We start from the raw sequence: 72089 nt of genomic DNA, 5'->3' as shown, positions 1-72089 counted from the left end.
AAGTGGCACAAAATGGTAACAAAAATTCGAAATAGTTGTAGCCATTTTTTGGAAATGATTCGGCTAAATTATTCGACACAGGAAGCTGGCTGCGAAGCTGGACAAAATAACAGAAGGCTTGGCAAATTAAGAGTACATATATCTGAAAACGTGGACGTATGAAGCTGTAATTGAGGCGCTTGGGGAAAAACAGTCCATGTAACGGTTAGGAAACGTACACCATGGGGAGGTGAAGATACAGAAAAGATTGTAGATGACAAAAAAGGTGGTCATGATGAAAGATTAATTACACGAAATACTAAAGATAGATTATAGTCTCCAAAGGAGAAGATTACAAAAGAAGTAATAAAAGGTAAGAACATGTACTAGATAGAGACATGCGAAGATAACAACGTAAAACCAAGCAACACTGAAGTAAATAAATTGTGGAACGCAATCAAAGAAGTGCGCACACAACATGAAGATATTGCAGAAATGAGTCTTATCTGATATAGGAGTGGATGATCTATTTCGGTAACATGATAACATAAAGTAGAACAGAATTCACTGCGGCCTATGCAAACCATCACATTAAATGAACACAAACCTAGCATGAAACACTAGTAGATACAGCAGATGTAAGTAAAGCTTTCCAGGGAACGAAAACTTGGAAAGCAACAGTCTTGGAAAACGTACCCATGGAACTCCTAAGGCAGCCCTCTAAGCAGGTTTAGAAATTCTGGCAGCAACGTTAACAAATGTTTAAATGGTGCGGAACTGCGAAATGAATCGAAAATACATTTATTTCCTCCATATTTAGAAAGATGAAGCCGACGCAATAGTGGAATAAATTGTAAAGTAATAACGCACAAAACAGAAGTACAAATAACGGATTTCGAGGAGCAAACTAGGTTTAGAGCGGGACATTCATGTACAGATGGCATATTCGCTCTGAAACACATTGAAAAGAGGATGTAAAGGGGACTGACGTTTCATATAACATTTATTGATCTATGGAAGGCATACGATATAGTCCCATTAAGTAAGACGTAGGCATATAGCAAAATTTTGGCCCAGGGAGTAAGAAACTTTTAACATGGTGACAGCAGTATGGCCTAAAGTAATTGACAAAATTTCTCAACACCTCACCGTAAGTATGGATCTAAGATAAGGATGCTAATTAACACCGATTTTATTTAAAGTAAACTTTGGAGAAGTTGGAGAAAGTCGCGAGAGGACATGTCGTGTAATGGGGACCCATGGCGGACCAGAAATATTATACACTCTACACCGATGACCAGGTCGTGATACCAGGAGACACAGACGACATTTACAACTTCAGGAAACTGCACGAAGAATTCTCAGAATAGGGCCTGGCAACAAAAACAAAAAAGACGAAATACATGATAGTGGTTAAGGATTAATGAGAAGACTTGGAGGTAGGACAATAAAGAATTAAAAATATCTGTACATTTAATTCTTGGACGTCATTTTTACAACAAACGGAAGAAACACACAAGTCAACTCAAATAAAATTAGGCAAGGAGAAAGAGAAATTGACCAACTTAATTCCTTGATATGAAGTGATAAAAATGCAAGAACTGTACAAGTCAAACGTAGATACTATCTCCACATATGTTTCTGAAATACGGGAGCTGACGAAAAGGAAAGAAAAATTGTATTGCACTGAGACGAAGTTTTGTTGAAGAAGTTGTCGCATACCCAGACTGGTGTACGTTAGAATTGAAAGACTACATGAAAATATATTGGAAAAAGTCACTGTCCTTGATGTCAAAAATAGCAAAAGATTTACTGTGGTACGGTCATCACCAGCGAATGGATGACAACTGATGTATAGAAAGAATCTATGAATGGACACCAGACGAATGAAGATGTGGAAGACCAGCAAGAATAGGGATCTTGGATGTTAATGATGTAATGGATGCTATGAATTCAAGGCATCTGAAGGAAAAACTTTTAAAAAAATATACAAAAACACACACATACACACACACAGACACACACACACACACACACACACACACACACACACACACACACACATACACAAACACACACACATTATTCACCTGTGTATGCATTCATCGTGTATACTGAACACAGCTCCTCCTTCCCCTCTCTGTGTCTAACTTTTCATTCCTCTGTTTGTCCACCTCCCCACCTCTATCTGTCTAATTCCTTCTCTCTCAGTCTCTTCTTCTCATTCTCCCCCTCTTTCTCCATTTCCTTGAGCCTCTTTCTCTAACCATATCTTTCGCCTGCTTTCGTCTGGGTTTATCCACCTCCCCATACTCTCTCTCTGTGTCCATCTTCTCCTCTTCCGCCTCGGGCATGGATGTGAGTGATATCCTTAGGTTAGTTAGGTTTAATTAGTTCTAAGTTCTAGGCGACTGATGCCCTCAGAAGTTAAGTCGCATAGTGCTCAGAGCCATTTGAACCATTTTTTTCTCCTCTTCCTTTTCCACCTGCCCATTTCTCCACTACAGCTTCGACCTGTCTCATGCATTTTCTTCTTCTCCTCTCTCTCTCTCTGTCCACCTCCTCGCACCCCCCCCCCCTCACTTTATCCATACCTTCCTCTTTCCACCTCTGTCTGTCCTAGCCATGTTCGTCAGCTCATCTAGCCTCTGCAATTCAGTTCAATAAGGGAGATGGATACCACTCTCACAATATGCCTGTCAGACAGGGAAGGCTACACATAAGGGGCTTTGAAATCGTTTATTTTGTGCTGATATACAGGCTGCCTTGCTAAGCAGTTCGAGAAAGCAGGCGAACACTGTTCAAACCCAAAACGCCCATCTCGGGAGGCTGCCAATATGTTTGAGTCCCTGACACGAAGGCTCCTTTGTAAAGCACGTCGATTTGGCAAACCAATACTGTTCCTTAAAAAAAATGTTTGTTGTAGAGGGTAGCCTATACGCCAGATGCTGGAGAAAACACGTTTTTTCTCATTCTTTGGGATCTAGGAGAGCCCCACAGTTCAGATCCTCGTGTGGCTTCTGTTTCTTTTCCATATTTGGCTGAAATCAATCCAGTGGTTTTGGAGGAGATCCTGGACATACATACATAAACTAGAGCGCCACACATGCGATGTGGAATCTTTTCCACTCAAGAATCATCAACGCGGGCTGCTGCTGTTGCAGGAGTGTCACTGCTGCAGCGGACGCTGACGGACTGTGCGCTCCATGAGTCGCCGCTGCTCTGCCTGCGAGCGCTCCTGCTGCGGGCCCTGGACCGCGCTCTGCTCACGGACCGCCTGCCGGTGGCGGACGGCGTCACCCTGGTGCGCCAAGCGTCTGCGGACGTCAGCCCAGGTGATGCAGCCGAGGTTCCGACAGCTGCAGCTGAGCCTGGGGAATGGCAGGCACCAGGGAACGGCCTGCTGCGCCGCCTTGCCACGCTCTTCACTACACACTCGCTACAGCTGCAGCTGCCAGGCACATTCATCACCTCTCTGCTGCCAGAGGGTGAGTGCAACCGCAAAAGCTATTAAAAAAAATGGTTCAAATGGCTCTGAGCACTATGGGACTCAACTGCTGTGGTCATCAGTCCCCTAGAACTTAGAACTACTTCAACCTAACTAACCTAAGGACATCACACACATCCATGCCCGAGGCAGGATTCGAACCTGCGACCGTAGCAGTCGCACGGTTCCGGACTGCGCGTCTAGAACCGCGAGACCACCGCGGCCGGCAAAAAGCTATTCAGCCAAATGCTGCAGGCTCTGTGTCACTGTGACTACGCTTCCATTTCCTCTGGCCGCGTGGTTAGAGGCTCCATGTCACGGATTGCGCGGCCACTCCCGCCGGAGGTTCGAGTCCTCCCTCGGACATGAGTGTGTGTTGTTCTTAGCATAAGTAGTGTGTAAATCTAGGGAACGATGACCTCAGCAGTTTGGTCAATTAGTAAACGACATATATTATCTCTGGATGCTAAATGTTCATTCAGAAAACGGTCACAATTGAACGACAGATATACTGTTTATATAAGCTCACCAGACAAAAATTTGTTATCCGTAGTGAAATCATTACAAACATAATTTAATACCGTGTAAGTCAGACCTTGGACTCCTGAACCGCCTGAATTCCGCTAGAAATTGAGTCCATTCGGCTGTGCAGGTGCGTATCCTTCATATTAAGCCACTCGCTGGGGATTTGATGGTAAATTCCAGGGACACTGACGTCGATGTTTTACCCTCTCACAGACTTTCTGTGATGTTTAATTCACGTGATTTTGCAGGCTAATCGAGATGTGATACGGCGGGGGAGAGTATAGAAAACAACTCGATCAATTTCGATTCAGAAGCCAAAACACATCTCTGGTCTCTCTCAGTCAGGGGCTTTTCCCGGCCACAATTCTGAATTTGTGTTTCGTGGCCACTTGTGTTACACCACTGCTTTCAGTCGCACTGAACATTCCTCCATGGAATACTAACAAATCCAGCAACTTTACACGCCATATGACCGTAGGCACGCCCAAACATTATTTCCACATTTTGCCTCTCTGTCACGTCTTTACACTTACACATGTTTCCGTGCAAATCCCTCTTGAGAAGAAAGAGTCTCTACTGCCTTAGGCTCACGCAGAGTTAGATGCGCGAGTCATTAAACGATCTGTAATCCGTAATAATAGATAAATTCCTTACAAGCACAGTATTATCTCCGATATTTAAAACAGAACTATTTTGCAGGCTAATCGAGATGTGATACGGCGGGGGAGAGTATAGAAAACAACTCGATCAATTTCGATTCAGAAGCCAAAACACATCTCTGGTCTCTCTCAGTCAGGGGCTTTTCCCGGCCACAATTCTGAATTTGTGTTTCGTGGCCACTTGTGTTACACCACTGCTTTCAGTCGCACTGAACATTCCTCCATGGAATACTAACAAATCCAGCAACTTTACACGCCATATGACCGTAGGCACGTCCAAACATTATTTCCACATTTTGCCTCTCTGTCACGTCTTTACACTTACACATGTTTCCGTGCAAATCCCTCTTGAGAAGATAGAGTCTCTACTGCCTTAGGCTCACGCAGAGTTAGATGCGCGAGTCATTAAACGATCTGTAATCCGTTATAATACATAAATTCCTTACAAGCACAGTATTATCTCCGATATTTAAAACAGAACTATTTTAATTTCTGCTACTAGTATCATGATTCTAAAATAGCCAAATTCAAGAGGCACCTGCGATGTGCGAGAAACGATTGTCCTGTTGAAAAATGGCACCAAAATACTGCAGCATGAGTGGTAACGCATGACGATGCAGGATGTTTTCGCCATAGTGCTTGCCATCAGAATTCCCTGAGTCAGTACCAGCCGTGACTTGATGTTATACTTGATAGCACCAGACACGGTTACCTCTGGAGTAGGGCCAATGAGCCTCTCCAAAAGATTGGAGGAATGTTCTCAGGTCGCCGCCATACTCGCCGACGATGATTATCCAGGGCATTGCAGAGCTTATCCAGATTATTGTAGAGCAAGGATTCATCGCTGAGCAGAATGCGACGTCATTCTTTAGGAGTCCATGCTTCCCGGTCACGGCATCATTTCAAATGCAGCCGTCTGTGTTGATTTGTTAACGGCAGTCTGCGCATACAACACTATTCCTTTAGTCTGGCTGCATCTAGTCTCTGACCAATGGTGCGAGATGAAGCACAATGTTGCAGGGAGTCCATTAATTGTCATCGGATTATGGGCTCAGATGTGGAGGGGTGAAAGTGCTTGGTGCACAGTATAGTGATCCTCTCTTTTGGTGGTCAGACGTCGTCTACCGGTACCTCAACGACGAGTATACCTGGTGTTATGTTCCCATACAGTCCAATATTGGGCCAATAACACATCCGAATGCCTCAGAAATCTGGATATTGCGTGATTTGGGCAGTCGAGCAATTGGAGACCTGCAATGAGGCCGCTTTCAAACTCTGCCAGGTGGCGATAACGCTGCTTCACACGAGTACGCGGCACCTCTGTCTGCTTTACAATGATCACTCAGCATCTGATGCTGTTCACGCCCCTTATACATCATACCAGGCCTGATAGAAACACTAAACACGAACAACACAAAGGCACTCTAGTGGTCGTTCTCCCTGTCATAGAGAACTGCAGCCTTAATCATTTACATTTCTCCCGATGTTGTGTGTGTGTACGCTTTTACGTTGACACCCGATATGTATTTTGGATGCCGCACTTTTTTATAAGGCTGTGATTATCATCGAAGAAGTAGACTAACTGAACATACGTAAAATCTATAAAGGATTGGTGACCTATTCATCCCATCGATGTAACTCATAGGTGCTAAATATGTCCCACGTTTCTGTGAAAACACGTACACGTAAATGGTAACCCGGGTAAAAATTAACGCATCTTCCTGGAACACACAGTGACTGCTTTGGAGAATCCCCACTAGGGTCAGCCTGTCTCTTGTGGTTTGTCAGACACAGTGACGGTGGTGCTTCCCGTGGCCGTCACATAGTGGAAAACTCCTGCGGATAATCGAATTTAGATCAAGAAAGATAAATCTGTGTTAAGATGAGAACGTGACAGTGTTGCGGCTTATCTCCATTGTTATCCAAATTGTACGGTGATGTTGCAGTGAAAGAAAGAAAAGAAAATTTCAGAAGAAGAATAAAAGTTCAATTCGAGCAGACACCAATGATAAAGCTGGCAGACATCGTGGCCATTCTTGTCAGGATGTCGGCAAGACTCGGCAGATCTCCTTAAAGTAGTCTACAGCGTACTGAGCACAGAATACGAGTTAATTAATACAAAGAAAAGGCGAGGGGGAGTACTAGGGAGGAGAATGATGTCAATCACAAGAGCATGACACGTTGGGCGGTCCATACGGAATGACCGTCAAGATCGTAATTTTGTTTAATTGTCCTATCTGAGGTCGAGGGAGTCTGGAGTCATCCGTTCCAGCAGCAGTTTCATAACACTTGTGCAATGGGTACAATACATGCTCTAAGAATAGTAGCCCCGAATGGTTAATCCATACTACATGAAAAGCTGCAGTAGTCCGCCCAACATATAAAGTTTATTAAAGACATTAAAGTTTACATTGACATGAGCCAAATCGGCATAATCATTACAATGGATTCACATTCTCGTTACCATTACCTGTCATCTCTAGACTAATTAATTAATTTATTGCTGTAGTTTCCTACTGCACTCTAGAGTGCTGTGGGGGATTATTTATTATATTGTCAACATTCTATCTCAAAACTGTAAACTAACTTTAGTAGCACAGATTCTGATTATTGGTTTTGCTTTCTCGCTCACCTTACTCAATTGCAACTGTAACTGAAGGGGTCTTTGGCGTAATGAAAACGCTTGCGAGAAATTAATAAAATTTCTATTTGGCTAGCTACTTGAAAGTGAATGTTGATTGTTTACTATATGTCCAGTACGCAATCAGTGATTATCTTTTCAGGCGTAAAATAATGTTGAAAATTTATGAACCACAATAACTGAAATTATTAACTCACACAAATGCTCACTTCTTTGTTTCACATTATTCCCACTGGAATTTCTTTATAGAGTCTTCTCAGTTATATGTCATGGCATGAAATAAAGAGGATTATCATACTGAAATCCAACCTCTCATTCATTTATTAAAAATGTCGTATGCCATGTCTTTTTTCCTTATCACAGACCGAAATATATTTTCACATTTTAAACCTTTGATACACTTATTTTTGAAATTTAAAATATGTCCACGAACAATGTGATTTATAGTCATTCATTCCTGTTCCAGAACCTCTTAGTTTACATGATCTCTTGCTTGTATGTGCTACTTTCAGATAGTTACACAACCTTTGGTCACTAAACAAATTGAAACACTAATCCAACTTCAAGTGTAACGATGACATTTTCGTTGATACTCGAGAAATAAAACAGTAAAAGGATTCACTATTCTTGTCACTGCCTTGTCACTGCAAAACTATCTTCCATAATAATTTTCCGAAAGCATGATTGTGTCCTTTCATAACCTTTAAGTCTTACGGTACGATAAATAACCCACACTAAATTCAGATAAAAGTCATGCTCCATCATATCTGTAACAATTCTAATCCGATACTGACTGACTCTCCATAGGTACAGTACTAATGCTGACAGATACTTGTCAGTTCACCGAACGCGATGAGAGTCCTACAATAGTGACACTGAAACTGGAGAAGTCCAATACATTGGCACACAGAGCCCTTTATGTCTATTTCCAGGGAGAGAAACTTTGTCATAATATGCATCTAAAATACTCTGCGTTCACGCTGTACTGGACACTCTAGTTTAAAGAGCACTTGACATGAGCATCCGCTAAGCTAAAACATGCTGCCTAGGGTCTGCCGCACTAGCTGCGAATCGTCAGCAGACATCCCTAGAGTATGAGCACTTGTATTGATGTACCCACCAGCAGAGTACTGCGCGTCTGTCGAACTTAATAGCCCGTTGTACGTGAAAACCATAGAGACACATCTTAACGGATTCGTGCTCGTTGTCAGTGGGTAAATACGATGCACACCCACAAATTGGTTGCCTGTCTTGAGATGCAGTCCACCTACTAATATCAGACGGAAGTCTAAGCGACTATGTCAGTGTCAGGAGATTGATGATAATCCTGACCTTCCAATATTGAATGATGGGTTTCGTGTGGAGCGAAAAAGAATAACATCAAAACATCCCACTATTATCACAGCCAGGATTCTTACTGAAAATTAATTCAATGCCACCAATGAATGCAAACGTTATTGGAAACAAAGCTGTCCTCCAGGATGCCTGAAACTGCCCTGAGTTTAGTAGCATCTCCTTGGATTTTACCATCCTCGAACAGTCTGGCCCACTCTGAATCTCAACGGGCTATGGGAGACACGCAGACACTCTCCATTAGTGGAGCAAGCCTTCATTGTCATCTTTCGGCTGTGGTACTGAACAACAGACAGTTGCTCCTGTGGTATCGTTATGCCTGCATGTGCCTATGGCCTTCTACGTGTCATGTTAGTCCTTAGTCTCGGGTTCGGCGGTGGTAAGTGGAAGTTGCCTGCCGAACTTGCCATCTGAACACACTCTTTTTATTATTGCGTCATGTAGGCCAAATTACATCATAACACACGCTGACATGAAAGATCGCTCACGCTGCTCTTTGCACTTGTGGGTGACGATCGATTACCCAGAATAAAATAATTGTGTCAAACGCCTTGCACTTAGGTATGTTCCTCATAATGGAATCTGTTATACGAGGTAAAACACAGTCAGAGCTAGATCACAGCTCAGAAATGTAGTGACGATATTTTTCGTAAACTATCGTGTCGCCTCATCACTTAGTCGCAAGGAAGAAAAGATGACATTAGAGCCATTCATATTCAGCCAACGTATTTAATCAGTCAATGAAATTACAAATTGTTGGATACGAGATCAACATTAGCAGGTGTACAAGTACGCAAGAATTATTGACATCATTAGAGGTATGAGATTATTCAGGGCTACTGATTATCCTTAATGTGCGAAGACATTTTAATTTTAATATGGAAGGCTGCTGAAGGTTAAATCAAGCTAATAGTCTAGGTCTGAAAAGCTCATAGATGCTGGGGAACATTGCTCATACTAAACAGGGGAAGAATTATTCACAATTTCTGTAGTGAAATCTCTTTACGATAAATAAGAAAACAACTCCCGTTGCTGAATAATTACGTAAATTGTGAGCTACGTAGAGCATAAAGAAGCGCAAGGATTAAATAACTGCACAAGAACACCAAGCGGCCGCTAGAAGGATTTGAATCTCTGTGTGTGCGCTCTACACTTCGCCCAACTGTCGCGAATACCGAAAGCTAAGTGTTTAGACACGAATACCAAGTTCAGTGTCGAAGGGAAACTAAGACATAAGTCCGTACACCTCACGTGTTGGATGTAAAAGACGCGTTTCTCTAGCTCTTCGTCCCGTTCCTGAACAGTATACCGCGAAGGGAAGGACTTGCAAGTTTTGCCGCACTTGCAATCGAGCATTTCCCCATTCCCTTTTAAACACTTGGAAGATAATATAGAATTTCCTCAATAGGCGGCTGTAATATATCTGTAAACTTATTAGAGATTGGCACTGTGCAAGGCTCTCGCCGCATCGGCTGAGAATTTTTCTGTGCAAGAAGGTACCTGTTTTCCCCACGCTGTGTACGAAAAACTGATGGATCCTCTAATATTCACGCTTAGCTAGGAGAGTCCGAGCGCCTTTCTAAGTTTCCTCAGGGCCCCCTCGAGAGTCCTCATCCCTTTTGGAAACATTCAGCGTATTTGGGGAGACGCATCCATCCAAAGTAATTCCATCCATGTCTTTCGGCCACCAAAACACGGTTGTCGTTTCTCGTACTGCTTGCTTTGTGTGAACAGGGCCGGCAGGCCGGTAGCCATATACTTCCGCGTCGCACCGGCAGGGGAGAAATTCTTCTCTCACGTTGTAAACTTAACGGGCCTTGTCCCTTTTCCCTGGAAAGTAGTACATAAAACTACAATATTTAATTAATATGCTGTAGCTTTGTGACATGTGACTGAACAGTCAATGGCAGAGATCTTTCGAAAATTTTCTGACAGTGACGAGTTGTGTGATATACTATAAAAAAGACGTTTAAATTCTTGTACAGCCATTATCATTTGTATTGTACGTATTTAGCTGGAAAGCTATGTTGAACTCTCAGTGCATAGTTTTATTAATATTTGCATATGCATAGCTATTCTTTTAATAAAAAATCTCTTAATGTACACTGCACAACAGAACTGAAGTATAATTTTTTCAAACTCCTGTGTCCCATTAGCTTGAAATTTGACTCACAGGTAAGCATTCTGCGTTAAAGTGCAAAATAGTCGCACCCTGCGACGTCACCCTCGATCTCGAGCCTCAAACAATAAGGTCTCGGCACAATCGCACTGAAGGACAGAGCTCAGAAGTTCATGTGTCTTGTAATAAGGGTGCATGATTCCATGTTGGCACCAAATTTCACCACACTTCTGCCCAACACTGAAGTGGACATATCACACGATGAAAACGTTGTCACGCCTCCTCTTACCTACTATCCATTCCCTCTGTTGATGCCTCTACCGACGACCTTTGTTGCTTCGATTCATGTTCAAATTTCTTAGAAACGTTTTGAATGGCTTCTAGTGATTTAAACCTATACGGAAGAGAAGAAATTGCGGTCACGCTGCAGTCCAAAAATGTGCTATCACATTCAGTTGTGATGGAGCTCCACACTGTCCTCACACAACGGTTGAAACGTCAGCGATGTCAGCAATGGCTGAGGTTGTCAAGGAAGTCGTACTGTGGCTCAGCTCACTGCCAACTGTCGTTTTCGATAACTCAGAATGTGGGAATCAACGCCCCAAGAAAAGTATTGGATTCCTCGAGGATCGTTATGCCATCCCAGATGCCTTTCTTTTCGTCGATTCCGACCGGCGGTGTGTGTGAATTAGTTTTCTCGTTGAGCATTAAGAAAACCTCATGCTTTCAAAACTGAGCATCGCTGTTCTGGCTTCCAACACAGAGGCGCCAAAATAACGGGTGGAATGTGGGGAAGAAGGGGAGTAACGACCTTCTCATTATGTGACATGTCCACAGTGGCGCTGGTCAAAATTGTGGTGAAATTTGGTGCAAGCGTGACATCATTAACCCACCTCACACGTCAAATGAACTTCTCAGCTGTCGCCTTTTTTTTCGCACGTGTTGATAACTTGCTGTCTGAAGCGTCGTACAGCCCAAAGGTTATTTGCAGGGCATCAGGCCTTCGCTCCGTAACAGAGGGAGGCTGCAGGCACGTTTGAGCCAAATTTTAAACTCCTGCGTCGTAATGAGAGACAGTTGCGGTGCTTCGGAAAAATTACACTTTAATTGTTTCGCGGTTTATACACGACAATTCAAAATAAAATAAAATCTTTCCCTTAGACGCTATGACGCTATGAACGTTTTTTTTTTCCTTTGAATATTTTTAAGTTTTAATAGTTGACTGTTATTCCCGCTAGTCACTACAAGCCTGCTCTGACGTGCTAGCGGCAGATAATGTGATTTAAACGTGGTATTCTCCCATTCAGTGTTTCATACCTTATGACGTACTACAGTAAACATCGACGCATATGTCAGTACTGCACACGTAAAGTAGTATTAATTAACATTCTGCTTTATTCACAGTTTTCAACGTCTCAAGAATACGAAAGCTAGAATGTATTTCAACCAAGTAACGTACCCGAGTGACTTCGGGCTATCACAAGCTGCACTAGACTACACATTTAGTTTTAAATACACTGAAAGAAATAAATGAAATTTTGAGAATACATTTGAGTAGGTAACACTACAAGAACACAGGTTTAATGTAAGCACGACCTAAGGTATTCCAAATGTGAAATGCTGGATCTTTAATTACCGATTGAACCACCAGAATGCTGAATGCAAGCATGCATGTTATACTTGGTCGATTAACATAGGGACGGTTAATGCTGATTGTGGATGACGCTGGAGTTGTCGTCCGCTGATGTCCTATATGTGCTCCATTGGACACACATCGAGAAGGCCAAGGCAACATGTCGACATTCTGTAGAACATGTTGGGTTACGACAGTTGTATGTGGGAGAGTGTGTGGAAGAGCGTTACCCTGTTGGAAAACACCGCCTGGAATGGCAGCGCAACAGGTCGAATCACCATACTGACGTACAGATTTGCAGTCACGGTGCTTGGGATAACCACGACAGTGCCCATGCTGTCATACAAAATCGCACACACGTTGATTGCTGGCCCTCAAGTGGACGCCTTCTAACCTAAACACGGCCATCATTGACACCGAGACAGAACCAGCTTTCGTCAGAAAACACAAGAGACCTCCACCCTGCCCTCCAGTGCGCTCTTGTTTGACACAACTGAAGTCACAAATAGCGGTTGTTTGGGATCAGTGGAATGCACGCTGCAGGGACTGTGGCTCGAAATGACCTTGAAGACCGATCTGCAACACTCCGTTGTGTCACTGTGGTGTCAACTGCTTCTCAAATAGCTGCTGCAGATACTGTACGTTGTGCCAGAGCCATACGATGAACACTTTGGTCTACCTTCTTGATAGTGTTACGAGGCCGTCCAGATCCAGTCTTCTTGCCACGATACATTCTCGTGACCACCGCCGCCAGAAGTCGTGTGCAGTGGCTACATTTCTGGCAAGTCTTTCTGCAATAACACAGAAGGAACATCCAGCGTCTTGTAGCCCTTTTAGGCCTACACGACCCAGTTCAACTGCAGTGAGGTGTTGATAACGGCGTCTTTGTCACCTTAAAAGCATTTTTGACTAACACCAACTCACCACGTCCAGTTTCAACTATAACTAACACTCAAGACCTTTACAGCGCGCATTTAAAGGAAGCCTGATCTACATCCTCATAGCGGCGAGACTGCTTGACTAGCTTGAAATATGAGAAGATATAGTCTCTGAGACGCAGTAACACGTCTAAAAACTTTCTTTTGTGTCGCACAACTCATTCTTGTTGTTACTATTTTTTCCCACCAGTGTATTTAGCGAATGTCGAGATGTAAAACAACAAACGCTAACTGTGCTTGCTGCTACCAGCAGGTCGCGGCAAGGGCGGCGGCCTGAAGAAGTACGGCAGCGTGCTGCTACTGGGTGCCATGATGAAGGCGGCGGTGCTGGCCATCGCATTCAAGGCGATCGCGCTGCTGGCGGGGACCGCGCTGCTGGTGGCCAAGGTGGCGTTCGTGCTGGCCGCCGTCGTGGGGCTCAGCAAGCTGCTTGGGGGCGGCGGCGGCGGCGGCGGCGGCGACCACGACAAGTCGGCGTACGAGTACGTCAAACACCCTGCGCTGGCCCACGCGTACGCGCACCCTGTGGCCCACGAGTATGGCCACAGCGGCGGGGGCGGCGGCGGTGGGGGCGGCGTCATGCACTACGAGGCCAACGCTGCGGACGGGGCCGGCGCGCGCTGGCGGCGCAGTCTGCCCGCCGCCGACGCCCACCCTCTGGCCTACAGCGCGCGGGCGCAGCATCTGCTTTAGGCGCCAAACTTCAGTCACGCTAATGTCTTTCCACTTCACCCTCATACATATACACTGACGAGCCAATACATCATAACCGCCTGCTAAAAAGCGCTTTGGTCCACCTTTGGAACGCAGTACAGCAGTGATTCTGAGTGCCATGGATTCGCCAAGTCCTTGATAGCTCTTGAGAGGTTTGTGGCACCAGATGCATACGCACAGGTCACACGGTTCCTTTAATTTTGTTCATGGGCGCGGAGCTGGCGCCCGATATCGTCCCAGTTATGTCTCATCGGATACAGATAAGCAGAATTTGATGGCCAAGACATCACGTCAGTTCACTATCATGTTCCTTAAACCACTGCACCGCGACTCTTTGTATCACAGACAGAACCCTTTCTAAGATACCACCGATATTGTGGAAGACATCGAGCATAAGGAGTTACAGGTGGTCCCTAATGATATTCACGCGGTCCACAGATGTTATCGTACCCCATATTACTACCGCAGGTCCCATGATAGCCCAAGTGAATGACACTCTGAACTTAGTACTGTTCCCTCCGGCCTGCGTCCGTGGGGTGGGTAATTTTTCGAGTAGCCTTTCGCGTGGATGACGTCGTATCCGAACGCGATCATAGACCTGCTTTAACAAGATACGTAGTTCATCCCATCAGACGACACGATTTCATTGATCCATGGCCCAAATTTGATGATTCCGTGCTTACTGTAATCATAATTCACGACGGTGTTGGGTCAACGTTGGAACACCTACCGGTCTTATATTGCGGAACACCATGTTCAACAGTGGGCGCTGAACGGTGTGATGCAAAACACTTTTGTCTGAGCCAGCACTGTACTTGTCGTCAGATCTGCCACACATCGCCGCCTATTCAGCTTTAGACAGCGGGAAAGCCTCCGATCCCTACCCTCGATGCTGAGTAGTTTCAGCATTCTTCAACCAGAATGAAATTTTCGCTCTACAGTGGAGTGTGCGCTGATATGAAACTTCCTGGCAGATTAAAACTGTGTGCCGGACTGAAACTCGAACTCGGGACCTTTGCCTTTCGCGGGTAAGTGCTCTACCGAATGATCTACCCAAGCACGACTCATGCCCCGTCATTACAGCTTTAATTCCACCAGCTGTGAGGACAGGGCGTGAGCCGTACTTGGGTAGCTCAGTCGGTAGAGCACTTGCCCGCGAAAGGCAAAGGTCCTGAGTTCGAGTCTCGGTCCGGCAAACACTTTCAATCTGCCAGGAAGTTTCATTCTCCAACCACTTTGCATGGAGGCTGATGACAGTAGCACGCGAACAGACGACCAACTTCCTCTTTTCCGAGGCGCTCGCTCCCAGGTATTGGTCCACAATTATCTGGCTTTTGTCAGAGTCGCTTAAGCCGGCGCATTTCCGGATTTGCGCCACTTATCTTTCCTAGATTGATTCCCTAATCGTCTCTGCTCCGCTCATATACTTCTCTTACTGCGTCACGAGTACTAAGCGCCACTAGGCATTATACAACCTCGCCGTGGGTCGTGACCTAATATTTTGGCTCATCAGTCTAATTCTGGTTACAAAACCCAACCCTTCAACATAATCTGCGTTCAATGCGACACCATTACGTCACATTACTAGGAGGGCCCGTACGCCAGAAAGGTACCACCCTGCTGGTCTGTGTCAGAGAAGACGGCTTTCTGCATCAATAAACTCTCCATCTCCAACGTACTGCTTTCCGCGGGGTGCATCCTTCATTGGGCCAAACAGATGAAAGTCGGAAGGTCCAAGAACAGGGCTTTAGTGTGGGTAAAGAAGAAGAGTCCAATGAAATTTTGTGAGCTCCTCTCTTGTGCGCAGACTTATGTGGGGGGTTGTGTTGTCACAGAGAAGGAGAAGTTCATTTGCATTTTTGTGGCGACGAAGACTCTGAAGACGTTTCTTCAATTTCCCGAAGGAAGCACAATACATTTCCTCCCTGAGGGAGGACATTAAACAAAATAACCCCTTCAGAGACCCAGAAGACCGTGACTTAAGCGGCCGAGAATGCGGCTTTGAACTTTTTCTTCGGAGGAGAGGCGATGTGGCACCATGGATTGCAGTTTAGTTTTCGGTTACAAGTGATGAACCCATGTTTCATCGCCTGTTACGAAGTTCCACAAAAAGACTATGGTCATCAGCCTCATAACGCGCAAGCAATTCCGCACATGCTCCTCCATTCCTCTTTGTGGTCTTGTGTTAGAAGACGAGAAACCCAGATGACACACACCTTTGAGTACCCCAACGAGAGTGTCAGCAGTAACAGCAGGGACGTCCAATTCAACGAGGTTTTTGATTCTGATCCTTCGACCACCTCGGATCAGAGTCTCCGCACATTCCAACATGGCAGTAGCCACAGCCGTGTGTGGTCGGCCTGCACGCGATAAATCGGACTCGTCTGCGCTACCTTGTTGCGATGATGACAGATCCCACGCCCAGTGACTCACGGTGCGTTTGTTCACTACCAGGACCGGTTCTCCAAGCGACTATGACTATCTGCGATGCTCTGGATTCCCGCCAAAGGAACTCATTGATATCTCTCTGCTTGGAACGCACCTCCGTTACAGAGCCCATTTCTACGGCTACGTATAGCACCGCCACTCATTGGCACTACACGAAACTCTGGAAACTGAAGCGGGAATATTCCAGAATGTCCCACAAGCTTTCTGTCATTCCAACCGAAACTGGTGTGGTGTCACCGCCAGACACCACACTTGCTACGTGGTAGCCTTTAAATCGGCCGCGGTCCGGTAGTATACGTCGGACCCGCGTGTCGTCACTATCAGTGATTGCAGACCGAGCGCCGCCACATGGAAGGTGTAGAGAGACTTCCTAGCACTCGCCTCAGTTTTACAACCGACTTTGCTAGCGATGGTTCACTGACAAAATACGTTCTCATTTGCCGAGACGATAGTTAGCATAGCCTTCAGCTACGTAGTTTGCTACGACCTAGCAAGGCGCCATTATCAGTTACTATTGATATTGTAAATAATGTACGGACCAGAGCTACGTTCAAAATTATGGATTAAAGTTAAGTATTCCACCATCTGCGTCCGTTTTTCTAAGTTCTAATTTCCTTGTCCTGCTCCAGACCTCACGCCAGCCTGCGTGAGCTTAAACGCGTGCCTTTCGGCTTCCTCTAACATTAGTGGGTTGGCTCTCCTGCCAATCCACAACAACTGGACGAGAAAAAATGTGTTGCCTTACTAATTGAAAGCCCCTCGTACGTAGGGGGAAAGCAGTATATTGGTTGTCTCTTCTGGCAACATACACTCTCGCAATTTTAACAATAAACCACTCTGTAATGCTTAACGCCTCTCTTGTATCGTCTGCGACTGGAGTTGGATGAGCGTCTCCATGGCACTTTCGTGTCTGATAAACGAATCTGTGAAGAAACACGCTGTACTCTTTTTCTAATAATTTCCGGGTATGCAGCCGGATCCCGTCGACATTCTGCCACGATATTTCGGCCCAGAGACGTCCGGCCATCATCAGGTGAGTACACAACAAGTAGTTGTGTACTCACCTGATGATGGCCGGACGTCTCTGGGCCGAAATATCGTGGCAGAATGTCGACGGGATCCGGCTGCATACCCGGAAATTATTAGAAGAAGAAATACGCCGGGAAAATTTCAGAAGTCACGCTGTACTCTGTTTTCTCTGTCTGTCGTGTTCCCGACAGAAGAGCAAAAGCACTGCCAGAACGAGCTTAGACGTTGGAGAAACTAAAAGAGTACAAGAAAACACAGGGTACAGAGAAACAACCTGAGCAGGGAAGGAAGCGTCGAACTGAGACAAAATTTCTAAAAAATCTCGGGTCGGAGTTGCACCGCTGTGAAGACATAAATCGACAGCAAATCAGCCACGAATGCACTGAAGTTTTTCTGTGTCTTTCTTACGTTTGATATCAGTAATGACTCTCGCCTAATGGGAAAATACAGATTAAACTCAAAGCTGTCTTTAATTACTTAGTCATGTCCATCTCTGTAAAAACTCGTTATGAGATAATCATATTGGCAGCGAGCAGTGTTCGTCAATATTTAAATATTTATTCGTTGATTTTGGATAACATTGTTAATTGAAAGTTATAGTATCTCATGTACTGTATGGCGTTAAATTTAATTTCAATAAAAAGAAATGCAAATAAAATTTTCAATTTCTTTTGAGAAGTTATTCCATTTATTCTACTTCGCTTTATTACTTTAATAGCAATAATATTGTTATATTGTTGGCATCATGATATGCATTTTAATTAAAGCCAATTTCTCTGTAGCTTCTAACTCTCATTTCGAATTGTTGACCCTGAAAACTTCTTGTGCCATTGTGTCTATGGGAAATCAGAAATATAGAAGGCCCACACTCTTCCTTCATCACTCGATATTCGCCTTAACCCACGAATACTGTTGAAGAAAGGGACCAATTTCCACTCAAAACCGTAACAATACTAAAATGACATTACACACAGAAGAACTGATATTATCATTCTCTTAGCACCCCTCGTACATCACTTACGCAAGAAAGCAGACACTTCATCATAGCATCCTTGTTCTAGGCAAGTTAACAGAGCAGAGATAGAAGAAGTAAAGTTAATAATCTACTAATGTTTGTTTGAAAATGACGTAGTCTTATACTGGCCTAGCTGTTGTCTACCGATACAATCACATCTGTTACATTAATCGCCTTTCTATATATGTGGCGACGGGTACATAGGGCACACTAAAGCGTAGGACAAATTAAAGTGGTCCGGACGAGTGGACACCACTTGAGGTGGTCTTAACGGGGAAGGAAAAGACCTACAGTTGCTTCCAACAGGATGGAGCAACTGCGCATACATCTGGCCGCACCTTGAAACACATTTACGCAATGTTCATAACCGGACAGAGTTGTTAGTAGAGGTCAGTCTGGTCGCGGATCTAGTTGACCACCCAGGTCACCTAATCTGTCAGTGTGCGATTACTTTGTGTGGGGAGACCTCAGGTCTAAGGTGCATTGCAACAACTCTCACAGTCTTAAAGAACTGCGGCAGAACATTTTGGATGAGACTGCAGCAATTCGAGCTGTCGACTTTCGATTCGATGCTGATCAGGGCCCAAAAGTTCCGAGAGATGGGTGATGGTCACTTCCAACATCTGCTATAGTCAGATTAGAGTTTATTTCCTTTACTCTGCTGTGTTTCTTTGTACCCTGGAGCCCTGTTCTCCGGGCCACTTTCACTTCCCCACTCCGTATAATTTACCTTCATTCATCTCCCTCTCTTCAATAGTGAGAGTGGAGGCCAATGGCCAATAAAACTCCCTTTGACTGAGGAATTTTTATTTAATGTTATCGTAACTAGGTAAAATATGCGGGGTGTTTCAAAGACTTTGCGACAAATGTCATGGGAAACAACTTTTGTTAGAGACAAAATGCTTCTCGACGGCGCTGTGTGTCTGCAGATTGATTATGTCCCTTGAAGGTGGCAGGATGTAGGCACACAGCAGTGTTCGTATGCAATGTATGTTGCCTATAGATAGTCATCTTCTCCACGGGAAGGGCGGTGGGCCGTGCAAAATTTAAATTCTTGATTCTCCTCTAAAATACACTACAGGTCATTAAGATTGCTACACCACGAAGATGACGTGCTACAGACGCAAAATTTAACCGACAGGAAGAAGATGCTGTGATATACAAATGATTAGCTTTTCAGAGCATTCACACAAGGTTGGCGCCGGTGGCGACACCTACAACGTGCTGACATGAGGATGGTTTCCAACCGATTTCTCATACACAAACAGCGGCTTGCCTGGTGAAACGTTGTTCTGATGCCTCGTGTAAGGAGGAGAAATGCGTATCATCGCGTTTCCGACTTTGATAAAGGTCGGATTTCAGTCTATCGTGATTGCGGTTTATCGTATCGCGTTGGTCGAGGTCCAATGACTGTTAGCTGAATATGGAATGGGTGGGTTCAGGAGGGTAATAGGGAACGCCGTGCTCGATCCCAACGGCCTCGTATCACTAGCAGTCGAGATGACAGGCATCTTATCCGCATGGCTGTAGCGGATCGTGCAGCCACGTCTCGATCTCTGAGTCAACACATGAAGACGTTTGCAAGACACCATCTGCACGAACAGTTCGACGACGTTTGCAGCAGCATTGACTATCAGCTCGTAGATCATGGCTGCGGTTACCCTTGACGCTGCATCACAGACAGGAGCGTCTGCGATGGTGTACTCAACGACGAACCTGGGTGCACGAGTAGGAAAACGTCATTTTTTCGGATGAATCCAGGTTCTCTTTACAGCATCATGGTGGTCGCATCCGTGTTTGGCAACATCGCGGTGAACGCACATTGGAAGCGTGTATTCGTCATCGCCATACTGGCGTATCACCCGGCATGATGGTATCGGGTGCCATTGGTTACACGTCTCGGTCACCTCTTGTTTGCATTGACGGCACTTTGAACAGTGGACGTTACATTTCAGATGTGTTACGAACCGTGGCCCTACCCTTCATTCGATTCCTGCGTAACCCTACATTCCTGCAGGATAATGCACGACCGCATGCTGCAGGTCCTGTACGAGCCTTTCTGGATACATAAAATGTTCGAGTGCTGCCCTGGCCAGCACATTCTCCAAATTTCCCACTAATGGAAAACGTCTGGTCAATGGTGGCCGAGCAACTGGCTCGTCACAATACGCCAGTCACTACTCTTGATGAACTGTGGTACCGTGTTGAAGCTGCATGGGCAGCTGTACCTGTACACGCCATACAAGCTGTGTTTGACTCAATGCCCAGGCGTATCAAGGCCGTTATTACGGCCAGAGGTGGTTGTTCTGGATATTGATTTCTCAGGATCTATCCACCGAAACTGCGTGACAATGTAATCGCATGTCAGTTCTAGTATAATATACTTGTCCAATGAATATCGGTTTATCATCTGCATTGCTTCTTGGTGTAGCTATTTCAATGGTCAGTAGTGTACGTTTCTCTGCTTAAAGGCACTCATTCATATAAATATGGTTTTATTGTTGCAAATTACCCTACTAGTTTAATGGGACAGATAGTATGGAGTACATCTGGTTAGCAGACCCTGCCATTTCGATGAAACCTCGTCATCAGAGGGCCGGCGAATACTAAAGGTTGCCTAGTAGCGCTCGAAAACAGCGAATATTTTGCCAACAACAAAAGTTTTCCCCATGACTTAATCCATCACCTGTAGATGTTTCTTGCCAATAGTTCAAAACACACTCCAAATGAAAGTAGTTTATATGTTAGTTGATTGATCTGGGAATATGCGTCATGACATTTTAATGTATTTTTAGAATGCGATTCACAATGCGTGTCGTGTAGTTTTCGACACTAGATTTAGATTAGATTTAGATTTCCGTGATATTCTCGCCTGTGCTAAGCTGACACTTAATTCTACTTGCAAAAGTCCTATTTTCGTCCCTTGCGGCGATTACATTTCATTGTGACTCATTCCGGTCACTCTGAATCTAGCGTACGCTCTTTCTATTTCTGGTTGTAGGCACTCCTAAAACGCCAACTCCTAAACGGTTTTCTGGTTATTACTGTTTTCACTGATTGAGAGTCAATCGTGTAACTAGGTCAGATAGGTATTTCTTTCATTGTTACACGTTGAACTATGGGTCCCACTAATAAGTAAGTTCAGAAGTCGGAGTACGTCAGCGGTATGCCATCATCAAAAGGAACCTTGTGTGAGTTAACGAGCATTTTGCTCTCATTTAAGTAAACGGCCGAAAGAGTCAGCCTTCAGGAATTGCAAAAGTTACCCTGTTGTCCAGGACCAGATGCCACAAACGGCGCAGATTGACCACGACATGGGGAAACGTACAGGCGTCTATTCACTATTGAGGCCTAAGCGCTATATTGTGCGAGCGAAACAGACATGAACCTGCGTCATAGGGAAACCTAGTAGAAAGCTTTTGTGGCCAAGGAGAAGTAGCAGTGTTAATTATGGAGGACCTAAGATCGGCCATAAAGGGAAACACTTACGAAAACAATTCAATTCCGTAGTAATTAAGTGAATAAAACCACAGTAATTTTAATCTACCATCCTTCATTAATTTTCATGGTGATCCCAAAAGTGAAATTAACAACTTTTGTAACAAATATCCGAATGGTAAAATCTGAACGATTTGGTCGATCTTAACGATCGATATTTCATATACAAGTGCATCATTAAAATGACAAACGTTGTAAATATCATCTCTGTAACTCTATTTGTTTGAAAGATATAGTAAATTAAAATTATCAGTATTTTCAGTTAAGAATCAGATCATCAATTCCTCCACACAAAACACATTGGACGATGATGACAGCATGACACCTTATCGAATCTTTAGGTAATAGAAAATTTGTCATAAAGTTTAGTGCTTAATAGTTACTTTTGTTCTTTATTTATTTATCAGAAAGCACATTGGTGCAAGGCTACTGGCCGTGACATTATAAATTAAGAAGGAAATTGTATTGGTCTTATGTAAAAGAATTTAACGTGTATTATGTAATGGATACCATTGTTACTTTATTTATAACATGAAAGTGTCAAGCTTTGATTATTTAAACATGTTATAATGTAAAGTAATGTAGAATAAGCTGTAGCCAATCAGATGGACGGATTCAAGAAAGGGGACTGCGCTAACCAGTTGAGCGAAGATGTTCGGCGCGCGGGAAACGCGGTCGGAGACAGGCACAGGTTAGTTCTGGTCGAGACACCAAAGGGCAGAGTTCGGACTGAGACGCGAAAGCGGACAGTCGGTCTTTAGCCAGCTAAGAAGTGAAGCGACTTAGAAAACGTCGCGTTGTGTTGTAGCGCCGGACTTAGTCTCTGAGCGGTGAGCAGCAGCGCACCTTGTGTGAACTCTAACTTTTCGTGTAGTTAAGGAGACGAAGTATTGAACTTGTGTTTCGCGATGAGATTGTGAATGATAGAACTATATCAAATAGATACACACTCGAGTGTAACAGTAACTCTAAATACGACTACTTCCGCTATTAGTTTGCTTTCGGAATAAACATTATTTTAACCAAATCTCAACTGTGTGGCATACATCATTTGTGGGTCGTTAATTTAGTTCCCAATATTATTATCACTGTTATTATACGTTATATTGGCTTTGTATTTCACAAACTTGCCATCAGCTAGACAATTAAACCAAAGGGTCCCAAGTGTCTAATTTAGGGTGTGTAATACGACACGTGCGGTTCAGCCCTTAGACGAGTATGAGCCAAGACATTTCAACGAAGAGGAACCGCATGTGAGCCAGAACATCTTTGGGTTGTCAGCTCGCGCGTGTCTAGTAAGGCACTGTGGTGTTCAAACCAGCCTTGCGATTTGTGACACTTTTACCTGTGTAATAGCATATAATAAGGTAGCTGTTGAAGAATATGTATCATGTTCATGAACTGTGCTTCTTCGAATTCAGAATGGTCTCAGCAAAATGGAAAAAAGAAGGGATAAAAGCAGACACTGGCAGTTTCTACGCTGGACTTTCCTGTTGAGGCTCATTCAAATACCCTGCTGAACATAAAAGTCAGACGTTCATTTTCCAGTCCTGAATTCCCATTCTGAATATCCTCACTGCAGCACACATTCAGGTGTAGGCTAAAGTAGCTACTAATCCTTGGCAAATGGGCTGAAAACTGAAGTCTTCATACAGTACTACAATTGAGTATATAGGAGATTGCAGTCTAGATTGGGCGAAAATTGTTATAAAACTTTCTTCAAAACTGAAAATTTTAAACATTATTAAGCTAGTAAAAGTTCTCACAACATGTAAATAGTTCTTGTGTAGTACAGTACATTTGGAAAGGAAAAATTAATTTGAGAACTATCATATTTCCAAAAGTAGCAATTCTCTAGAGAATGTTTATTCAAAGATACAAATTAAAAATACGATAGAAAATATTGTTATCTTTGTAATCATTTCAATATTTATTCGAGCAGCAGAATAGCTATCGTAACAGAAAAACCTTTTTGATGTTATTACACATTGCAAATTTGTAAGGGTATAAGAATGGAGACATTAATAAAAAAACTGACATTCTTAATTAATATGAGTGAAATACATCCACTATTTTTGTGGTTCTTGGTTCAGTGAGTGTGATGAGTGTGTGTGTGTGTGTGTGTGTGTGTGTGTCTAACTGGACACCTGGCAGCGTCTCAGTTTTATAATTAAATAAATAGATAAATTAAATACATACATAAACAAATAAATAAATAAGTTGAGACTTCAAGTGAGCTCTGCTCTAGCTGTACAGTCTTCGTATTGGCTTTGAACAACTATATACATTTCCGTTTGAGATGTAATAGATGAAGGATGTTTACGGAAGGTTCTGATTCTTCAAAGATATGAAATAGCTGTTTCCTTTTACCCAAAGTTTTCCTCTCCTAAAACTGTTATACTCTGTTGTGTGTAAATCACAAATGCATCTATGTGCATAAGGTTTAATTAAGCACCTGGTACTCCACTTTTATGTTGTTGCTAGCAGTTACAAGAGTTAACTTTGAAACTCTCTGGTTTTAAATATCCCTTGATTTCTGTATTTTTTGCCACGTTATTATGAACACGGTATCCTGAACCTAACGAACTTTTCACCAACTGTGCGGAAAGCTATCGCAGAGGACGTAAACGAGACCTCTTGTAAGTGGCACTAGGACGGCGACGTGATGTATTCAGGCACACAGTTCTTAGCTCACGCTACTGTTCCGATCATGGTCACCTTCCACATCAGAAGCCATGCCACCATCGGCGTCGCCAGCCACGTCATCTTCCACATTCTCATCAGCGAGCCCATCTTCCCGTCGCTCCTCGTCGCCGCCTGGTCCGTCTGGCTCGTGGGCGCTGTACGCCAGCACATGGGGGTCCTCACCGAAGCTCCGCCGCCTCCACCCGCCACCGCCACCGCCGTGGCCATCGGCTGCGTAGATCACCTGCGGGTGGAGAGAGTGCCTTACAAATCCAGGAGAACCAAGCGTTCAACATATCAGCAATGTTTTGATACATCCAACAACAACTTCACACATAAGAAGAACTACGACCTTTGGTTTGGTTCGGGGATTCAATGCGGTAAGAATAGAAGGGAAATATAGTTAAGTACCCATGTACTTGTAGACAAATTAGAGACAAGTACACAGTTTGTTAGTAAGAAAACATAAACACTAGGTGATAAGTATAAAACAGCCAACTGGTTTCAACAAAACTTTTAGCAGGTGTCGACACCGACTATTGCTGTCTTCATCAGAAAATTCACAATTATAAATAAACATACATATAGATACAAAGAACATATTTTAGGGAAAAAGGGTATAGATATACATAACTCGTCCTTTGCCGATCATTTATTAACTGAAGACCATAATCCTCAAAAAACGCCGTTATCCTGCACAGAGAGAGGAATTGCTTCAGACTTTGTCTTCTACAGTTAAAAATTTTCAAATTGACCTTTGAATGACGGTGTCATTCTTGATGAAGAGTTGCAGTTGTGTAATAAAAATTTTTCTATGGTATAAAATCGTTGTTTAGAAGTGCGTTAAGCTGATTCCCCTTTTTTCAGTGTAGATTCTGAAATATCGTTTTCTTATTTCCATTTTGTTCGTCATAATGTTTTCGTACAAAAATGTATCTATTATTTGCCGTTGCATTGTCTTGTACAATTTATCACTTTGCTTAATAATGACTTCTGATACGTTATATAAATACTAACAGCTACTTAAAATACTTTTCGTAAATTAAGCGGCTGGCGTCATCGACTGTAACTAGGTGGCTTGACTAGTTTCGTGTCCCTGTTGTGGCAGCTTCGGCGAGTGAGCCTCTTTAGTCTTGACGCCAACTCCAGTGACCGTTTCCTCCTGCAGCCCTTAGTGGCGTATACTTTGCTACGAAACATAGTTATAATTTTTCTGGCGATTGCAGGCCGCGATGTCCGAGCGGTTCTAGGCGCTTCAATCTGGAACCGCGCGACTGCCCTGGTCACGGGTTCAAATCCTGCCTCGAGGGTGAATGTGTGTGATGTCCTTAGGTTAGTTAGGTTTAAGTAGTTCTAAGTTGTAGGGGACTGATGACCTCAGGTGTTTAGTCCCATAGTGCTCAGAGACATTTGAACCAATTGAATCATTTTTCTGGCGATTACCAGCTTTATTTCAGTTTTAATTTTCTTGTACGGTTACTGTTTCAGAACCACGTTTCAAACTAATAAACAGTAGAGGAACGGTGCGAATTTAAGCACACGGGGCAAAAAAATAGTCACGTCCAGCAGTCATGACGATAGGACTCTACCCTAGACAACCGTGCATTGGTGGAGCTCTTATTTCTGTTAAGGTGATTCGTGTGAAAAATGTTTCCGATTTATTATGGCCTCACTATCGGAATTAATCCATTTTGAAAATCGTTAGGGAATTCAATGTCCCGAGATCAACAATATTAAGAATGTACCGAGACTGCCACATTGTAGATATCACCTCTCACCACAGTCAACGCAGTGGCCGACGGCCTTCACTTAACGACCGAGAGAAGCGATGAGATGTCAGTGTTAACAGCCAAGCAGCTCTGCGTGAAATAACCGCAAAAATCAATGTGGTGCATACGACGAACGTATCTGTTAGGAGAGCGCGGCGAAATCTGGCGTCAATGGCCCCTGGCAGCAGAAGGCCGTCGAACGTATCGCCCACAGCGCTCTCATGAGTTCGTGACCATATCAACTAGACCATAGACGACTGGAAAACCGTGGCCTGATCTGATGAGTACCGACATGGTAGGCTTCGAGTGTCGCACAGGTCCCACGAAGCCATAGACCCAAATGGTCAACACGGCATTTTGCAAGCTAGTGGTCGCTCCATAATGGTGTGGGCTGTGTACATGGAATGGATTGGGCCTTCTAGTCCAACTGAACCGATCATTGACTGTAAATGGATATGTACGGCTACTTGGAAATCAATTTAAGCCGTTTCGGATTTCATGTTCCCTAACAGCGATGGAATTTTTATGGATGACAGTGCACCATTTCAGATCATTCTGTAAATTTCGAGCGAATGATTTGGCCACCCCCGGCGTGAATCCCATCGAACATTTATTGAACATGATCATGAGGTCAGTTCGTGCACAAAATCCTGTAGTTCAACACTTTCGCAATTATGGACCGCTGTAGAGGTAGTATGGCTCAATATTTTTGTAGGAGACTTCGAACGACTTGTAGAGCTTAACCCTGCTGTTCTGTTCACTTTTACTTGACATATATACTGTTCGGGTCAATATGACCCGACATATCAAAATGCTTTAGAAACATAAATTTTGGTACAGTTTTAGCTATCGACATTGTTGTTCTATTCCAGTACCTTGTTAGTAATAATAATAATAATAATAATAATAATAATAATGGTAATAATAATAATAATAACAATGCATACAACTTTATTGAGGGATATTTTTCATTTAAATATGCACATAAATTTGAAACAACAGACAGTTTCCATTACAGGCATTCAACTTAGAAAGCACTACAGTTTTTCCATACTTCTATTCTTATTGTTGACAGTTTAGACGTAAGTATTGACATTTTCTAACAACAGACAGTTGTCATTACAGATATTCATCTTAGAGCACACTACAGTACAGAACACACTACAGTTTTTTTATTACATTCCAACATAGAAAGCACTACAACTTTAGAATCCTCTCTTCTTACTGATTGTAGTTTAGGCACAAGTATTCACATAAATTTGAAACAACAGAATTTTCAATACAATCATCTTATAAAATACTACAGTTCTTTTCTTACTGCTTGCACTGTGGACACAAGTAGGTTACATGTTTCTTGCAAATATGTTTACTACATTTTCCACACACCATGTTTGTTTTATTGTCATTACTTGATGGACAGAACTTACAGCGTGCACGTTTTGTAGATTTTCTTGTTGTTACCGATTCTGACACACCACCCACATCATTCGGGTTTTGGATGCTTGTGACCATTCTCAAAGAATCTTCTGTTCTTGGGAAATGCGTTCTTGATGCAATATGTTCTTTTATCAGTGACTTTCCAAGTTCCTCCAAGAATATTCTCCTTCTAGTCAATTTGCTTGCATTCCAATTAGGGTCAACCGAAATCCACAAAACGTATGCATTATAAGCAGAAACATCAAGAATATTGTAGAAAACTATCATTGGCCACCTATTACTTTTTCGTTTGCATGTATATGTACCTAATAACTGATCAAGCGTGTCTACAGCACCTTTGGTTGAATTATAGTCCAAAATCATTTTTGGCTTCTTATCAGCCCTGTCACTGATTTCCGCATCATGGTGGAGAGTGCTCATAAGTACAACATTCTTGTGTCTCTTAGGAATATAATTAACCACAGTAGTGTCATTTGTGAAGTAAAATGAAGAGCTGTGTACCTCCTTGTTGGTCATTTTGTGTGGAAGCTCCGGCTTATTTTTCCGTATAGTTCCCAACATAGTCAATTTCCTTTTCAGAAGCAGCTGCCCCAAATTGTACGACGTAAAAAAGTTGTCACACGTGATATTCTGACCACGTAACTCAGAAGTGAGATCAGATACCACCCTCATTCCCTGATTTCTTTCTGGTGCCGCTCCACTCACCTTTCCTGTATAAATTTGGGCTTTCAGTACGTATGAAGTTTTGCTGTCACACATGGTCCATATTTTGATCCCATATTTTGCCGGTTTACTTGGGATATACTGCTTGAATGGACAGCGACCTCTAAATGCTACTAACTGCTCGTCAACAGTAACATTTTCTCCTGGATTATACAGTTTAGGAAGGACCTCTACCCACTTCTCCCAAATACTACGAATTGCGGCAAGTTTGTCAGTACGTCGTCTTTCCTCTCTAGTAGATTTCTTGTCAAATCGCAGGACACGTGATATCTTACAGAATGTTTCATGAGACATGGTTGCTCGAAATATGTTTCGCCCAGTATCTTTATCCCACAAACTTTTTGTAGACTCCCCATGAGATCGATATACACCCGCTAGGAGTAAGAGTCCTAAGTATGCATGGAAAACAGAACCATCAATATCTGTCCACTGTTCACCATAAACTCGCTGCCCTTCAATATTTGTCATCTCTATTATTTCATTTTGAAGCGCTGTGTGAAATACTGCTTCAAATGAACATTTTACATCAGATATTCTGCTGACTGCATACCTGGTAACTCCTGGGGTACTCTTGATGATGTTCGAAGCTGGTAGGCGACCATGTTGTGCTGGTGGATGCAACTGCCATTCTATATTCCCATTTTTAGAAAGAAAAGTCTCTACACTATTTTGTATGGGCTGTGGACTGTCGTAACTGTCATCGGAACACTCGCTTTCAGATGCATTGCTGATGTGATCTTCAAACTCAGAAAGTGATCCTTCATCTGGTGAGGCATTTACTATTTCTTCCAACTCACGATCATTCAATGGTCTCATCGCCATGGTGTCACAAGTCAAACTGGGCAGAAACAAAGCATTCCAATTATTGAGAACTGCCAATTATTATTTCCTGGGGAAAGCAACAAACAAGCCCATTGTTGTGAACGCATGGAGCTTTAGGTGATTGTTGAGAGTAAGTTGGAATGATGCAGTCACTATTCCCACACAACACAACAAAAATAATTTTCGCCATTTCCAGATTTTAGAAATAAATACGAGTTACACTAAACATATTTGTGTCGGGTCATTATGACCCGAACATTACATATGCAACTATTACAGTTGAAGCCCAAACTTCTTAAACTTTTTTAAAACCTTTTAAAACACATGCTGCTCATCCATTTTCAGACAAAGTCACAAAGTTTCATAAATATATATTGGTATTTACATAATGTAAAATAACGTTCATATTCGTTTCGGGTCATATAGACCCGAACAGAACAGCAGGGTTAAGTCACGTCCAGCTGCAGGGACAACACCACACCAGGCAACAGGAGGTCTGACACGATATTAGGAGATACCTTTAAAGCTTATGAGCAGGGCACTAGCGGGTACAGGAAAAGAGATATGATAGAAATAAGGCAAATACGTCTTCTGGACGTATTTCTCACGTCTTTCAGCCTATGTCACACGGAATGGAGTTCATATTTATGTTTAAGTTTCCCATAGTACCCATAAATGATCTTCAGCAAAAGCCAGGATGATTTCTACAGTTGTCGCCTACCTGTCTCTTTAGCTGCGATGTAGCTGCGAGACAGAGCCGTTATAGAAAGTTAACTGTCAAGAAGTTGTGAATGGCTTTTAGAGCTGCGTGAGCTAGAAGTGCGGAAGGAACAGTTTCTGATCTCGAAAGAAAGAAAAATGATGCATTCGTGGGAGAGGAAAATCCGTGTGAGGCAGTTCTAGAGGAATACCCACGTCACGCTCATACAATGTACTTAAAAAAATTATCCGATTCAAAGGACTGTATCTTATATATGAACGAAGACAGGTACTTGGGTTGAATTTTACCAGACGCATAGAAATTAAAAATTTACCTTGCCATAGATGCAAGAAGTTAATGAGCGTGGTTACCGGTAAGGACTCACTGATTACCCAAAAGTCCAGATGACAATGACGCAACAATGATTTGCATTCTCCGTTTCAGAAGAGACGCTTTAGTTACAACTTCGAACAGTGACTCGCTCCAAGGGTACAGCTTGCACCTCATACAGCGTAATGGGCGTAGTTATTTCTCATTGCACCATTGGATTCCAAGGGCACCTAATCTCAAGATATGTGACTTTTTCTTTATAGTTGGGAGGGGAAGGAGGATGTGAAAGCCTTTGTATGGCTACCCTTGGAACAACTTTGGCTGAATTGCGGAAAGTATGGTGCCACATGGCACTGGCTTTCCCAGCCCGTAATTAGATTCTCGTTTATGTTACATCGAATGGTATTAGGCCACTGTCTAAGACATTTTTCTGTGTCTATCCCCCCCCCCCCCCCCCCCCCCCACGAACCATGGACCTTGCCGTTGGTGGGGAGGCTTGTGTGCCTCAGCGATACAGATGGCCGTACCGTAGGTGCAACCACAATGGAGGGGTATCTGCTGAGAGGCCAGACAAACGTGTGGTTCCTGCAGAGGGGCAGCAGCCTTTTCAGTAGTTGCAGGGGCAACAGTCTGGATGATTGACAGATTTGGCCTTGTAACACTAACCAAAACGGCCTTGCTGAAATTAAAGAAATGTATGATGAAATAAGAGAAATTATTCAGATAGAGAAGGGTGACGAAAATTTAATAGTCATGGGTGACTGGAATTCGGTAGTAGGAAAAGGGAGAGAAGGAAACGCAGTAGGTGAATATGGATTGGGGCTAAGAAATGAAAGAGGAATCCGCCTGGTAGAATTTTGCACGGAGCACAACTTAATCATAGCCAACACTTGGTTCAAGACTCATAAAAGAAGGCTGTATACATGGAAGAAGCCTGGAGATACTGACAGTTTTCAGATAGATTATCAAATGGTAACACAGAGATTCAGGAACCAGGTTTTAAATTGTAAGACATTTCCAGGGGCAGATGTGGACTCTGACCACAATCTATTGGTTATGACCTGTAGATTAAAACTGAAGAAACTACAAAAAGGTGGGAATTTAAGGAGATGGGACCTGGATAAACTGAAAGAACCAGAGGTTGTACAGAGTTTCAGGGAGAGCGTAAGGGAACAATTGACAGGAATGGGGGAAAGAAATACAGTAGAAGAAGAATGGGTAGCTTTTAGGGATGAAGTAGTGAAGGAAGCAGAGGACCAAGTAGGTAAAAAGACGAGGGCTAGTAGAAATCCTTGGGTAACAGAAGATATATTGAATTTAAATGATGAAAGGAGAAAATATAAAAATGACGTAAATGAAGCAGGCAAAAAGGAATACAAACGTCTCAAAAATGAGATCGACAGGAAGTGCAAAATGGCTAAGCAGGGATGGCTAGAGGACAAATGTAAGGATGTAGAGGCTTATCTCACTAGGGGTAAGATAGATACTGCCTACAGGAAAATTAAAGAGACCTTTGGAGATGAGAGAAAAACTTGTATGAATATCAAGAGCTCAGATGGAAACCCAGTTCTAAGCAAAGAAGGGAAAGCAGAAAGGTGGATTATATAGAGGGTCTATAGAAGGACGATGTACTTGAGGACAATATTATGGAAATGGAAGAGGATGTAGATGAAGATGAAATGGGAGATAAGATACTGCGTGAAGAGTTTGACAGAGCTCTTAAAGACACGAGTCGAAACAAGGCCCCGGGAGTAGACAACATTCCATTGCAACTACTGATGGCCTTGGGAGAGCCAGTCCTGACAAAACTCTACCATCTGGTGAGCAAGATGTATGAAACAGGCGAAATACCCAAAGACTTCAAGAAGAATATAATATTTCAAATCTCAAAGAAAGCAGGTGATGACAGATGTGAAAATTACCGAACAATCAGTTTAATAAGCCACAGCTGCAAAATAATAACACGAATTTTTTACAGACGAATGGAAAAACTATTAGAAGCCCACCTCGGGGAAGATTAGTTTGGATTCCGTAGAAATGTTGGAACACGTGAGGCAATACAGACCCAACGACTCATCTTAGAAGCTAGATTAAGGAAGGGCAAACCTACGTTTCTAGCATTTGTAGACTTAGAGAAAGCTTTTGACAATGTTGACTGGAATACCCTCTTTCAAATTCTGAAGGTGGCAGGGGTAAAATACAGGGAGCGAAAGGCTATTTACAATTTGTACAGACACCAGATGGCAGTTATAAGAGTCGAGGGGCATGAAAGGGAAGCAGTGGTTGGGAAGGGAGTGAGACAGGGCTGTAGCCTATCCCCGATGTTATTCAATCTGTATATTGAGCAAGCAGTGAAGGAAACAAAAGAAAAATTCGGAGTAGTTATTAAAATTCGTGGAGAAGAAATAAAAACTTTGAGGTTCGCCGATAACATTGTAATTGTATCAGAGACAGCAAAGGACTTGGAAGAGCAGTTGAACGGAATTGATAGTGTCTTGAAAGGAGGATATAAGATGAACATCAACAAAAGCAAAACGAGGATAATGGAATGTAGTCGAATTAAGTCGGGTGATGCTGAGGGAATTAGATTAGGAAATGAGACACTTAAAGTAGTAAACGAGTTCTGCTATTTGGGGAGCAAAATAACTGATGATGGTCGAAGTAGAGAGGATATAAAATGTAGACTGGCAATGGCAAGGAAAGCGTTTCTGAAGAAGAGAAATTTGTTAACATCGAGTATATATTTAAGTGTGAGGAAGTCATTTCTCAAAGTATTTATATGGAGTGTAGCCATGTATGGAAGTGAAACATGGACGGTAAATAGTTTGGACAAGAAGAGGATAGAAGCTTTTGAAAAGTGGTGCTACAGAAGAATGCTGAAGATTAGATGGGTAGATCACATAACTAATGGGGACGTATTGAATAGGATTGGGGAGAAGAGAAGTTTGTGGCACAACTTGACTATAAGAAGGGATCGGTTGATAGGACATGTTCTGAGGCATCAAGGGATCACCAATTCAGTATTTTAGGGCAGCGTGGAGGGTAAAAATCGTAGAGGGGGACTAAGAGATGAATACACTAAGCAGATTCAGAAGGATGTAGGTTGCGGTAGGTATTGGGTGATGAAGAGGCTTGTACAGGATAGAGTAGCATGGAGAGCTGCATCAAACCAGTCTCATGACTGAAGACCAAAACAACAACATCGATTCATATCCAGGTGCCGGAGAAACGTGGTGGCGCCTTAATTACCTTGATGGCTAGTTTTTGAATTCAATTTGTAAGCGTTGCGCAGTTTTGTATGAACATGTTGGTTTTCTGAGTCTGCTTCAGACTGCATATTAACTACGAAGGCCTTTATTGGCCCTCATTGTGTCTCCTGCATTAGCAGACGATAAAACATGCTTTAGGCTGTAACATTGAAATAGATGTCTACAGGTGTGGCCGGGCGGTTCTAGGCGCTTCAGTCTGGAACCGCCTGACGGCTACGGTCGCAGGTTCGAATTCTGCCTTGGGCATGTATGTGTGAGATGTCCTTAGGTTAGTCAGGTTTAAGTAGTTCTAAGTTCTAGGGGACTGATGATCCCAGATGTTAAGTCCCATAGTGCTCAGAGCCATTTGAATCATTTGAAATAGATAAGGAAAAGTAAGAGACACGTTTGTCTTTAATCTAGATTTGTTGTGCTTCTGGTAGAGGATACGTTGAACATTTTCGAAAGGTAAATGAGGACTTCCGACTGCACGGTATTGTAAAATGTATCCAAAGATTATATGTGCACACATATAAAACCCAATTTAAAAAAATAACAACTTGATAACTTTATGCGTAAGCTAAAATACACCCCAAGAGTCTAACTTCATTCACCCAGACGACACAGTCTTATGAAAGCGGACGCCGGCCGAAGTGGCCGTGCGATTAAAGGCGCTGCAGTCTGGAACCGCAAGACCGCTACGGTCGCAGGTTCGAATCCTGCCTCGGGCTTGGATGTTTGTTATGTCCTTAGGTTAGTTAGGTTTAACTAGTTCTAAGTTCTAGGGGACTAATGACCTCAGCAGTTGAGTCCCATAGTGCTCAGAGCAATTTGAATTTTTTTGAAAGCGGACGAATCTGTTTCAAGTACCCTGTAGTTTTCGTGATCCATCATCATGAAGAAATAGTGAAAAGCAATTTCTTTTTTATTCAAGAATGGCTTCATGACATCTGGAGGGTTTATGACAATTATTCAGTTTCGATTGTAATGAATCATCATCAGGATCAATATCTCCTTCCGAAAGAAACACATGAAATCCCGCGGTGATTCAGTTCAGAGTATGATACTACACCACTTACAGCATAGTAGCATACTGACCTCGCATTGCCCATTGGTCTCCAATGAATAGATGCGTTAATTTCGTAACGACATACATGTCTTATTGATGACTCATTAAGAATATAAATCGGTTAACTGTCACAATCAACCAAATGCGATTAATGAATTAGTCAGAACAAAATTATTTTATTCAAACAGATTGGCTACTTCTTGAAATGAGGTAAGAGGTGCCGAGTTACCTGGTGGTCGCCACCACCGCCGCCGCCGCCGCCGCCGCCTCCGCCCACGAGCTTCTTGAGGCCGATGACGGTGGAGAGCACGAGAGCCACCTTGGCGACGAGCAGCGCCTTGCCCGCCAGCAGCGCGATCTTGCCCATGGCCACCTGCAGGAACATGCCCGCCATTGCCGCCCCTGCCGCCAGCACCATGCCGCCGTACTTGTCCTTCTTTTTGCCCCTGCCTGCAAACAGCGGCCCAGAACGTCACCTCAGTAGCACCGTCTTTAGGCTCTAACACAAACTAGCGGTTCAGAACACTGTACAGAGGAGAATTAGGTCACTAATATTGGAGTATTGTCTGTGGTTTCTGGGCTGGTGTAATTGATGGTTTGGGTTACATGTGTCTACACGGAAAATGATCCCACTTTTGTGCACAAATGAATGATGGAACTGGTGGTCAGCACTTTCAGCTTTTATGTTCCTATACACAATAGAGCTAAGATCTAGGTAGAAAAAATACACACTGAAAAGTCAAAGAAACTGGTTTTTCTGGCTAATATCGTGTAGTGTCCTCGCGAGAACGCAGTAGTTCCGCAACACGAGGTGGCATGGACTTGACTAATGTCAGAAGTAGTGCTGGAAGGAAATGACACCACGAATCCTGCAGGGCAGTACACAAACCCGTAAGAGCACCAGGGATGGAAATTTCGCAACAGCACGTAGCAAGGCATCCCAGATATGCACAATAATGTTCATGTCTGGGGAGTTTGTTGGCCAGCGGACGTCTTTAAACTCAGAGGAGTGTTTCTGAAACCACTCTGTGGCAATTCTGGACGTGTGGGGTGTCGCATTGTACTGCTAAACTGCCCATGTCCTTCGAAATGCACAATGGACATGAATGGATGCAGGTCGTCAGACAGGATCCTTACGTACGTGTCACCTGTCAGAGTCGTATCTAGACGAATCGGGGGTCCCATATCACTCTAACTGTACATACCCCACAGCATTGCAGAGAGCTAACAACAGCTTAACAGATCCCAGCTGACATGCGAGGCCTATGGATTCATGATGATGTCTCCATACCCGTATACGTCCATCCACTCGATACAATTTGGAACAAGACTCGTCCTCCCAGGCAACATATTTCCAGTCATCAACAGTTCAATGACGGTGTTGACAGCCCCAGGCAAGGCGTAAGTCTTTGTGCCTTGCGTCATGAATGGTACGTGAGTGGACCTTCGGCTCCAAAAGCCCATATCGATAATGTTTCGTTGAATGGTTTGCGCTCTGACACTTGTTGATGGCCTAGCATTGAAATCTGCAGCAATTTGCGGAAGGGCTGCACTTCTGTCACGTTGAACGATGGGTCCCGTTCTTGAAGTATCTTTTACCTGCCGTAGCGATGTCTGAGATTTCATGTTTTACCCGATCCCTGATATTAACAGTACACTCGGGAAATGGTCTTACGGGAAAATCCCCACTTCATGGGTACTTGGGAAATGCTGTGTCCTATCGCTCGTGCGCCGACTACACCACCACCTTCAAACTCAGTTAAATCTTGATAACTTTCCATGTAGCAGCAGTAACCGATTTGACAACTGCACCAGACACTTTTTCTCTTATATAGGCGTTACCGACCGCGGCTGCCGTATTCTGCGTGTTTACATATCTCTGTATTTGAATACGCATGTCTGTACCAGTTTCTTTAGCGCTTCAGTGTATTATACATGCACTCACTGCTACTTACAAAATATGGAAAGAACTTTGTGTCATTCGATACTGCGTTGTTCTACACACCATTTTTATTGCATCTGAATAGTGGAATATGTACTCAAAAACGTATTCTTTTTTCATCTTGTATCTTACTGAATACAAAGGAACTGCATAGGCCACCGACATGCTTTAGCGATTAGTAATAATTCACATATTGAACACCACAAACATAACCAACGACTGTAACAATTTCACATTAAATTCTATAGTATTTTCCGTGCTCGACTCTTTTAACGATTTTCTTGTCTGCATGTAGCATTGAGGTCGAATTCTCGTTAAGGCCCATTTCTTTCCTGGAAGTAAATAATAGTTTACGAGTATTATATACATATATATATATATATATATATATATATATATATATGTATATATATATATATATATATATATATATATATATATGTGTGTGTGTGTTTGTATGTGCCACAACTCTTCCCAATACTCTGGACCAATTTCAACCAAACTTGGTACACACTTACCGTATTGTGTGGCAACATTCACCTACCTATCATACTTGAGGTGTTATGAAGTTGTAAGCAATTAGATTCGTGAAAAACTGCCGCATAATATATAACCTTTGAATTTATTACTTTTGTGCCACTAACTCTATTTCCAATAAATTTAGCGAACAGTATCCACATATGCAGGTAAATGCACCTACAAATTTATATAAGGATACCAAATATATTTAAGGAGAATAGACATCATAGACACCGAGATGCGTGACAAACTGCCGCATTGTACGTGACGTTTATATTTATCTCTTCCTTGCCACTGCGGCTCTCACCACAAGATTTGATGACACGATCCACATATGCCACTGAATGTACTCACACAAGTATATCAATGTACAACTCATAGTTCAAGAGACAAAGTGTCATAAAACTGAGATCTGTGAAAAAATGCCGCATCATGCATGAAGTCTTAATACAGTTATTCTTCACAGCTAACATACTTCACCTGTAGAGTCAACTTAAGGAAATACCTGACGCCTGGTATCGCCTTTGACAACTTCCAACTGCCAAGCGCAAACGGCTGTAGGAGAAAACAACTGTCATCTGTGGTGCGATGAAGAGACGTTGCCATAGAGACGTTTACAAAAACGCTTTGTAGATAAGTGAAGCAGCTGCGTGCAGCGTCCAGAAACCGTCCGGGATATTACGTTACAAACACAGTCCATAAAGTTGGCGAAATGAATACCCAGGTAATGCCCGGTTTGTCAGTTGGTATGTAATAACTATAATAACTTTTCATTTACCCTATACTATTATGACGTCACAGTTCAGAAATCTATTTATTGAGATTGATTACTTACGTATGTGCCATTTAAAGATAATAATAGGAAGAGTAAACTTTACTGATTTAGGATTTATGCCTGTTTCATTTAAATTAATTCGTTGTAGCTATGCAGGACGTGACGCACTGGAACCATTTCTCTTTTTAATAGTTTAATATCTTTTAATTAAAATGTAAGAAACGGATGAGTGAGAAAATGAATAACAAACGACAGGAGGGATATTTGGATAAAATGTCAACAAACTCTGTTGTCGTGAATTGTCAACAGTGTCATACATTACTAGGGCAGGTATCGACTGCGGTCGATGTCGTCGCTCCAAGCAGTTTAGATTCTCAAGTAGTGTCTAAATCAAACTTTCACAATCAACACTGGTGGCTGTTGACGAAACGAATGGAATACATCATGGATATTGTTTTTGTTATTACCATGAGTGAAATGCAAGATGTGTTCATGTAAGGATGAATTGAAGAATAATCCCCATTACACGTTAGCCACTGCTTAAATTCGGAATAAAAATGATAGGCAGTGATCTGTTCTACTAACGGCCTTGTCAAAGAGGACGGACGAGTGGACAGCGACAAGGGCACTCTCTCACCCTTGGGGTAAGAAACAGGCTCTAATAAACGGCAGACTGTTATGAAAAATTACGTAAAGATGCAGAAGGCAACAGAAACCACTGCACTAAAGAGAGATGATGTTTTACATACAAACGTGTGTCGAATAACAATTGAAAGAGTGACATTCTACATGTCGGAGAGTGCAATATTAAAAATCTGAAAGAGGTAGAGAAGTAAGAAAATCTGCGAAAGGAAATGTAAAGTTTAAATCTACGGGGTGCTTTCAATAAGTAATGCAACACTTATTTTTCTCAGCCATTTTCGGTTGAAACAATACTAAATTGGATGTGGGGTATTGCGGAATATTCCCCCTTCAACCCCTATAGTTTCAAGGAGTTCTGAAGTGTAGCAGCGCTAAACATACCCTTCAAAATAGCGTTTGTAGCGGAGGTGCATCCGAGCAGAGAGCTGTCATTGAGTGTCTGTTGGCGGAAAAACAGAGCATCACAAATATTCATAGGCGCTTGCAGAATGTCTACGGAGACCTGGCAGTGAACGAAAGTACGGTGAGTCATTGGACAAAGGGTCTGTCACCATCGCAAAAAGGTCGCACAGACCTGTACGATCTTCCTTACGCCAGCCAGTCGCACACAGCTGTGACTCCGTCCGCAGCTCGTGGTCTAGTGGCTAGCGTTACTGCCTCGGGGTCACGGGTTCCCGGGTTCGATTCTCGGTCGTTTTTCGTGACAGTGGCAAAATTGGAACTTTATACGGACGCTTATGACCGCGCAGTTGAGCACCCCACACACCAAACATCATCATCATCATCATCATCAGTGACTCTTGCAGTGCTGTGCTCGGGAAACCGAAGAAACGACTTCAACATGTTCGTCACCACAAAAATGCAAACGAATTTCACCTTCTCCAAGAAAACGCAAGGCCTCACACAAGTCTGCGCACTCAAGAGGAGCTCACAAAACTTCATTTGACTGTTCTTCGTCGTCCACACTACAGGCCGTATCTCGCACCTTCCGACTTACAACTGTTTGGCCCAACTAAGGACAGACTGCGGGAGAAGCAGTGCGTGAATGATGGAGAGGTTATTGATGCAGCAAGGCGCTAGCTCCGACGTCCACCAGTAGAGAAATACCATGCGGGCATGCAGACCCCCACAATAAAATGGCGTAAGGCCGTCACATTGACCGAAGATTATGTTGAAAAAAGGGTTTTGTAGCCAAAGCATAGGGAATAATATAGTGTATCAGACTTCTGAATAAAACTACCCTGCTTTCTGAAAAAGATAGGTTGCATTTCTTATTGAACGCCTCTCATATATAGAGCGTGGTCCAAGAAGCGAATAGGAAATAAGCTGATGATTTGTGGTAGAACGAATATGGGGTAATGACACCAGCAGTAGAAACTGGTGTACTGGAGGTAGGACTCGTCATGAGTAACACGGTAGATTAGTGAGTGAGTTCGAGCAATTCAGTAATGCGATTGTTCTCATATCAATCGACAGCAATCTAACTTCAACAACAATAATTCAGGTATACATGCCGATGTCAAAAGCAGATGGACGTACACAAAGAGCATATGAGTGGACTGAACATGTAACTCAGTATGTACACTGAGATGATAATATTATAATAAAGTGGCAACAGGCAGTTTAGTTGATGAAGAATAGCCGTCTTGAAAGAGGCCAACTACAGAAGTTGGACTGACAAACGTAAATATACGGAAAGTAACTGCGAAGATACCTTGGGTAACAGAAGATATATTGCAATAGATCTACGTAATAAGAAAGTATAAAAATTCTGGGGAAAATGCAGTAATGAAAGTGAATAAAGTAATTAGAAAATTTAGGAAAGCCAAGGCGAAATGCCTACACCAAAAGTGTTAAGAAATAGAAAAATATATGGTCGTCGAAACGACAGATCGGCATAACAAAGTCAAAAGAAGTTTCCGCGTAATTAAAGGCGGCGATATTAAGAATGAAGGAGGAATTCCATCCTTAAACGTAGCGGAGACAGTGTATAGGTGGATAGAGAAAGGAGGAGTAGGAATTTTCTGCTCATGTGATAGAAGGATAAATGGAAGTCGATTTAGAAGCCATAGAACATTCAGAGACCGCCTGTAAAGTAACTGGTGCCTCTTTAAACCCCTTAAGGCAAACCATAAACAACATAATAATATAAAAAGGACCAAACTACTTGCTTCAGTTTCCTAAACTGGAAGATGTGTGTAATATTCAAATTTTGACCTTGTACCGAAGAGTAGCTACAGTAACACTATCCTTCTTTTGTGTATATAAGTGGTCCCTAGGCAAAGAGCTATCCGAAACAATTGACCCTATCTACCTACCACCAACAGAACCCTAGTATGAGACCCGTAAATATCCCGTTTTTACTCGTGGCCTTTTGGTATAGTGCTGTCGAACGCGCAACAAGTGGTGCATACTGTCGCATGCATATCTGTACTTGTCACCACACTTATATGTAGAGGAATAATTTTTTGTAGTAAAAAATGATTAAATATTGCCCACATTTTTCCAAGGCTATTTCGACTACGCCGCAGAAGTTTCACTGAAAAAACCCTTTCACATTCTTCATATTCTTTGAGCTCTGAAGAAAGACCTTCGTGGCCGTCGACTTATTTAGGAGGAGGAGATGTGCGCCTGAGTACCATCATGGTTCAATAGACAACCGAAAACATTCCATGAAGGCTTTGGCCGCGTTTGTAAACGTTGAGCAGTGCTGATACTGATGCTGGATAATTATTTCATAATCGCTGGATGTCACGTGTTTCTTACGTGTTTCGTGTATACTCATCTGGAGAATATTAAGTCACGAAGAAGGCTGTATGGGATCGTGTAAATACGACCATTCCAAAACGTAACGTCTTGCTCCATATTGGGAGAAATGAAGGGCTTATTTCAATAGTGGTACAAGTCCACTTTTGTACATTCTCAGATACAGAGTCCTAAAGTTAAATGAGTGCTGAAAAATCTGCAGAAATATTCAAGTATACATACTTATCAACTGCAGATTATTCAGCGCACATTTGTCTTTAGGACTCTGTATCTCAGAATGAACAAAAATGGACTTGTACTACTATTGAAATAAGCCCTTCAAATGTTCTAACAGTAATGGCGATTCTTTTGAAATAATAAACAGTTAACTTAGTTTTCTTCCATATGTCTCATTTTCGTGTGACGACCCCTTATATTTGACGTTGCAGAAAAATGCAATTGAGCGCCATCTCCCGCAGCCGCTTGGCATGTTTTCATACTTGACACTTGTAGAAGAAAGGCCTGGAAAGCAGAACAGGCATCATGGGTAATCTGTTGCGATGTCAGTAGTCGCATTGACCCTCTAGGAACAAAAGAGCGGCTACTATGTATGCCTTGAGAAAAATGCATATAGTGCTAGTATGTTACATTCTTCAGTCAAAATTATTTGGTATGGTACGTTATAACATGTAGATTCAAAATATGTAAGCGGTAAACTTCCATCACTAATCATGGTTTGCTGAAAATTCTATTTCCCTTATAGAGGCGGCCACTTGACTCCATCCTCCCGCATACGTGTTTTTTCGTGCTTCTCGTTTTGATGTTCATGACAGTGTAGCGTGAAGAACTGCATCTAAGGAGTCTTCGCACTGAAGCTCAAAACAACTACTTTAGGTCGTTGTCAAGCTCTAAACGAAGACTTCTCACGCGACACTTAGAAGTTGCTTATCTCACCAGTATATGCATGAAAGGTTCAGCCTATAGTTAATTTACAGAATGACAAAATTTTGTGGCGTCCATGAACGCTGATGTGGTAGCACCGAATCACACACTGTCCCTTGTTAAGAAAGTACTAAACGCACATTAAGAGAGGGTTAATAATGAAACTTTGTGGCAGATTTAAACTGTGTGCCAGACCGAGAGTCGTACTCGGGACGTCTGCCTACGGTGGGCAAGTGCTCTACCGTCTGAGCTGCCGCAGCACGAGTCGCAACCCGTGCTCACAGCTTTACTTCTGCCAGTAATCTCCTACCTTCCAACCTTCACAGAGGCTCTGCTACGAAACGTGGAGGACTAGCACGTAGATGAAGTACTGGCACAAGTAACGCTGTGAGGACGGACTGTGAGTCGTGCTTGGGTAGCTCAGCTGATACAGAAATTGCCCGCGAAAGGAAAATATCCCGAGTTCAAGTTTCAGAACGGCATACATTTTTAACCCGCTAGGATGTTTCGTATCAGTATACACTTTGCACGTTAATGGTGTTTACATAAATCCCAAAAACCTGCTGTTGCCTCGAATATCAGTGCTGAGCTGACAAAGCAGTATCTGCATGGTTTGCACACGATTCGGATAGGATGCAAAGTACTCCGCAGCTACGGATAGTATGAAAAGGGATTCTGGTGAAAGCGGAGGCGTACCTTCAAAGACGCTCGCTGGTAGAGTGATCTGCAGGGCGCGCGATCGCAACAGGCGGTCAGCGCTCTGCACCAGCAGGGCGTCGACCCGCGCCTGCTTCAGGTCTAGATCCCGCGGTAGCTGCTCCTCCAGCTGAGCCTCGGTGTCTGGAAGCGGCGGCGCGTCTGAGGACTCGGTTTCTGCGTCCGCCGGGTCCGGAGCCAGCGACAGGTAGCTGGTGAGCGGCAGCGGGCCGGCCGAGGTCCTCGCGCGCTCCAGTGTCCACAGCGCCTTCAGCTTGAGGCACAACCACAGGTCGGAGTGGCGGCTGCATTCCGTCACCACCTGCATACACCGACACACCACTCTCCTCAATCCATTTGCAAGGAAACATTATAGATACAGTTTCCCGCAGTGATTCGACGGGTTCCAGACGTTTGTAAAGGGCAATGCATTTTCCAGGTGCCACTTCTTCACAATGACAACTGCTTGGCCATTGTAATCTGTTTTATTTTTTTATTAATTCTTTTATTCTCTAGGTAGAGTGGGATGTTTGTCTTAAGACCCGTGCTAAATAATTTCCATCGAAACACCAGTCGGGCTGTTAATGAGATGCCGGCCAGAGTGGCCGTGCGGTTCTAGGCGCTACAGTCTGGAACCGCGAGACCCCTATGGTCGCAGGTTCGAATCCTGCCCCGGGCATTGATGTGTGTGATGTCCTTAGGTTAGTTAGGTTTAAGTAGTTCTAAGTTCTAGGGGACTGATGACCTCAGAAGTTGAGTCCCATAGTGCTCAGAGCCATATGAACCATGTTTTTGTTAATGAGGTGGAGGGTGCCATAGTTGGGAATATTTTGGAGAGGATTGGCCTTCGAACCAAGCGCAACACTCCTCAAAACCAGGGCATGGCTACTATTTTTACACTAATTCTAGGACAAAAAAGTATCAAAGCCAACTGCATGCGTAAGCGTATTTGTCTGATTACAGAATAAAGTCGATCGCTAGCATGACGTATGCAGTTAATCTATGTGTGTGTGGTTGCTGCTTCTGTCCTCACATAGCCTTGCTATTGTCTCTGACCTCACTGGTGCCGCCCTAGACGCATAAAAGTAATGTTTTCGTGACGATATATGTATTATAAATCACAACAGAGTTATCCTATAAGGGTTTTGTTTTTACCGAGTGAGGTACGGATCTGTAAACTCTGTGAAAGTTCTGTTGAATTATTTTAAAACTATACCGTCACACGAAATAGACAGCTGATCAGAAGAGGATTCTGCCTCATTAAACTTGAGTTTTATTCTGTAAGTCCATCGTACAGAACAACGACAAGAGACGCAGTGAAATTTGATAAATGGGGCATTATAATCAATTTTTCATTCTACGATGGAGTGTTCAATGTTTTGCAACGGCCGGAATGACTAACGACTCGCCATCACAACTTTACTTCCACCTGTACTTCTCTCGTACCACCACTCTTCACAGTCCTCCTGTATGTTTAGATGGACTAGAAAGGGCAGTACTGAGAAATGACTTAGTCACAGCGTAGGGGATTTAAAACAATCCTCGTGCCATCACTGAGTGAAATACACATTCTGGGAGCAATATCCTTTCTTATATTGTTCCTGGTCTCGCAAGGTATGCAGGAAAAGTTCTGCGTAGTTTAGAAGGTAGATTAGTACTACTGTTGAAGTGAAGCTGTAGAGATGGGTCGTGAGATGTGCCTAGATATCTCTATCGGTAAGAGTTTGGTCTGTTAAAGGCAATATTTCAGATTCGAGTCATGGTTTAAGTTTGCCTGAAGGTTTAACTTAAAGCGCGTTTAAAATTATTTGCGGGTTTTGACATTTGGCTGACCGGAGGGCGTAGTGACGCCGTTGCCCGTGTAACACCAATGGCGAGCAGGCTTCTCCTATCATCGGTTCTGCTGGTAAAGTGCCCATGTTGCCACACCATGAGTAAACAGTACTACGTGATGTCACGCATTACATGAATCAATGTACGTCATCTCTCGTTAAAGTCGAATTTTCTGGTGTTAAAGTGTTTTGTACTCGTCAGGTTTGTGAACAAGTGTTTCGTGTTGGCATTACATTAATAACAACAGTGCAGTGCATCTGGATACGTCATTTGCAATGAAATTGTCATCCGAGATCATGTTAGCGGGGTGGGAGGATAACGTTCTGCTGCAAAACATTCCTCGGAATTCGACAATAGTAATGTACAAAAAGCTGTACCACTCTGTTGTGATGCATAAAGCTCCAACAATGCAGTGGCGGAAAGCATATATTTTGTTCTGGGAACAAGGAATTGAACCTAGCATGTATAAGGTGAAGTTAATGAAACTTGTACTACTGTACAAGCCAAAACTTCACGCTACCAGGTCGACAGACAGACTGACGGTAAAAGGCATATTTTAATCAGGCTTCCTCCGTATCGTGCTCATTTAAATGGGACTGAGAATGTATCGGCCTAGGTGAAAAGTAAGAAAACAGCAAGACGTTTACGCTCACTGAGGTTGGAACGCTGGCAAAAGAAGCCAATGCAAAATTTGCGCGACAGGACTGGTTTTGAGTTGTCAGCCATACCAAGGACACGGCTGAGGAGAGAGTGATCCATAAAGGACTTTGACAAGTTTCGAGGAATACGTAGCTTCTGTTGTCGCTTCTTTTGTCGAAACATAGCAGAGTTTACAAAAATTCATCTAACTAACATTCTAATGCAGTTGAAATTGCGACAGAATCCTGAAATAGCGTATTACTAAACTTGCAACTGAGTGCGTGCCAGTTTAATAGTTATCGGTATAAAAATAAACGCGTAACGTCTTCACTTATAGTGTTACAAAACCCACAGAAGTTCTCGTTTTACCAGCTAATGACTGCTCTTAATAATTACGTTATTTCATTCAAAAGTCTGTAGTCGCTTGAATATCGCAGTATATGTGGAAGTCTTGCATATTATACACATAGCAAAACGCACTCGTCATTGCGCGCTATCATTTGCCAAAATCTTGTTTCGATATTTCACACCATTTATGAGATACGAGAAGAATTTATGAATATTTCATTCTATTTCTTTTTTTCACTGATTACGAGTTCGTGACGGAGTACTTTATATACACTCCATTTTCTCGCTCCAAGTCTAAAGAATGTTTCAGTATATTTTCTTCATTTAATACACAGAAACATGTAACCTCCACGCATCAAACACGAATTCATAGTGACACCTATTTTTCACTGCAAACTAAGAATTTCTAGCAGTAGTTACCTATTAATGAAATATCACAATAACTTTGGCCATTAACGGAATATTAGGCTTTCCACTATGAAGCTGACTATTATTAAACTTTAAGATGTGCGAGAATGAGAGTTTATTACCGACTGGTTACTATAAGAGCGTTTGAGAAAGATCGTAGCACGCAGTCAAGCGGGCCTGACATTATACTGTGGCCATCTGCTGACGCACCTACCACACGCTGGCAACTACGCTCCCCTCCACTCGCTCCGCACTGAACTGTCGAACTTAAGTGTCATAAATACTGACGACTCAACTTTTTTGTAGTTGGCATTGTTTGCACAGACATGCCACTACTAAAAAATGACTCCGAGCACTATAGACTTAACATCTCAGATCATCAGTTCCCTAGACTTAGAACTACTTAAACCTAGCTAACCTAAGGACATGAGACACATCCAAGCCCCAGGCAGGATTCGAAACTGCAACCGTAGCGGCCGCGCTGTTCCGGACTGAAGCGCCTAGAACCGCTCGGCCACAGTGGCCGGTCGTGCCTCTAGTGATGGTAAAAATTTTGATTGCTCTAGAGAAGTACTAATTAAGTAGATAGTGATATTAATGTGTGCAGGGCCTTACTTATCAGTGTAACGCTATATACATTTACTTAGCCCCCATGAACCATAGACCTTGCCGTCGGTGGGGAGGCTTGCGTGCCTCAGCGATACAGATGGCCGTACCGTAGGTACAACCACAACGGAGGGGTATCTGTTGAGAGGCCAGACAAACGTGTGGTTCCTGAAGAGGGGCAGCAGCCTTTTCAGTAGTTGCAAGGGCAACAGGCTGGATGATTGACTGATCTGGCCTTGTAACAATAACTAAAACGGCCTTGCTGTGCTGGTACTGCGAACGGCTGAAAGCAAGGGGAAACTACGGCCGTAATTTTTCCCGAGGGTATGCAGCTTTACTGTATGATTAAATGATGATGGCGTCCTCTTGGGTAAAATATTCCGGAGGTAAAATAGTCCCCCATTCGGATCTCCGGGCGGGGACTACTCAAGAGGATGTCGTTAGCAGGAGAAAGAAAACTGGCGTTCTGCGGATCGGAGCGTGGAATGTCAGATCCCTTAATCGGGCAGGTAACTTAGAAAATTTAAAAAGGGAAATGGATACTTAAAGTTAGATATTGTGGGAATTAGTGAAGTTCGGTGCAGGAGGAACAAGACTTCTAGTCAGGTGACTACAGGGTTATAAACACAAAGTCAAATAGGGGTAATGCAGCAGTAGGTTTAATAATGAATAGGAAAATAGGAATGCGGGTAAGCTACTACAAACAGCATAGTGAACGCATTATTGTGGCCAAGATAGATACGGAGCCCACACTTACTACAGTAGTACAAGTTTATATGCCAACTAGCTCTGCAGATGAAGAAATTGAAGAAATGTATGATGAAATAAAAGAAATTATTCAGATAGTGAAGGGAGACGAAAATTTAATAGTCATGGGTGACTGGAATTCGAGTGTAGGAAAAGGGAGAGAAGGAAACGTAGTAGGTGAATATGGATTGGGGCTAAGAAACGAAAGAGGAAGCCGCCTGATAGAATTTTGCACAGAGCACAACTTAATCATAGCTAACACTTGGTTTAAGAATCATGTTAGGAGGTTGTATACGTGGAAGAACCCTGGAGATACTAAAAGGTATCAGATAGATTATATAATGGTAAGACAGAGATTTAGGAACCAGGTTTTAAACTGTAAGACATTTCCAGGGGAAGATGTGGACTCTGACCACAATCTATTGGTTGTGACCTGTAGATTAAAACTGAAGAAACTGCAAAAAGGTGGGAATTTAAGGAGATGGGACCTGGATAAACTGAATGAACCAAAGGTTGTACAGAGTTTCAGGGAGACCATAAGGGAACAATTGAAAGGAATGGGGGAAAGAAATACAGTAGAAGAAGAATGGGTAGCTCTGTGGGATGAAGTAGTGAAGGCAGCAGACGATCAAGTAGGTAAAAAGAAGAGAGTTAGTAGAAATCCTTGGGTAACAGAAGAAATATTGAATTTAATTGATGAAAGGAGAAAATATAAAAATGCAGTAAATGAAGCAGGCAAAAAGGAATACAAACGTCTCAAAAATGAGATCGACAGGAAGTGCAAAATGGCTAAGCAGGGATGGCTAGAGGACAAATGTAAGGATGTAGAGGCCTATCTCACTAGGGGTAAGATAGATACTGCCTACAGGAAAATTAAAGAGACCTTTGGAGATAAGAGAACCACATGTATGAACATCAAGAGATCAGATGGAAACCCAGTTCTAAGCAAAGAAGGGAAAGCAGAAAGGTGGAAGGAGTATATAGAGGGTCTATACAAGGGCGATGCACTTGAGGACAATATTATGGAAATGGAAGAGGATGTAAATGAAGATGAAATGGGAGATACGATACTGTGTGAAGAGTTTGACAGAGCACTGAAGGACCTGAGCCGAAACAAGGCCCCCGGAGTAGACAACATTCCATTGGAACTACTGACGGCCTTGGGAGAGGCAGTCCTGACAAAACTCTACCATCTGGTGAGCAAGATGTATGAGACAGGCGAAATACCCTCAGACTTCAAGATGAATATAATAATTCCAATCCTAAAGAAAGCAGGTGTTGACAGATGTGAAAATTACCGAACAATCAGTTTAATAAGCCACAGCTGCAAAGTACTAAGACGAATTCTTTACAGACGAATGGAAAAACTAGTAGAAGCCGACCTCGGGGAAGATCAGTTTGGATTCCGTAGAAATACTGGAACACGTGAGGCAATACTGACCTTACGACTTATCTTAGAAGAAAGATTAAGGAAAGGCAAACCTACGTTCTAGCATTTGTAGACTTAGAGAAAGCTTTTGACAATGTTGACTGGAATACTCTCTTTCAAATTCTAAAGGTGGCAGGGGTAAAATACAGGGAGAGAAAGGCTATTTACAACTTGTACAGAAACCAGAAGGCAGTTATAAGAGTTGAGGGACATGAAAGGGAAGCAGTGGTTGGGAAGGGAGTAAGACAGGGTTGTAGCCTCTCCCCGATGTTATTCAATCTCTATATTGAGCAAGCAGTAAAGGAAACAAAAGAAAAATTTGGAGTAGGTATTAAAATCCATGGAGAAGAAATAAAAACTTTGTGGTTCGCCGATGACATTGTAATTCTGTCAGAGACAGCAAAGGAATTGGAAGAACAGTTGAACGGAATGGATGGTGTCTTGAAGGGAGGATATAAGATGAACATCAACAAAAGCAAAACGAGGATAATGGAATGTAGTCGAGTTAAGTCGGGTGATGCTGAGGGTATTAGATTAGGAAATGAGACACTTAAAGTAGTAAAGGAGTTTTGCTATTTGGGGAGCAAAATAACTGATGATGGACGAAGTAGAGAGGATATAAAATGTAGACTGGCGATGGCAAGGAATGCGTTTCTGAAGAAGAGAAATTTGTTAACATCGAGTATAGATTTAAGTGTCAGGAAGTTATTTCTGAAAGTATTTGTATGGAGTGTAGCCATGTATGGAAGTGAAACATGGACGATAAATAGTTTGGACAAGAAGAGAATAGAAGCTTTTGAAATGTGGTGCTACAGAAGAATGCTGAAGATTAGTTGGGTAGATCACATAACTAATGAGGAAATATTGAATAGGATTGGGGAGAACTTGACCAGAAGAAGGGATCGGTTAGTAGGACATGTTCTCAGGCATCAAGGGATCACCAATTTAGTATTGGAAGGCAGCGTGGAGGGTAAAAATCATAGGGGGAGACCAAGAGATGAATACACTAAGCAGATTCAGAAGGGTGTAGGTTGCAGTAGGTACTGGGAGATGAAGAAGCTTGCACAGGATAGAGTAGCATGGAGAGCTGCATCATACCAGTCTCAGGACTGCAGACCACAACAACAACAACAACAGCCTCTGAAATGATGCATTGCCTATCAACATTCATGTCGCCATTCAACGACATCAATACGCGTAATGGAGATGCAACATTAAGTGCCTTGTTTTCATAAACATTAATTGCAAATCTGAATAACATATATGGTCTACTCTCACAAAAACATATACAAGCAGCCAGACTACGGTTTAAGGTTCAAAATGGCTCTGAGCACTATGGGACTTAACTTCTGAGGTCATCAATCACCTAGAACTTAGAATTACTTAAACCTAACTGACCTAAGGACATCACACACGTCCATGCCCGAGGCAGGATTCGAACCTGCGACCGTAGCGGTACCGTTAGGCAACAAAGTTGCATGTGCTTGGAAACTCCGTACAGAAAACGCAACAAACTTAACATTTGTGGATCATGAAATATTGTTTTGCCATTTAAGGGACAAAAATCACAAGACAGATTTATGATTCGTAATTTCAGTGATGGAGGTCATTATTCTGGTTATGTAGATGACCTAATAATATATTTCTTATTGTACTCTACTTCAGGCGCCATTACAGTAAACGCCACACGATTTACAACCCGTATAACTAGGTAGGAATGATCATCAAAATAAAATAAGAGAAATCAGAACTCGAACAGAAAGGTTTAGGTGTGCGTTTTTCCCGCGCGCTGTTCGGGAGTGGAATGGTAGAGAGATAGTAGGATTGTGGTTCTGCCAAGCACTTAAATGTGAATTGCAGAGTAATCGTGTAGATGTAGATGTACATCTGCCAGATCGCCACAAAGAAAATGGTTTCAACTGAGAATCAGCCAAACCCCCGATTCCTTCAAGAATCTACCTCCAATTGATGAAATATCTTGAAACTAGTTGTTGCTTTACAAATAAGTTAATGTCTAAAATATTTTACTTTATGAAAGTAATCGAGAAGAAGTTAGAGAAGATTTGAAGTTATGTTTAAATTCTGTTGGAATTCGCTAAGTGCTTTCATTATCTAACACTGATTGACTGTAGTTGGTGTACTTCGTCCTCCTCTTCGAGAAAAAAATTTGTTTTCCATGCATGTCAAAGTTTATGGCGTCATATCTCCCGAATTATGTGTCGTAAAATAATTTAATTTTGCCGGTTAATGCAGTGAAATGTGCGAATACCATGTGCAACATATGTCGCGCATTAAGTAGTAATAAAGAATTAATAAACTAAAATGTTATGCCTGACATAGAAGTTTCACAGTACGGAGAGTGAGAATACGTAAGCAATAAACGTTTGTCTCTCCACTGTTTTGCGGAGTGCGTCAGCGAGGAAATGTTAGAAGGGATTTGAAATTATGTTTAAAGTTTGTTTCAAGTCATTCTGAGCTCTCATTCTCAAGTACTACTTGAATGTCTGGTTATTTATGCTTCGTGTTCTCTCTTGAAACTGTTTCAATACATCTTCACAATTTCTAACAGTAACAGTTGTGCTAAACCTTTAATGTAAGATTATGCCTCTGAGCAGCCATTTGACATTTGCCATCAAATGGTAATTAATAATGTATTTCTGGTTTATGGATGCATTATGGTTTCCAGCAATACTTATCCACCATATTCCTACAAATTTTACTTTTTGTTTTTGTTTTGTGGATGGTCATTAGTCCTCTGAGTGGATTGATATTATTCGCCAGTATTTTCTATACTGAGCCAATCTTTTCATTTCAGAGTAAGAAGCACTTGCGCCATGCATTCTAGCAATGACGGAGATGAATAAATTTACCAGTTTGAGGTAACAGACCCTGGTTCGAAACGACCAATTATGGAATTATAAGCGAAAATCGTTCTTACAGCTTTCACAGCGGCCATCCTCTACGAAAACTTTTTACTTTCCATACTTTGGGTCGAGGTAATATAGACAAAAATAAGAAAAATTGTTCATTAAACATGAGCTCTAAAGTGCGTGCAGTAAGAGCTATAATCACTTGTTCAATACAAGAGAAGTGTTTCGCAGTAAAAAATGTGAGCAAGTGCTTAGAGCTCTTGAGGTATACTCCTTACAGGCCATGATTAACCGACATTTTTTTTATTATTTTGGCCCATACTACCTCCAGTACAAATATGGAAAGCAAAGAATTTGCATTTCAAGCTGCCAACTTTCAGAGGTATCACAACAATTTTCCCTTGTAGTTTTGGATTCCATCGTTTCAAGATCCCTTACGTCATATTGATACATTTACTCTTCTCCAGCGTCCCTGAATGTTCTAACATCATCACGGAATTACCCTGTATGTTTCACTGCTGCTTACATATTCGTTAAAATTTTTTTACAAGCACTGGGAGCAATAACAGAGCCTATTATCAGATGAAGAAGGTGAACTGAATGAGATCTTTTCTGAATGCGAGGGTGGCTCAGCCTGTTGTCTGTTTCATACTGATATATTTAAAAGTCTCGTCTGATAACGAATAATGTGCGTGAGCACATTTTTCCGGAGTACTAAATTCTAACAGTTTAAGAAGCACTAGCGTTGTATGATGAGTACAAGTTCATCTCACGCTCAGCTGTGAGCTAATTTGATGACTTTTCAGCAAAATTGAAAGACAGGTGACTCCAACGAGGCAGAGAATGAATCAAAGGAAAATTAGACCCCAAAGAGTTTCAAAGTATAGCTTTTCTTTGTACCTTTCCTGCACCGTGCATGTGAGTTGCAGATGATTCAAAAATCAGCGCTGTTATCTTGTTATGCAGTCACTTTCCATAATATTGTAAATATCTCACTCGGCGACACCATGTGGCAGTATTAGTAAAGGTTTACAATGTGCAGCTTGTTCGAGACACCAAGACATTGTACTTTCGTTTCGGCATTTGTAATGAATCTTGCTTCCTCATAACTTTCATACTTCAACTTGGATGTTTGATTGCGTATAAATTTCGGCTTCACTTGAGTTAACTTTTGTAAGTAAATTATATAAGCAACATCTAAAGATTACTTTGTATTTACTTTATCACCAAACTACCATTTTTCTAATGATATAATTTTATTTTTCATATCGAGCCACTTAGCAACATCGATTTTGAACCGCGAAAGTTAGTAAGAATAACTGTTAACTTAAACGAGTCAAAAACCAGTCTACAGTAAAAGTTATATTATTGTACTTTAATTTGCATGTAAACAAAATTTTTGTTTTCATTTATAACTTTTCTAATTTTACTATCAATAATTCGGTCAACAATTATACAAAGAAGGGAAACTTTTTATACGGTCAATATCTGCAACTTTCATTATTAATTATTAGGCGCTAAAATATTTTTATGAATAATTATTTTCAGAAAAAATTATGTAAATTGTACTGAAAAAGTAATTTCAGTTAAAACAGTGATAATAAAATTAATCTGAACCACATCCTACTCTAGAGGGGAGCAATGTACGTAATACTTGTAGAAATTTTAGGCACCAAGCGCGCTGCAATAGTTTCACTTGTCGAGATTGGGCAATATAACGATCAAGTTGTTTTTGTGTATTATTGAAATGTTGCATAACGTGTTTGTATAAAATGTGGTGTTGTACAAAGTAGCTAGAACTTATTTATAAATACTGGCGTCGTCAAAAAATAATATTGTTCCAACGGCTTTTATTGAAACAAAAATCTGTCAAGTGGAAAACGTAAACAGGAACGGACACCCTAGACAATGAGACTGCCATAGCAAGATAAGTAACGTATCTGCTAATGTAATGGTTCTGTCCTTAGGAAATTATGTAAACGGTGACAACACTAGAATAGCTAGTTCGACATAAGGTATTTTGATAGTAAGGAATGCGTAACATTACGTATTGCAAACTCCCACTTTGTTTAAGAGTAAAATGGGGGGAAAAGTAAAACTTATGACCGAAAATTACTGGTATTCGATAGTAATTGAATAACGCTAAACGTTTGACCATTTGCATCGTCAATAGATGTCATAGAAAATTACAGACACAGGTACTTCTTGGTTAGTACCAAAGGATACATAAATGTAAAACGGTACGGCATATAATAACGAGTCAAATGTCTCAGCAGTGTCTGGTGATAGGCAAATTTAATAAAATGCATGAAATAAAACTGTTCCAATTTTTTTCGTAGACCGTATATATTTTTTTAGTTAAACAATTAAAGCACTGTAACTAATTTCGGTTGCTTTCCACAGTCATCTTCGGAGAATACAAACCGTTAAAAATTGGTGAATATGCAATAAAATTGTCATCAGCAACTGCAATCCTGCAATTACATGCATTCGTTTTGTGGCCCAACAAGACAATGACACTATGTAGCTGCAAATTTTATCATGAGCAAACCAGGTTGTAAACGATAAGCTCGCAAAACGACGGTAATAAGGAAGGCGAATTCCTTTTGTCTACTTACCACGCGATAGCAGAAGTAAGCAACATTTCTTACCAAATATAAACGACGAACCACCACTGATAATGGAACATATGAATACATAATGCTCGTCGTATGGATAATGTACAATAACTTTTAACTATATTTTGCAAATCATACTACTCCTATTACCGTTTCTAACACCAATATTTGAAATGCTTACAGTGCCAAGAGAATGAATCGACATTTAAGGTTATTTTATCAACAGATGATATTTTGGGATTACATGGTTGTACAGTAAAATATGTTTCAAAGAAATTTCTGTCCATTCAACTCATGACTGTTTTGTTGTTCCTTTTACGTTATCTGTTTCGAACACTGTGCACATCATCAAATAACCACAATTTGCAAATCATCAGATGGCCACATTCGATTTAATGATCGACAGCTAATTGTTTAGTACCATGACGTCCAAAAGTGAGCAACAAATTTGAATTGAAATGTATCCAAAATCTAATTTTTGTGTTCAGCCTCTACAGCGTGCATCTGCTTATGGTGACGCGCTTACAGTAAACGTTCGTGACTGGGATGGTGAACAAAAAAAGAATATAGTTGCATCAACGCCACATTTCGAGGTACACGGGATATGCAACTTTCTGGAAGTCGTAGGGAATGTTTTTACTGCAAGCACATAGAACAAACTTGATTAATCTCCCGTGCCTCAATCTGTAAAAACGGAATCCTTATAGGATCGTTTTATTGCCCGTCCGTGTGTCTGTCTGTCTGTCTGTCCGTCGGTTAAGAAACCTTTTTATCAGTAACAAGTAGAGGTATAAAGTTCAAATTTAGTGCCTTGGTAGTCTAAAAAGTTAAAGGTTCTAAGTCAATTCATTGAAATATGTGACTATTTATGCCACATATTTTGACTGTCGAAAACCCACTCATCAAAACGTCTAGTGTGCTTCCCTTTAAAGCAGATTCATGAACATTGACAAGACACAAGGTTTCATAGCACAAGTAAAGGAAAAAATTCGAAAATTCATAATTCGTAATAATGTAACACGAAAAAATATTTTTTTTATGTCTATGTTTGTCGGCCCTTCTGCTAACACTCTTTCAGTGAGGAACAGTTTGGCGTATCAAGTTCAAATGTCTGTCATATAGCAAGGTCAATGTTCTCTTGGCGGTGAAGCAATTTTAAGCTTCTAAATAAATGTAACCAAAATATAGGGCCATTTATGTCACATATTTTGAGACTCTAAAATTCACTTGTCAAAAACTATACGGTACTTGCCGTTACCAAGAATCATGAAATTTGACAAGAAATAATTTTTCGCAGTGGAAGTACAGAGAAAAATACGAAATTAGAAATTTGTGACTATATCACACGAAAAAATATTTGTTTGTCATTTGTTAGCCGACTTCAAACTTGAAATTAAAAATTAAAACATTCTCGGACGTTTTGGAGTCCCTGGGACCTGTATCTTGCTAGTATTACTGCCGTTAACAGGTAAAGATCGTCAATATCGTCAACTGCGGAGTGGACAAATAATTTTGCACTGAACTCTCAGTGCATGAGCCATACTCTTATCAGGCTAACTTTTTTGATTTATTTTAAAATTGAGTTTGTTCTCGATTTTCAGATCGTTTCCTTATCAAATATGTTTCAATTAAGGAGTAGTTCAGTATTGGACATCATGGTACAATATACAGCCTACAGGTGATAACTGCGATGCGGCCGTCACACAATAAACAAATCGTTTGAAACTACTAAACGAAATGTCAGAATTATTAAAGTACTTGAAAACATGCTACACGCCTCTGCACGGGAGCACTTGGAAACCAAATTTTATTTCAGTTAATAACGATCCAGAGTGTGAATTTTAATTTTATAAGACCTAGAATCCCTTGAAGATTTCCTCCACAGACGGGGGTGAAAGTATGTTCTCAACGAATTTTTTTCGATCAATGTGCAATAGCACAGAATATCATGAGTGACGCACTGCTGGCCGTAAATGTTTGCATTATACACTCGAAACGAAACTCTGTCCGAACAGGTCTCGGTAGATCCAACATCACCGACCGACCACCGTGTCATCCTCACTGACGGATGCCATTGGATGTAGATATGGCCGCTCTACCGGCCGTTGTCAGTTTTGTGATTGGGGCCGCTACTTCTCTATCAAATACATCCTCAATTATCCTCACTAGGGCTGAGTGCACCCCCTTGCCAGCAACGCCCGGTAGCCTCGGACGGTCACCAGTTCAAGGGCTAGCCAAGCCCAACAGCGCTCAACATCGGTGATCTGACGGGAAGCGGTATCGCCCCTGAAGCAAGGCCGTTGACACATTCTACAAGGTGTTCTAAAAATAACCCACCAATTTTTCTGTTAGCAACTGCCGAACAAATATTTAGTAACAGACTTTCATAAGGGTTTTTACCATACCTTGTACATTAGCCTGAGCTCTGGACCAAACCACGAATCGATGGCATTATTTTCATTCTGCTCCGGATCCTCTTCGTGCTGTGCTAAAGCAGCGCTGGGCTGCAGCACTAGGAAGAGGAGCAGCCACAGTGTGGCAGTCCGCAACGCCCTCGTGTCAGAGGCGTGATGCGGGGGCGGCATGGCAGCAGCCAGCAGCTCGCTGTCAGTTTTGTGGTCCGAAGCCGCGGCTCTGAGGAGGGCAGCGGCGCGTGACGCGTGTCGCAGCACAGTGCGACTCGCCGCCGCCGCCGCCGCCCCTTTTATACAATGAGCCAATTTGGCGGCCACCGTCGCTTTCCAGAGCGTAACGCAGAGCAGAGCGGTGCGGTACGGAGGCCGTCGTCTCGCTATCAGGACGGTCTTCCGGGCCTACGGAACTAACGGGATTTTCTCTGGGATGGCACCGCTCCTGCGATATGACGGACGAGATGCACTACAGCACGACTCCCAGTTTCTTATCTGCAGCATCCGGCCTGCTTTGGGAACCTAATTCCATCTTCCCAGGTAGCTCCAGCTTCTGTAGCAAAAAGAAGTGAAGCGAAACCATTTACAATAGAGACCTCGGACATGAACTGCATACATTGTTCTACTATGCACTCGGGACTTTCGTAGTGGTGAAGTGAAGTGACGACCTAAATGATTAAATTTTCGTTACTGTGACTCAATAAAAAAGGCAGTATAAGGCAGCTTCATGTTATTAAGAAACTGGCTGGAAACATCTGTAATATGTTCATGGAGTCCGCAGCCCTTGGTCTTGCGTAGCGTTCTCGCTTCCCGCGCACGGGGTCCCGGGTTCAGTTCCCGGCGGGGTCAGGGGTTTTCCCTGCCTCGAGACGACTGGGTGTTTTGTCATCTACATCATCATCATTCATCCCCATTACGATCAGAGTAAGGCAATGGCCAACAATCTCCGCTAGGACCTTGCCTAGTCAGCGGTGAGGGTCTCCCGCATCGTCCCCTACGCTCCTTGGAGTATGGGACCTCATCATCATCATGTTCATGGAACATATCAGTTTGACAACTAAATTGTAGAAGGAAGTGACGAGTATCAGCTAGCACTTTAGATGGGATTTATAAATTACGAAAAAGCGTTTGACTTCCCACTATAAAAATTTGCTGTCATGGATTAAGAAGCAACGGATAGTGTGTACCAACAACTCGTTGAAGAATTAAACACAGCAAGTATCGCAGTAGCACTACAGACTGATTACACTGATGCCGAAAATTATACAATCAATACACTGATAGGCGAATAATAAAGAGTAATAACGATTGGTTTTTGTAAATAAAGAAACGCCTTCTCTGGCTGCACTGTATTTTATTTCTCACTACGTATCTCATCCTGTTTGGTTTCAAACAGGATGAGACACATAGCGAACTCAAAGTGGTTACCTCTTGAAATGACAGTTTTCTATCAAATGCATCAATAGGACGGAAGACTGATAGTCCATCACAACTACAAATGTGAACAAGATGAGAAGTTGGAAGAAACAAGCTCGAAACTTAGAAGCATGCTTGTGTTTCGTAAATAGACAGTAGATAATTAACTTTCATACAGAGCTGTTTATTTTTCTTATCGTCAATAGTTCTTATATTTGGCCTTGTGACGCATTATTTTTAGTCAAGTAGAAAATGTACTGTATAACTTTTTGTCGATAAGACTGTTTGAAGTAGTAATGTAACTGTGTTTCTTTCAAACGCGTAAAATATATTTGTGGTTTCTTTCCAACAAGATATTCATCTGAAATTTCGGAAGGTTTATATGCAGCGTACTACAACACTTCCACCATTTAACAATTGATGAAGTTTGAAAGCGTGATTGGCTGTTACTTGAGTTATCTCATAGGATTATCTCTGTCAGTGAATATCCTTTTTCTACTGTAATATTCTTCTTTAGAAACATGTATGTCGGCATTGAATTGAGGTTCAGCCTGACGTTATTGCAGTAAGTGCCGCCTAAACACCAAGGAATTATATCTACAAGGAAACATGAAATATCGACTCTATGCAAGCAATTGTTTATGGATGGAGCATTATTTAAAAAGCACGTGTAAATTAGTCTTCGGTATACGCACTGCAGGTCAGTTGAAAATCCACGATAGGTGAGAAAAATCGATAAGCAACCAGTTCTAAAAGCTCACAAGCACGTATTGTTTGCAACACACATGTTACCATAGTTAATGGATAACATGTCTCCTGACGTAAGGTATTCGTCAGACGAGTCATTTGCGGAATAAAACCTGCCCTGCACTTAATTATCTTTCCTTTGTGGGGTACCACAGTCATACAGAATTTTTAGAAGGAATTTCATGATTTACGAATGTGTAGAGAATGTCATTCAGCAATTCTGGTTCAAGATCTTTCATATTCTGAGCTAATTTTTGGTCCAGCCGCTTGGCGTATGTCGTGCGGATAGCAGCTAAGTGATCGTTGTGAGATCAAACATTTTTACGTACATCTGAAATGATTATACTAACACACTCAGTATGTATTATTACAATGTATACCTCTAAGAGGCTGTTACGAATGTGTACTGCAATGATATGTCAATCATTTGGTTAAATAATATTCACCATCCGTTTGTTAGCAATACCTCTGGTGAAACGAGGATCATGTGACTCACACAGTGGTACTGCTTTGTTATAATATCTGTCACTGTTTTGAATACAAGTCACAGCAATATATTTGCTGTTAAATACGCCATACTTTGTGTTAATGGTTTCTCATTGTGTACAGTGTTAGCCATATTATGTATCTTCCATATATACTCGTATCCTCTAACACGACAATTGGTCTTTAAGACCAGAAATACATTTTAACATGTACTACCCTTCAACGGTCTCAACGTACCCTCCAAACCCACCTTAACCAGTTCACCACTTGGTGTAACCAGTGGCTCCTCCGTCTCAACCCCTCCAAAACCCAGGCAATCATCATAGGCCGTACCACTCGCTCCTTTCGCCTCCAAGATTTCTACCTCACCCTTTATGGTCGTCCTATCCAACTCACCCCCACCCTGAAATACCTTGGCCTCACCCTTGACCGACACCTCACCTGGACCCCTCATCTCCTGACCATCCAGCAGAAAGCCCATTCCCGCCTCCGCCTGCTGAAACTCCTGTCCGGCCGGACATGGGGATTGCATCCTTCTACCATCCTCCACACCTACAATTCCCTCATCCGTCCTATCCTCTGTTATGCCAGCGTCGCCTGGATCTCCGCCCCCACCCGCTTTTACAAGGCTCTCCAAATCCTTGAACGCCATGCGCTCCGCCTTGCCTTCCGTATCCGCCTTCCTTCCCCCACACGGCTCCTGTATGAACTGATCCCCTTCCCCCACCTCCTCTTGTTCCTCCAACATCTCTGCATCCTTTACATTGTTCGCAGGGTTGATCCCCCCACCCTCTGGTTTCCTCCTTCCTCTCCACCCCCCGCCCGTTGCCGCGCCTCTATCGCTGTATCCCTCCCTCTCTCCACCTCCACACCCTCCATCTCCTTCATCAGGGCATTTTCCAACGCCTCCCACTCCCGGATGACGAACTTCGCCGTGACATATACCCTTCCTTCCAACTATAACCCGGCCTTGTTCCCCCCCCCCCCCTCCCCAGGGCCCCCTTCTCCTCTTTCCTCCTTCTCCCAGAGCGGATTTTCCTCCATCCCCCCCCTCCCCTGAGACCCTGCACCCCATACTTGCCTCTCTCCTTCCCACATCCCTCCCTACCTGGCCCTCTTCCGAGCGCCCCCCATTCCCCTCCCCCATCTCTTCCCCTCCCTCCCTTCTTCAGGTCTCCCTCATCTCCTTGAACCTGGCAGATCCTCTGTATTGATCATCATCAGTGTGCCACGTCAGTGTTGTGTTTCGTGCTGTTTCTCGTGTGCGTCAAGAGGTGTGATTTTAATTGTGTACTGCCTTGAGGTTCGCCGTCAGTGTTACGTTGTGTGCTATGCCATCCGTCAACAGCTTTATGCTCCAGTCATACTGTGCCTTGTGTTCTTTTAATCGTCGCAGTGTGTGGCTTTTTGCGTGTACTACTTTTAAACAGTTTTTTATCTCCATTTAACAGTCACCCCGTTTTTTGTATATTGCCTTCCATGATGTTCTCCCTTTTTTATATCTATGTTCGCCTTCTTCTCTCCTTTGCTGTTTTTAAATGTCTTCTATTGTTTTGTTCTATGTCTTTCGGCTGAAGAGCAGCGCATATGCTGCTGCCAGCACGCCCCGATGGGGAATTGAAATACAATAAAGAAAAAAAAAAATTTAACATGTAACCCTCCTTCCTTTCTGACCCCCATCTGTTTCTCTGCGTTCCCTCCTGCCTCGTCGTCTCTCATCATCTCCCGCCCTGCTCGTCTCCTGCCTCTTGGTGCGCCCCTGTCTCCCCTTTTTCCTCTTTCTCCCAGCACCCTCCACTGCACCTTCCTCCCCTCTTTGTCCCTCCTCTCAGGGCTCCCATCCCTCGACAGGACCCTACCAGTGGTTTTTATTCTTCGTGTGTGTTCCATCGTTTACAATGGTTTTTTAAGTGTCCGCCGTTCATGTGTGTGACTCCAGTGCATTCTGAGTGCCCCACAACTTGCCAGGTGTGTTCTTTTAACTTTTTAACTTGATGTCGGTTTTTTTAACTGACCCACAGTGAATGTCCCCATGTTAGTGGATATTTTAACTTCCATTATCTCCACTTACTGTGTGGTTATATCCCCCTTTTGTGCCCTTTATATGTACGTATTCCCCTTTTTCTATATTTTTATATTTTTGTAAAGCCACTAGGCTGAAGAGCGGCGGATTGTGCCGCTGACACCCTTCTCCTGCCCATGTCGGGCAGGGCGTGAAATTACAATAAAGGAAAAAATTTAACAAGTAAGTAACATTTGCTAATATCTAATAACCGTCTTTTCCTATGTCTTGCTTTGTATCATGAGTATGCTTTATTAATTTTAGATTCAACATGTACCTGAAAGTAGCATCAAAGGCCGAAATCTGATTGTGTAAAATAAATGAACAGTTAACGGTCAAGTGACGGAAATTAATTTAAAAAATGGTCCTACGCTGTCGCCATATTTAACACATCTGGAGATTTATGTGTGGAAATAATCAGAAGAGCTCTACAACGAAATACCGATGGCACCAAAATAAATGAGCTGCTCTGCCTGCACTTCGATGAAACACAGCGTGCAGTATTGTTCGTCCGGAATCGCTTTTTAGCCTGTATCACTGCTCAGTACCAATATTTTGAGCACTTGATATGCCAGTAATAACAATAAAAATACGAAAAATAGCTGAATTACGTGTTTACTTGCAATTCGTACAGAAAAGAAGAGACATTTATTGGACCTCTTCTCCTGATGCGTGACTGTGGTTTGTGTTGTTTTTTGTTAGTATTTGTTCACGTTTCACTTATTTTATGTCCTTTAAGGTCTCTTTGAAGGATCTTTTCAGTGACACAGACAAATTACACAGTTCAATGAAAAAAGGCTGTGTTTTAATTTAGCAGTTGTAGAGATTGCAGTTACTTGTAGGTAGTGGAAATTTCGCTATATTGTCCATTGCAGCATCAAAGATCACTCCCCAGTGTACTCTGCTGATCCAAAACACTGTGACCACTGCCTACTGCTTGACTGAATGCCGCCTGGTGTCGTTGCTGGTACGTGACGCGGTAAGGAAAGTATGTAAGCAGAACAAAGACCAATCAGAAATCTTTCTAGCAACTATGCAGACCGCAAAAGGGGAAATCCACTGACATGAGCGACTTTGATGAACTGCAGATTACGGCTCGGCGTCAGGAACGAGATTCTCGGAGATGTCAGACCTGGTCGGTTGTTCACGTGCTGTTGTCAGGAACATCTATGAAATACGGTTGAAGGAAGGTTGAACCAGGAGCAGTCGACAAGGTAATGGACGTACATGCCTCATCACAAAACTTGGAGATTGGAGACTTACCTGTCTTGTAAAGAGGGACAGGCGACTATCTGTAGCATGTCTGATGTAGAACACAGCACTGGTGCCAGCGAAGCAGTTTCCAGAGCACACAGTTCAGCGTACTTCGTTGAATGTTGGGTTCCTTTGCTGAGCATATAACATCGTATGTTTCGACTGAAATTGGCAAAAACCACCTACGTTGGATCGTGAGTCAATACAGACGTGTCGGACAAGTTGCAAGAGACATGTTTCCCGTGGCATAAAATCGGTTCCTCTGTCCCTGCAGCTCGAAACATGCACTGTGCTTAGGACTTAGGCCAGTGGGGGCATTATTAAGTTATGGGGGCTTTTTAGCTGCCCTTCCATGGGACTTGCGGTAGTAACTACAGGAGCTATGAAGGCTGTGAACCAAAAGAAAATTTTTGTGGACCATCTGAATCACTTCATGTTTTGTGTCCTCCCATGACGGTAATGAAATGTTCAAGCACCATATCTGCCATTGTCATAAAGAGGGAATGGTGTTACAATGGTTTGAGGAGCATGATGCTGAACTCACATTGATGTCTTTGCTAAAAAATTCGCCTTATGTTACACACTGGGGACAGTGTTTGGCACCAGCTTCTCCCCTACAAACCACCAGCCCATAATTTACATGAACTGCGTAAACTGTGCGTAGACATATAGTACCACAAACCTCCAGAAGCCTCTCTAGGACTTGTCGAATCCATGGCACGCAGAATCAATACAGCATTGTGTTCCCAAGGGGGACTAACACGCTATTAAACAGATGGTCATACTGTTTGGGGTCATCAGTGTAAGTGCTATACATCATTAGATTCCATGATTGTCTGTATGTTGATATTATGATGCACCCAAGTCTCAATGGTCTAAGGTCTGGTATTCACTGTCCGGTATTGTTGTTCTGTAGAGTATGGTTGAACAGAATGCATTCATGCACACAGATCCCCTGTTTAAGAGATTACTAGGGTGTATGAGTACATTATTTGATCTTATACAACAGTAAATCTTTTGCCTCTCACACATTTGCAGAAAGCTATTCATTTATCTATCACAAGTTACTGATAATTATACGTGACCCTCGAAATTGGGTGCAATAATAAAGACTTATTAGCTTATGGTTTTACAATAATAGTTCCGAAAAATATCTACCAACTGTAGGGCCACACTCACAGAAAAAAATTGTTAATTATTTTATGGTTTTGACTCACAATGTGCGTGGATGTGTGGACGGTATAGATCTCAGTGTCTGTATATAATTTGTAAATTATTAACCAGATTTAAACATTTTTCTGATCATTACAGATTATAATAAAAACTGCTCCAGAAAACTTCCCATTGGACACATAGTTAGCTCTCTCTGAAACACAAACCTATTTGAAAAAATTACATCTTGCGTGCGTTTATTGTCTTCTTCAGTTACTACGTTGGTATAACGGCAAAGCAGGCGTCAACATGGGATGTGATTCGATCACTACAGAGCTCTCATACGCATGGTTTTAATGAAGATGGTATGTCCTTACATTCAGCCCATCTTTGAATTATAGAGCCAATTCTAAACCTATAGTTTAATGTGGAGTTCGAACGACAAAGATTCTTGGCTTTTTTCGCATATAGAAATCATTTTCGTTCGTCAGCACAGGCACATGGGTAACATAAATTCTGCTTTCGAAGTTCGGCCTTCATGGAGACAATCTTCCACTAGGAATAGAAAGCAATTGAAAAAAATGGTTTTTGGCGTTGCCTTAAAGGAGATTGGAGAAGAAAATTAAATTTTATTCTAGGAGGATTTGCTTTCCTGAAGGGTGTATCTCAAACATGCGTTTTTTACTGGGTCTGAGTGTGTGATTACAATGCATAATTATTCTCATTATTTTTGTTGGTTCTGTGCTTTCTACTGTCAGTGAAGAATCACTGAAGCAGTACATTTACTACTTCACTGATGGATATGGAAAAGGATAATAGTATAGAAATTAGCAAGATTTTTCTCTATCATCAATTAAAATTTGTTTGGTTTTTCGAGTGCTGTTTGATAGACACACTGATAATTCTTGTACGTTGAGATTTATGGTTGCGAGGACATAACACGCAAAAGGAAAATGCATGGTAAGCTGTTTTGTCTGGCTGTCGGAACATACGTCAGTCAAGTTTTAAAATAATGCTGATATGTATTGTTTGCAGCGCTGTCTAATTTAGAAAAGTTACAATTTTCCTTTCCAAATTTCATATTTTTGTGTGGTTTCTGCATAAGTGTATGTGAGTGGTAGAAACTGTTGCATGACATTGGACGGCGTCGTAAGGATTTTGTTTTAAATTAGTTACTAGAAAAAAGGAAATATCAAACTCAATAAACAGCTATAAAAGATGTTAACGGTTTCTGCTGAATATCAAAAAAGATACTTTAAGCGTTAGTCGAAAAAGGTTCCAAAATGTGAACTCATAGGCTACTACAAGTAGCAGAAAGTTGTCTACTTGTATATCCTTCTTTCTTTTATTACCAATTCAGGTTATTTCAAACTTGCAGCTGTAAATGCAATAAAGAAAAGAAATCAGTTCTTGTGTTCTGTTTAATAATTTCATTAAACAATTTGATTCTGTTAACAATAATGTAATAAATAAATAAATAAAGTTCATATTGGTGATAAATTATCGAAGTATGAGAGATATATTAAACAATGAGCATTTTAAAACATCATCCATCATCAGTTAAATGCTGTTTCTGCAAAACTGTTTGGTGACTTGTAAGCATGTTACTGAACAACGTAATCAAAAGTTCGTAGTAATTTGATTTTCTGTCGACATCATGAAATATAAACGAGCAGCAAAATTCAAGAGAATTTTATCCTCAAGCCTAGCTTTGTTCTCAATGAAACAGGAAAGTTCATTGCTGTTAAACGCTTATTTATCAGATACTGACAAATTGTGAAATTATTGGTAGTGCCTTGTTTTATTTTTATTTTGAAATGAAACTGCATCGAGCCAAAGTTAACTGCGTTACTTATGCAAAATATATAGTTTGCTATTTTAGGAACAACTACAAGATATTCAGTCTTTCTTCCATTTTATATGTCTTAGCAGTGAAATATGGATTTTTCTCTTGATATGCTCGAAGTTTCTAGGAATGCTGAAGCTGTCGAAACTAATTTTGACTAATGTAGTGTGTGACAGGAGAGTGGATCCACTTCTGAGGCTACATTGGTGGCCGCCATCTCGGCTGAAACTTGTAGTTTTTGTGTTACGTACGAATACAGAGAACTGAACGAGAAAAACGATTGTGCCTTTCGTTTGAACGTAACTGTATTTATTTTCGAGTTGTGAGTGGAGTTTCTTCCTTATAGATGATGTGGAAGCCGATGGCGTTGTCAGAAGCCAAATACACTGAAATAGTCCTGTTGTCAGGAGAGAAGAGCAACAGTGTTATCGCGAAGACTTCCAACCAACGCCACCTACATATACTACCATTTAACCAAAGTGTGCTGGAAAAACGCCTCACGAAATTCCGTAAAACTGGCTCTGTTGCAGGCAAACTGAAAGCTGGAGGATCGACGCCTTTTTAACACGGTCGCTATGTAGATAACATAGCCTCCCAGACTATACCACACTTCCATTTCATATCCGTACTGTTTCTGCTAATGTGATCATATTCATGATGTTGATTTCTAAAATAGATCGTTAATTTTGCCATCTCAACCCGCACACTTACTTTCATGATATAAGGAGTTTTTATCAAAGATTGTCACCTTCAGAGTTATATAGTAGTGCAAGAAATTCATTCTATCCATAAAGGACTAAATATCAGAATACTACTTTCACGTTTCTGTTTATCCCCCTATTTCTGCTACAGAAGAGTAGGTGCACGCCTATGAAGCACCCTGTACAGCATACAGCAGTTTCCGATAAAAACCATGTGTACTTCGGATAGTCCATCATTTCCGGCAATTTGCGCAATCTCAAGGCCGTAGGAACCCGGACAGCCGGGAGGTTTCCGTATGAATAATACAGCTGGTTTATAGAACATCTAACAGCATCGGGTTGAGTTCAGAAATGTTTCGTCATTGTCAATGGAAAATGTTGCGTTATTATCATCGGAAAATAGTTTGAATGATGCAGAGAGGCTGCCCGCGTCCCTATGTGTCAGCGCACGTATAGTGGCGGCGCTAGAGTGATGTGCTGCGGGCTGGCCGAAGCGTCAGGCGCGGTGTCCAGCCGGTGCAGACCGTAGGCGGTGGTCGGGGATCCGCGCAGACCGGCACCGCCCAGCAGCGCGACCGCGCCGGCCAGCGCCAGCGCCGCGAAGCTCACCAGCGCCGACTTGCCCGCCACAGCGGCGATCAGCCCCACTGCCACCAATAGAAACGTCTTCACCACCAGCACCATGGCCAGCATGGGCATCAACAGACGCTTCATCGCCTTCTTCCTGCGTCCTGTAACCGGGTCACTGTCTCAGAACGAGCACACTTTGCAAAGTCTGTTATTGAATTATGTCTCAGGTTAAAGTTTGCACGATGTCATGACCAATGCTGAAGGGAAAATTTGAAACTTAAGCACGCCGGAAGAAAACACAAGTCGCTTTCAACATTTGTGCAGTGATCACTTTAGAAGGCTGTAGATGAAGCAGAACTGATACAAGGCCATAGCGTACTGACCATGTGTGGGCATAATTGCGTGGGCCTGAGCGGTGTATTGAAACAGCGCTGAAAGCACGCGAGCCAGGGATGTAATAATGCAACAAGGCCAGCACTATGTCGCGAGGCACTCAGAGTTAGTGCGCAGACTCGTGCAGCAAGGGGAAGCGCAGTTTGCCACAATGACAGTGGCACTGGCGTCTTAGGACAGGGGACTGATATGACAGTGGCATTTTGGGTCAGGTGACTAAAATGACGCATATACACAATAAGCGTGCGAGTGCCGAATATAAATACTGGACATTTTACACTACTGGTCATTAAAATTTCTACACCAAGACGAAATGCAGATGATAAACGGGTATTCATTGTACAAATACATTATACTAGAACTGACATGTGATGACATTTTCACGCGGTTTGGGTGCATAGATCCTGAGAAATCAGTACCAAGAACAACCACCTCTGGCCGTAATAACGGCCTTGATACGCCTGCGCATTGAGTCAAACAGAGCTTGGATGGCGTGTACAGGTACAGCTGCCCATGCAGCTTCAACACGATACCACAGTTCATCAAGAGTAGTGACTGGCGTATTGTGACGAGCCAGTTGCTCGGCCACCATTGACAACACGTTTTCAGTTGGTGAGAGATCTGGAGAATGTGCTGGCCAGGGCAGCAGCCGAACAATTTCTGTATCCAGTAAGGCCCGTACAGGATCTGCAACATACGGTCGAGCATTATCCTAATGAAATGTAGGGTTTCGCAGGGATCGAATGAAGGGTAGAGCCATGGGTCGTAAGAAATCTGAAATATAACGTCCACTGTTCAATGTGACGTCAATGCGAGCAAGAGGTGACCGACACGTGTATCCAATGGCACCCCATACCATCACGCCGGGTGATACGCCAGTATGGCGGTGACGAATACACGCTTCCAATGTGCGTTCACAGCCATGTCGCCAAACACAGATGCGGCCATCATGGTGCTGTAGACAGAACCTTGATTCATTAGAAAAAATGATGTTTTGACATTCGTGCACCCAGGTTCGTCGTTGAGTACACTATCGCAGGCCCTCCTGTCTGTGATGCAGCGTTAAGGGTAACCACAGCCATTGTCTCCGAGCTGATAGTCCATGCTGCTGCAAACGTCGTCGAAATTTCGTGCAGATGTTTGTTGTCTTGCAGACGTCCGCATCTGTTGACTCAAGGATCGAGAGGTTGCTGCACGATCCGTTACAGCCATGCGGATAAGATGCCTGTCATCTCGACTGCTAGTGATACGAGGCCTTTGGGATCCAGCTCGGCGTTCCGTATTACCCTCCTGAAACCACTGATTCCATATTCTGTTAGTTGTCATTGGATCTCGACCTACGCGAGCAGCAATGTCGCGATATGATAAACCGCAATCGTGATAGGCTACAATCCGACATTATCAAGGTCCGAAACTTGATGGTACGCATTTCTCCTCCTTACACGAGGCATCATAACAACGTTTCACCAGGCAACGCCGGTAAACTGCTGTTTGTGTATGAGAAATCGATTGGAAACTTTCCTCATGTCAGCGCATTCTAGGTGTCGTCACTGGCTCCAACCTCGTGTGAATGCTCTGGAAAGCTAATCATTTGGATTTCACAGCATGTTCTCCCTGTCGGTTAAATTTCGCGACTGTAGCACGTCATCTTCGTGGTGTAGCAGTTTTAATGGCCAGTAGCGTATAAACAAATTGTTATCTCTCAAAGCTCTACCAAGGCGTCAGGTCTGTCCCAGACGACGTCGCCTCTAGGCTAGCCACTATAAGTTACCGCCACGAGGCTGTGGCACGGTGACAGCTCGACACTCAAGCCACACCCACACTTACTGCCACAGAGCGGACGGTCATCCCAGGCAGCAAGGCCGACACCGGTCCAGGGGCAGCGGGTCACTCCCCGTGCACCAGCCGTCGGCTGCCGCCACAGATAAGTGCCTCGTCGTGGTGGGCATCCCCTACTGTGACGAGGCCGAGGTGCCTCTCGTGGCTGAAGCATCGTCGAGCTAACTTGGAAACCCCGCTACTGGCTAATGTAACAAGGCCACAGCACCCAGCTGTCACTCAACGTCAGCATCAGAAAGCTTGCAAGCAGCCAGTCCAGCAGAATTCAGTGGCCAGCCAGCCTTCTGACGTGGTAACTATAGAATGCAGACGCTTTAATAAAGAACTTGTTACTCTTGCAGTTGCTATTCACTGGAGCCTTGTTGGCTCACACGTTGCCTCCATTACCTGCTCACCATAGTGGCTCATACGCTCCCCTCCCTGGACTCGGGACACTATAAAGTCGTCAAGTGACCCGTCACCACTGATGTAAATGCTGGCAGTGAAGTCGTGCCGCTGTGCCAGTAAGTCGCATGATATCGGCCCAGTAAATGGGTCGACGTAGAGATGCGATGAAAAGGCAGAAAGGACCTATCACATTTGAACATTTTGTAAATGAGGTTGCCCAACGTGTTGGGGTATCAACGCTGATTGTCCAACACATCTGCATGAAATGCTGTGCCACATCCAGACGTGTAATGTGTCATAGAGACCATGGTCGTAAAAAGATTCTAAATAAGAGGAACCAGGGCACCTCGTACCAAACTCGACTGGATTTACTCCTGTCTTTGAAAGCAGGTCCATCTGAACTAGTTTCCGAGTGAACACTGCGAAGAGAAGAGCATGCAACGTACGTTTGGAAACGGGTACAGTACAAGGTGACATGTTATTTCTCAGTGCAGCTCATAAACCAGCACTTTTCAGTGTGCCAGACATCACAGAAACTGCACTTCAGCTGACTGAGTGCGAGTAATGGGCGATTTTCACTGTGGCCGGGAGCCAAACAAAAATTATAATATAGTGGTCAAATTACCGGCTCTCCAAACAAGAACTGAGAGTGTTTACCCTATGGCACCCTTCCTATCACGTCAAGATGTTCAAATGTTCAAATGTGTGTGAATTCCTAAGAGACCAAACTGCTTAGGCCATCAGCCCCTAGACGTACATACTACTTAAAGTAACTTAAAATAGCTTATGCTAAGAAAAACACGCACATCCATGCCCTAGGGAGCACTCTAACCTCCGGCGGGAGGGTCACGTCAAGACCAGCATCCATATGACGAGGACGACAGCAATATGTCAATGCTAGGTCTCCTTGGAGCCTTCATACGCGAATACCTCCATCGCACGTAAAATCCAAACTCAAGGTCTTAGTGCACAGTAAACATTAATAGACGACTTGGTCGTTCTGCTGTGACCAGTGTTGTTGTAAAGCACGCCATTGACGCCGTGCGTCCCCTCTGCCGAGTCAAACTGCAGCAAATGTTTCACATAGTTCGTGGACTTATGACCATAGATGTTGAGTCCCATAGTGCTCAGAGCCATCAGGGCCACATAGTTCGTGGAGCTCTGAACGTTGCCGCACTCTCCTTATGGATACATATCTTGCTGCAAAGAAGCCCATTCGTGAAACAGGATAAATGACGTGGCTGTATTTTGCTGCAAGGCCGGGAAAACATATATATCCTCTAGGGTCTCAGTCACGTGAAACAGTAAGGATCCTGTAGAGCATTGTATATTCCCTTCCTGAATTCATAGAGTACATGAAATTTCCTGTCAAGTTACAACTGTGTGCCGAAAAGGGATTCGGACCCTGAAATTTTGCCTGTCGTGGGCAAGTGCTCTACCAACTGAGATATCCGAGCACAGCTTTATTTCCGCCAGTACCTCATCTCCCTACCTTCTGAACACAGAAGTCTTCCAGCATAACTTTCGAGACTAGTTAGCCTTGTCTGCGCACTATCCTTTCTTCAAGTGCTGCAACCGCCGCAAGCTACGCCGGAGAACTTCTGTGAAATCTGGAAGGTAGGGAATGAGCGACTGGCTGAAGCAAAGCTGTATGGAAGGTTCTCCAGTCATACTTGGGTAGCTCAATTGGTTGTGTACTTGTCCGTTAATGGCAACGGTCCCAGCTTCGAATCCCGGCATGGCACACAGTTTTATTCTTCCGGGAAGTGTCATATCAGCGCATGCTCCACTGCAAATTTATCATCCAATACATATTCCCACGAAATTTTTGGATTTACGAGCAAGGCGCACAGCAATATCGCGGAACGTTAAGCTGCACTCTCTATAGGCTACAATCCTGCCACTACCGATTTCCTACACTTACTGATAAATACTTCTCCTCCTTACAAGAGGCATAACATATCGCACCCCGACATGAATAACCACAACTCAAAAATGCAAATACTTGAGATATTCATTCTATAAGACTTATATTGAAATAGTACACACTTCCTCTAAATTTCAATTACTCACATAAAAAACGTTTTCCGTGACCACGGTTCCCAGAACTCCTGAAGATAGACGTTGACTGTGGATATTGTGTCACACACACTGTCCCTTTGGGTGTTCAGAGATGTCGCTAAACCCACCCAAAGGTGTAAACAACCGTGCATGAACAGCGCCTATTAGACGGAGGGGGTACGACAGC

General features: G+C 42.7%; 2 protein-coding genes across 2 annotated transcripts; one reads left to right on the top strand and one right to left on the bottom strand.

Moving 5' to 3' along the window:
• The first annotated feature begins 3085 nt into the window (after window positions 1–3085).
• On the top strand, window positions 3086–14027 carry LOC124788840. Its single transcript, XM_047256123.1, has 2 exons — window positions 3086–3467; window positions 13588–14027. Exons 1-2 carry the CDS (start codon window positions 3086–3088, stop codon window positions 14025–14027), a joined length of 822 nt encoding a protein of 273 aa, XP_047112079.1.
• A 10697-nt stretch (window positions 14028–24724) lies between these two features.
• LOC124788839 lies at window positions 24725–57165 on the bottom strand. The gene is made up of 5 exons (XM_047256122.1): window positions 56986–57165; window positions 43093–43404; window positions 42218–42228; window positions 35051–35267; window positions 24725–24967 (listed from the first exon to the last, which is right to left on the bottom strand). The coding sequence occupies exons 1-5, from the start codon at window positions 57163–57165 to the stop codon at window positions 24725–24727; spliced, it is 963 nt and encodes a 320-aa protein (XP_047112078.1).
• Between the last annotated feature and the right edge of the window lie 14924 nt (window positions 57166–72089).

This window comes from Schistocerca piceifrons, chromosome 3 (genome assembly GCF_021461385.2).
Source record: "Schistocerca piceifrons isolate TAMUIC-IGC-003096 chromosome 3, iqSchPice1.1, whole genome shotgun sequence".
Lineage (NCBI taxonomy): Eukaryota > Metazoa > Arthropoda > Insecta > Orthoptera > Acrididae > Schistocerca > Schistocerca piceifrons.
Note: the sequence above shows the minus strand (reverse complement) of the source record. Positions and strands in the feature narration are given on the sequence as shown.

Excerpts from the sequence above, each read along its gene's own strand:
- LOC124788840 (XM_047256123.1), top strand. The coding sequence starts at position 3,086 with ATGCGATGTGGAATCTTTTCCACTCAAGAATCATCAACGCGGGCTGCT. Across the intron at positions 3,468-13,587 it reads CACCTCTCTGCTGCCAGAGG|GTCGCGGCAAGGGCGGCGGC; the intron begins GTGAGTGCAACC and ends TGCTACCAGCAG.
- LOC124788839 (XM_047256122.1), bottom strand. The coding sequence starts at position 57,165 with ATGCCGCCCCCGCATCACGCCTCTGACACGAGGGCGTTGCGGACTGCC. Across the intron at positions 43,405-56,985 it reads AGCTCAGGCTAATGTACAAG|GTGGTGACGGAATGCAGCCG; the intron begins GTATGGTAAAAA and ends CGGTGTATGCAG. Across the intron at positions 24,968-35,050 it reads GCGGTGGTGGCGACCACCAG|GTGATCTACGCAGCCGATGG; the intron begins GTAACTCGGCAC and ends CTCCACCCGCAG.